The sequence below is a fragment of the Condylura cristata genome, unplaced genomic scaffold (assembly GCF_000260355.1).
Source record: "Condylura cristata isolate star-nosed mole 26May11 unplaced genomic scaffold, ConCri1.0 scaffold00009, whole genome shotgun sequence".
Taxonomy (NCBI): Eukaryota; Metazoa; Chordata; class Mammalia; order Eulipotyphla; family Talpidae; genus Condylura; species Condylura cristata.
The window spans coordinates 48,593,304-48,665,392 of record NW_004567110.1 but is presented as its reverse complement, the minus strand read 5'-3'; the positions used below and the strand labels follow the sequence as shown (position 1 = coordinate 48,665,392).

Below are 72,089 nucleotides of genomic sequence, written 5' to 3'. Positions count from 1 at the left end.
GGAAGCTGAGTCCTTTTGCTTATAAGAGACACTCCTAGGACAGCTAGAAGCACTTAAGTAGGGTATGTGTATAGAAGGCAGTCATGAATCCATATTAACTTCTTGATTGGGTGGATCTGTTGGGGTTATGGAGAGGAATATCTATGTAGCAACTTATTCTTTAAAAATGCCAACAGGGCCCTCCCTGGTGGCACAGCTTGTTAAAGCACAGCAGTGAGAAGTTAAAGCCACTTCAGCCTGAGTTCAATCCCTGCCCGCCCCGGAGGTGACCACATGGTGCGGCAGACCTCTCCTGACTCGCACGCTGCTCCCCTCAGCAGTGTACTTGGTCGATCTGCCTGTTCTGCTCCCCACTCTGTCTCTGGTGAATCCTCTCACTGCCCCTGCACCTCTGGCCTGTACCCCAGTTCTGTATGCATAAATAAATTAATCTTTTTTAAAAATGCCAACAATGGATGTACATAGTCTCATTGTAAAAACAAAAACAAACAAAAACAAACAATATAGAAGCTGTTCATTAAAATATGAACACTTTCTCCCCTTGCCTTTGACCTCAATCCCTTTTTCCAGAGTCACTACTATTATTGTGGTGGCATTTTGATAGAATATAAATATACAGATAATAGGTTAGAGAATTAATTTTCAAAGTACTTATCACAAGGAAAAATCTTGTATGAATGGTGATGGACGATAACAAAACTTGTGGCAATCATTGCACACAATATACGTGTATGAAATCATCATGCTTTTTAGCTGAAATTAATACAATGTTATGTCTATTATATCTCAATAGCACTGGGAAAAAATAACATTGTCAAGAAAAAATATAAATTTTAAATTCTCACTATTAAAACAAGAAAAAAGAAGTGATATTGGCCTTCCCTGAGTGGTACAACCAGTTAAAACACAGCACTATGAAGCTATCCACAGCCACTGCAGCACCAGTTTGATCCCAGCCAGGAAGGTGACCAGCAGTGCACAGCAGATCTCTCCTGTCTCGCTGGCTGCTCCCGTCAGCTGTGTATTTCACTGCATCTGCCTATTCTGTTCCCCATTCTGTCTCTGGTGAATCCTCTCACCCCTCACACTTCTAGCCTCTATCCCAGTTCTTGTATGTATAAATAAATAAATCTTTAAAAGAAAGAAAAAAAAGAATGCGAAACTTAGAGAATTGAAAGCTTAGTGCAAAGAATGTTTCTCTCCAACCACTAGAGTCAATTGCATATATATTTGTTTTTTCTCCCCCCCAACTTATATTTTATTATTTTTTCCTAAGTTTAAAATCACATATTGAAAACTTAATAACATCACTTTTTTTTTAAGATTTTTTTTTTTATGTATACAGAACTGGGGTACAAGCCAGAGGTGCAGGGCCTGTGAGAGAATTCACCAGAGACAGACTGGGGAGCAGAACAGGCAAATCGACATATTTTGAATAGAGGCTTTCACTTCAGATTACTTATTAAATTGGGATAATAAGCACTACGGGGCCCTCCCTGGTAGTGCAGGGAGTTAAAGCACAGCACTAAGAAGCTAAAGCAACTTCAGCATAAGTCTGATCCCTGCCCCAAGGTGACCCACATGACACCACAGACCTCTCCTGGCCCACTGCTCCCCTCTGCAGTATACTTGTCAGTTGGCCTGTTCTGCTCCCTGCTCTGTCTCTGGTGAATCCTCTCACCACCCTGCACCTCTGGCCCATACCCCAGCTCTGTATGCATAAATAAATAAATCTCAAAATGCTTTTTAAAAATAACAAGTGCTCAAAGAAGCCTTCATAAAAACTTAGGGTTAGGTTAGAAACCTACCAGGCATATCTTTATGGTCTTTTGCTAGTAAAGACAACAAAATAAAAACATTTGGGAAGCTTGACCACACCCTAGTGAAGCTGTGGAGAAATACCAGAAGATCTGAGCTCCCCTGGGAATGGAGAGATTCCTTCTGTTGGATCCACACACCCAGATCTACTCATACCCACCTACCTCTGCTTGGAAGTTCGTCAGAAAAGGTGACATAGGAATAGGTTCTCCACTGCTAGGCATTCTCAACCCCACCCCTACTATCACTCCCAGGTCAAAAATGCCTGCAAGCATCTCATCGCGTTCTATCCTGTACCTGTTACAATAGCAACAGAAAAAAACTGTAAAGAAAAAAGTCGTTCTTATACTCTGGGTTCCAGCTCCACAAGGCAGTAGCTTTTCTGGCACTAGTTAATACTGATGGGAAAATGTGTGGGAGAGTGGTATGAGCAAGTGCCCAGCCTGATGGTGGCATCCCCACCCTAGGAATGTCCAAGCTTCTAAAATATCCTTCCTAAACAACTGAGGCATCATGAAGCCTGTGCCTCCTTGCTCCTCTGGGCTCAGGCCCAAAGGCCCTGGTGTTTTCCTCATTTGTAATGACCTAACTTGGACAGACTTTTATTCTAAGTACCAACAGAAGGATGGAAACTCCTTCAGTGTTCCTGACAAGAACCGCAGCTAATTTTCTGAAGGAAAAGAAACTGCTTGCTGTTCCAGGGAGCCAGGAGAGGGGAGCTGGTCCATTACTCAGCAGTAATCTGATTGCAAAAGACAATGATTGTGATCCCAGTGTCCAGGGCAACAGCACAAACAGGATGGGAGCTTAGAGGTCAATGCCCTGGATTCCTCACATAATACTGCTGCATCATATGTTCTGGGAGAGAGAGGAACTCCCACAAAAAAAAAAAAAAAAAGATGAAAAGAAAACAGGTAGACTGTGATAGGCGAACATTTCTCCAGCCTAAAACACTTTGAGGCTCCTTCCTCTGTCTAGAAATGCAATTAATAAAATCCAGGGACCTAATTCTCACCCAAGTAACTCATATAGTGCTGGGAACATTCAGAATTAGAGCCCCTCCCCTCCAGGAGCCCTAGATCTAAGACTTGGATTTAAGAGGCACAACTTCCCTCACAATTTAATATTTTGTTTTGATCTACGATCTCTGCCTTCCCTATATGACAACAAAGAGCAAATGAGACAAAGAACTAATGAAACAAAGAACTTAACAGTGCCTCAGTGGGGACGATGGAGTTAGCAAGAGGAAGAGGAGGTTAGGAGATCTGAACCAGCAAAAGTCAGCTGGGAATTGGATGTGAGAACTGGAAATGGCAGTCAGAAAGAAAAGGACAAAAGAAAGGGGCTTAAAGAAGCTTAGAATTAGAAAGTGGGGTGGTTTCAAAAAGGATAAACTGACTATTCGGCAAACTGCAAGGGCACTGGGGATGCAAAATGAAAAGACAGTTCCAGGTCCTAAAGAGCACAGCTGTCTGGTGGAAGACAAAGGCATAAACCTTCAGAACACATGAGCTGGGTTGCAGTGGAGGCACTGATGGGCTGGTAAGGGGAAATAAAATGTGAGCTACTGCCTACTCGGGGACATTGAGCTGGATATTGAGAGATGCATGTAAATCTTGCAAAGAAAAGGGAAAGAGGCATTCCAAAGATAAGTCAGAAGAAAAGATACCAAGAAACCAGTGCAGGGAGATCTTTCCTGCAGGGAGAATAGGCGGCATTCCTGAGCAAGATGTCTGAACCACTTAGCAATGAGTTTGAAGAACAGCAATACAGGACAGCCCCAACTCAAGGGGATGGCGGGCAAGGGAAGAGAGAAGGATCTTGATCATATTTTGAATAGAGGCTTTCACTTCAGATTACTTATTAAATTGGGATAATAAGCACTACAGGGTCCTCCCTGGTAGTGCAGGGGGTTAAAGCATAGCACTAAGAAGCTAAAGCAACTTCAGCATAAGTCTGATCCCTGCCCCAAGGCGACCCACATGACGCCGCAGACCTCTCGTGGCCCACTGCTCCCTCTGCAGTATACTTGTCAGTTGGCCTGTTCTGCTCCCTGCTCTGTCTCTGGTGAATCCTCTCACAACCCTGCACCTCTGGCCCGTACCCCAGCTCTGTATGCATAAATAAATAAATCTCTTTAAAAAAAAAAAAAAGCACTACAAAGTTATGGTAAAAATATATACATGGTAAGGACACCAACCACCTAACATGTTGGCAGGCAAAGAGTTCCAACACATGATAATTTTTTTTTAAGTAGGAATCCAAGAAATATTTGATGAGTTAAAAGTTAATTCTAGGCCCTCCCTGGTGGCGCAGCGGGTTAAAGCACAGCACTGAGAATCTAAAGCCGCTTCCTCATGAGTTCGATTCCCGCCTGCCCCGGAGGTGACCACATGGTGCGGCAGACCTCTCCTGACCCGCCCGCTGCTCCCCTCAGCAGTGTACTTCGTCGATCTGCCTGTTCTGCTCCCCACTCTGTCTCTGGTGAATCCTCTCACCCTCCGCATCTCTGGCCTGTACCCTGGTTCTGTATGAATAAATAAATAAATCTTTAAAAAAAAAAAAAAGTTAATTCTAGATCAGTTTACCCAAAAGAAAGCAAAACAATCCATCTCTTTCCTGAGAACTAGATTACCTAAGAAAATAAAGTTGGTTGCAACCCAAAAAGATAAACTCAAGCCATTTTGTGGCAACATCGATGGAACTAGAGGGAATTATGCTAAGCAAAATAAGTCAGAAAGAGAAAGACAAATGCTGAAGGTGTCATATGTATATATATGACATACAACATGTACATATATACATTGTAGGTATATATTTGTTGTATATATGTTGTGTGTATATATGTGACATACAACATGTATATGTGTGTGTATAAACACAAGAACAAGACAAAAGGTCAGATGGAGCTGAACTCAACAGCTAAACAACTAAGACTTTCAGAAGGGGAGGGAGAGAGGAGGGCCGCGCAAGATGGGAGGGGGCACAATGGACTAGGGGGGACTAGGGGCTATGGTGACAGGAGCACTGTGGTAACAACGCCAGAAGGGGGGATCCTGTCCTTCCAAACTACAAACAATATTGTAAACTTATTGTTGCCTCAATTAAAAAAAAAAAAAAAGAGAGCAAGAGAAATGGAAATGAAGTTGGTACTTGCCCTCTTGAGTTCAGATGAAATGCCACTGCAGCACTTCTACTTCACCAACTGTGTGAAAGCCCCTGCCTCAGGAGAGACATTGATAGTGGCCCCACAACCAGCCAGCACAGAACCCCCAATCCTGCAAGGCTGAAGTAGATCACCCATTGCCCCAGAATCGCCCAGGTCATCCCTGAGTGGGAAGGAAAGGTGTCTGGGAAGTGTGGACATTATCCAAGGGTATCCTCGTGTTAATCCATTAGCGCATTAGCAGTCAGCAGGGTCAAGTCCTAAAGGATTGAGATACAGGCGCTGAATCTTTTGATACAAGGAAAGGGCTCAGTCATATGCACAGCAGTTCTCAAACACAAGGAATGCACAGACCCCTTTTAAAGGACAAAAATCGCTTGGAATATCAACCCAATTTATTGTTATGCTAAGGTAACCTAAATATGTGCAGACACACAGTCAGACCGAAAAATAAGATTACGAAAGATTAAATCTAGACAAAACTGAAACAACCAGTAAAATCCAAATTATACTATTACTTTAAGTAACAAACTGAACTGTTTTTGCTGAGTCTAATTCACTATATACAACAAGAATGCAGTACTGACCTCAGCAGCAAAGCTATGACATTAGAGAAATGAGAGCTTGCAGCTTTCCTACTTTTTATTTGAACGCCTCACAAAACCTCCATTGTACCAGCCTCTGTCCAATCTGGCATTCTATTCGCTTCAACACGTCATTTACGTGTTCCATCTTATTCTGTTCTTTTCCTACTAGATGATTAAAGATATTCTTGCCTATTTGTCATCTATGACCTATTCCATTGTAAGTATCAATAATCCTGACACCGAAAAGGATCCAGAATACCAAGGTGATGCTAAAAGACCACAAATGAGAATGGTTTTTCAAATTTTCTCATTGAAACCTTTGTAGCTTTTCAGTTTGAAAAATGCTTATTTATTAAGCAAGCTACCATCCACACATAGAAAACTCAGGAGAACAAAGTTGTAGGAAACAAGGAAAAATCAGCCAAATAACTGTCACTGGATGCCATTGGGAAAGTTCAAAAAACAGAAGGAGTTAGAAATAAATTGCAGAGTATAAAATGGAAAGGAAAACAGTAAAAAGTTAATTCATTTTAATATTGGAGAGGATGCTTAATTTGGTTTTGGATAGAGCCACCTCTGGATTTATCCTAACCATCTTTTATAAAGTAGTTTTTATAGTTAAAACATGTGGTTGAATCAGAAAACTCTAAGAAAAAACATTCAATCCACAATTTCCCATGTCAGCACCAGAAGTTGCTTGAGGCAATTCTCAGCTTCCTTCTCTGAAAATAAGAATAATAATTGCACATTTCTTAAAGGATTGTTTGGAAGACTAAATAAGATAACACACATTAAAAAATCATTAATGTATAGTTAGTGCACAAATACTACTTTTGACATAAATTTTATTTTATCACTTAAAATTAAGCAAGGTAATTTAGAATAGTTAAATTAACTAGTAGATAGACATCCATTTAGTCTTTTATTTGTTAATATTTTTCCTAAAACAAATCTACAAAATAAAATTTTTATAAAATATGTTGAAATGATTGTCATATCAGCAAATGATTTATATTAAACATTATCCAAAAGATCTATCTAAATTTGTAGCATTTTCTGATAACTGGCTACTTAAATACCAATTCACGCCTTTCTTGAAACCACCCAAATTACAGGCCCGATTCTTTTTATTTTAATTGAGGTAACATTAGTTCACAGGTTCTGTGATTCAGAGATGTCGGATCTCCTTCCGGGGTTGTTACCATAACCCACCCACAAACAAAACTCCCCTAGCCTATTGTGCTCCCTACTTTGTTCTCTGCTCTCCCTGTCCTCTTCTGATAGCTCAGATTTTCTTGGTTTGTTATTTAGCTATACCTTTGTTTTGTTTCTCTTTAGTCCACATGTAAGTGACATCATCCAGCATTTGTCTTTAATCTTCTAACATTTAACTGACATAATCCCCTACAGTTTCATCCATGGCAAGAGCTTATCTTTTCTTACAGCTGAGTAGTATTCCACTGTGTATATGTAGCCCATCTTTCTGACTCATTCGCGTGTTTTAGGACACCTAGGTTGTTTCCCTAGCTTGGCAATTGTAAATAGTGCTGTAAATAGGAATGTGTATCCCTTTGAATTAGTTTTTTATTATTATTCTTATACTTGGGGTAGATACCTAGAATGGAATTGCTGAATCATACAGTAATTTCATTTTTAATATGCTAAAAAGTCTCCATACTGTTTTTCATAGTGGCTGGACCAGTCATTCCTACCAACAGTATAAGAGGGTTCCTTTTGCCTACATCCTTGCCAACATTTTTACTTATGTTTTGGATATGAGTCATTCTCCCAGGTGTGAAATAGCATTTCATTGTGGTTTTGATTTGCATTTCCCTGATACGTGATGAGAGCATTTTTTCATATGTCTGTTGGTCAACTGTATGTCTTTGGAGAAGTAGGGGCCTGATTTTTTTTTTTTTTTACAATGTATGATTTCTCCACTCAGATGTGGTCACTGTTGTTCTCCCACCACTAAAGCACACATAGTCCAGGACCATATTCTCTTGCACTCTTCCTGCTTTGTTTTTACCCTTTCCTTCACCTTTTCTCTCTGTCTCCCCTCACAGAAGTCTCATATCTATAATGAGATTTCAAGCTTTCTCTTCTCCTGACCTTTTGTTTTTTCTACACCCTGCATGTCAGTGAAAACTTCTGATATTTATCTTTTTCCTTCTGACTTATTTTGGTTACCCTTAACCTTCCAGTTCCATCCATGTGGCTGCATATGGGATGAATTTATCTTTTTTATCACTAAGTAGTATTCCATTGTGTATAAATACCACAGCTTCTTGGTCCATTCATCTGTTTCTATATCTTGGCTACTGGAATTAATGCAGCAATAAGTATAGGGGTACAGGTTTCCTTTTAAATGAATGTTTTTGTGTTCCTTGGGTAGATTCCTAGGAGTGGAAATACTGGGTCATCTGTAAACACAGGGCCATTTCTAGTAAGTTTTGAGGAACCTCTGCACAGCTTTCCATAGTGACTGGATTAGTTGCATTCCCACCAGCATAAGAGCGTCCCTTTTTCTCCACATCCTCACCAGCACTTGTTTCTGGTTTTGTTTTGTTTTTTAATATGGGTCATTCTCAACAGTTTGAAGTAGTACTTCATTGTGGTTTTGATTTGCATTTTCCCATAACAAGTGACTATGAACACTTTTCAGGCCTGATTTTTATACTTTAAGTATTTAAGTCTAAAGTCTTTAAGACTTTAAGTCTCAATTCGGGTTTGTCCCGAGACCTTACTTTTTCCTCCCTATTGATTCTGATTGCTTTTAAACCCACATCACACCATCTGAAATTCAATTATATTTGTGTGTGTGTGTGTATTCTATGTTCTTCTCTATTCATTTCACATATTTAACATTGTTCTCAAAGGATGTGGAAGTTCTTCAAGCATTCTTGAATAGGCCTATTCATTCAACAAACATTTATATAGATAGCCTACTATGTATAAGTGATGCTTCAGATACCAATAGATACAACAAAGATCCCTCATTTCATAAAGTTTATATTTTATTGGAATGGGGTTTGAGGAGAGGATGTGGAGCAAGGAGACATATAATGAACAATAAACTAAGTTGTGTGGCCTGTGAGGAATTGGTGAGTGCCCTGCAGCTGTCACACTGGACACTGAAATTCTAATGCCTTTATTTTCTGGATTTCACTTAATTTTAAAATGTCAGAAACAAATCAAGCTGCCACATGAGCATTTGTTTTCTCAGTCCACTGCATCTAAATATTTCATACTGCAGTGCATATGACAGAAGTAGACTGGGTTGTGGTTTGACTTGCTTTTTCTGTCATACAAAATGCAAACAGCAGAATGAACACACTGTCAAACTTGGGTGCACAGGCAGCTTTACCAAGTACCACAAGGCTCACGGACTCAGGGCTCAGAGTCATTTGAGGACCTCTTTTCTCACTATTGAAAAATGCGAAATAAAAAACCAACATCAAATTGTCCTGCACACTTAGAAGGACAATACAGAGAAGTGGTTTCAAAAACATTCTGGAGATGACGTTTACTGGAATGAAAGGATTTTTCTGCCAAGGTTTTGAAGAAAACATCTCTCATTAGAATGTACATTCATAGTTCATCTTACTGTCTAATCAGAGAGAGAAGCAGGCTGTTTTCATATAGCTTTTATGGAGCAGCTATTTTGACAGGACAACTGTTTTGACAGAGCTACCTCAAAACCACCTCATTAAACAACCTCTGCTGGTCTCACCAAACCCCATGCCTCCCCTGTGACCACCATCTGTGGTGGATTTACTCTATTGCTTTCTGCTTGTTAGCCTTCTAGTTTATTTCTTTTTAATGAAAAAAATATGTAATATGCAATATCAATATAAAATAGTAAACAATCAAATTTATATGTGCTTATACGGGCAGAGACTATCTCTGAAAGAAAACTTTTAAAATTAACAATAAACGGGGGGGTGGGGGAGGGAAGTGCACGGGACTATGGTGATGGCACACAGGGGACTCGGTGATAGGAAACCCATGGGGATTACAATTGAGATTAAAAAAAATGTACAAAATGATGTAAAAATAAACTATTATAAAAAAAAAAGAGAGAGACAAACGTATGGCATTTGCTGCAACATGGACGGAGAGGGAAGGGACTATGCTAGCCCAAATAAATACAAAGGAGAAAATGTAAAAAAATAAATTAAATTAAAATAAATAAAATTAATAATAAACCTCTGTAGTGGAATTTAGAATCCTGGGGATCAAGAATAGAAAGAATGCCCCACTTCTCACAAGATACCCTTATGAAATCTTTCAAAATGGTGTACTACATGCATCTTTTACTTAATTGTTTAAAACCTTTTTTAAAAAAGTCATTTTAGAGCAATTTCAGCTTACAGAAAAAACAGGCAGAAAATAGAGTGCTCCTATATACTTACTCACCACTATGGGTGAGGTCACACCTATATAGTACTAACAGTGTATAGTACCAACAGTGTGTGCTGATGTACTACTTTCTGATACTGCTGACAATTGATGAGCCAATGTTGATATGTTATTAACTAGAGTCCACAGTTTATATTAAATTCTTAGATGTTGTACAATACAGAATGTTTTGACTATAATCACCTGTATTACCCTTACAATCCACAGGGCTCTTAACATGCCCTGTGTTCTACTTATTCATCCCTCTTACTTCCAGTCCCAGCCCCTGCCAAGTGCTGATCATGTCACTATTTCCATCATTTTACCTTTCATTATTTTCTTTTCACTTCTCATTTTACAAGTCACTTTTAGGGCCCTCCCTGGTGGCACAGCGGATTAAAGCACAGCACTGATAAGCTAAAGCCACTTCAGCATGAGTTCAATCCCTGTCTGGGAGGTGACCCATATGGTGCCGCAGACCTCTCCTCACCACCTGCTGCTCCCCTGAGCAGTGTAGTTTGTTAGTCATCCTGTTCTGCTCCCCACTCTGTCTCTGGTGAGTCCTTTCACCACCCTTGCACCTCTGGCCTGTACCCCAGCTCTGTATGCATAAATAAATCTTTTAAAAAAAAAAGTCACTTTTAAAGCTCTAAAAACAGCAGGCTTGGACACCTGCTGCCAAAAAATTTCCTCCACTCATTTCCAGTTCTTTCGTTTTTCATTAATTTTCCCAAGCCAGGGCGTTGCTGATCTATCTTTCCACAGCTTATCTATCTAGTGGGCTGCTGTTAGGAAAGGGGGGTTAAGAGGGCGCTCCCTGGTGGCACCGCAGGTTAAAGCACAGCACTAAGAAGCTAAAGCCACTTGCGCATGAGTTTGATCCCCACCTGACCTGGGAGGTGATCCACATGGTGCGGCAGACAGCTCCTGACCCGCCCGCTGCTCCCCTCAGCAGTGTACTTTGTCAGTTGGCCTGTTCTGCTCCCCACTCTGTCTCTGGTGAAACCTCTCACTGCCCCTGCACCTCTGGCCTGTACCCCAGTTCTGCATCTCTGGCCTATACCCCAGTTCTGTATGCATAAATAAATAAACCTTAAAAAAAAAAAAAGACCCAGAAGAAAAAGGGAGTCACAGATCTTAAGAGCAGAAGGGGTCAACCTGGAGCTGTGGGCACAGAGCTATGAGAGGCTCACCTTGGAGGTGGTCATGAGCCTGGCAAGACCAAGGGCCTCAGCTGATTGCAGCCCACAATTAGCAACAACAAATGGACTTTAGCCAAGTCTACTCTCCTTCCTTTTTCAGTCAGTAAGGCTTATCTGCTTTGTTCTCAAACCCCCTCCTAAAGCCTGTAGAGACCCACAGCCCTAGCACCTCCCTGTGTCTCTCTCATCCTCAGAAGAATCTCCTCAGAACACTTTTTCTTGCTCTTTTGCTAATCAATACACCCTGGCCCCTTGCTTGCCCTTAGTATGTTGAGTCCACTTTTTAATCTTGACCAAAGGGTCTCAAGAGCCCACTTCACAGCCCGGGAGCAGAAACCCTTCTGTCGATGCTTCTCACTTCAAAGGGTGAAGCAGTGGACAGCAGTTAGTATTTTAGCTTATCAGCTAGTTTTGTGGGAAAGTTGGGATCAGGTCAAGGGGCAGTGGTTCCTTTCCCCTGTCCAGTGACAAGGGGATCCTCCAAACTGTCATCATATGAGAATTGATAAAACATGCTTAAATTCTGTGTTGAGAATGAATTTTGGAAATATACACAACGTGTAAATACTTTCTGGGCATCCTGCTGCTGAATAAAAAAGGATCATATTGTGTCAAATATCCATCCCTCCGTTCCCTCATGTCTAAAAAAATTATTCAGATGACATAATCAAGAAACTTCCACGAAGCAGGGGTACTTGCCAAGCTATGATTAATTGAAAGTCACAAATATGGATGTTGCAAGTCCAAGGGCAAAATCAGAGGACATGAGATATAGAACCCTCAGGACCCAAGTGGATTCTCAAAAGAGAAAGGACACACCAAGGATGAAAACTGCCCTTCCTGAGGGCATGTGTGGGGTAAGCACAAAGCTGTTGTGTTGTTATTTGTGGTTGTCCACTAGTCACTGCCTGCCCCGTGGCCTGTCCATGGCCTGTCAGTGGCAACCCCCAAGTCATAGGAGATCCAGAAGATTGGGGGGGGGGTTCAAGGGCTGACTGAATAGGTTTGAGATGGATGAAGCTCTTTGTCTTACTTTTTTGAGTACTACAACAGATGAAGAATAATAAAAGGGTGGGTTTCCCTGGTGGTACAAGGGGTTAAGTCTCAGCTCTATCAAGCTATGGACACCCACTACAGTGGGAGTTTGATCCCCAGCCAAGGAACTGATCTACATGGGCACAGCAGAGCTCTCCTGTCTAATCCGCTGCTCCCCTCAGCAGTGTATTTCAGTGGATCTGCCTGTTCTTCCCCCTGCTCTGTCTCTGCACTCTTCTTACCCCCCTCCCTGATCCACACCTCTGGTTTACACCCTACTCTTGTATGTGTAAGTAAACAAAATAAATCTTAAAAAGAAATAGTAAAAGGGTCTTTAAGGCTTTTAAAGGCTGTGTCAAGTGTGATTGTGTCTAACCAATAGTCAAAATACCATGTGCCCTCCCCATCTGAAATGGAATACCAGAGTATGTCTTACTCCAAGAAGAGAAAACAGAGGCAGGTCCCAGTATAGTGGGACCCCCACAATATATCTAACAAAAATCAAGTACCCTGGATTAAATGTTTTACACCTTAACAGAGCATATTCATTCATTTTGCATTCCTTGTATATCAGTATTTCTGAATAGCCAATGCCAGGTATCACTTGCAGAATTATCAAAATCAGTCTTCTTGCCTGCTTTTAATCATATGCTGTGAGTTAACCCCCTGAGGCCTCAAACAGATATGATTAGTTTGATTCTAAAAACTTCCCAGTCTTCTGGGGACATGTCAATAAACTATCTTCAGGCTGCAAACAAGGTTTGTTTCCAGAAACCAACAAGGAGTGTAACAAATGCCAAAAAGGGACTAGGGTCTCCTGAGAGAAGAGCTATGACCTGAGCAGGAAGACTAACTCCAGCACAATATCTTTTATCACCTTTTACTGAATTAAGAAAAGCAGTTCAGTCACCCTGAAGTCGAAATCCTTACAGGAGCCACCTGGCTAGTTTGCAGCTAACTTCAACTTACATCTTTTTTCTTGATACACCACCTAACTTCCAGCCCACAAAGGAACTGGGCAAATTTGGACCCTTTCTCCATAGATCATCATAGGTTAGGGGCAGGCATTTTTTATAAATCAACCCAAGGTATTCAGATGTTAGTGGTGCATTAGCTCAAAATCCTTCTTCAACAAGTTTCATTCATTTTTAGTTCACACTCACTTCACTTCCCTAAGGCCATGTTTTCCCAGAGAGAAAAAATAATTCTAAAAAGCATGCTTATTTAAATATGCAGATGCAATGATTGAATATTTTCTTGTAATATGTATTAATTTGTTTCTAGAATTGCTGAAGTACTTCAAAGCCCTAACAGGATTGTGATGAAATAGACATGCCAGGGAAGGCTAAGTCTCAGGTGAGTGGCTGCCTATAGCACAGCATCGTTTTCATACATACGTGCTCTCAGGTAGTTCTCTCAGTAGGCTCAGAGAGTTTCCACAACTCACCTGAGATCACACAGGTACTAAGTGTGTTTGTGTCTATATTGACCCTAGATTCATCCAAAATCACAACTGCAGTATATCCAAAGAACTAGACAAGCAAGCATTAAATCACGTTTTCAATTTAATAAAAACAAGAAAAAGCTCTTGAAAAGTTGTCAAATGTTGTCCACAAAAGCATGGCCAGTAATAACCCCTCTTGAATGGGGGAATAAATCATATGACTAGTGTCAGTTAAAAGTTGAGCCCCACCCTCCATGTCAGACCCACTGAGTCAAGGATTCCCCTTACTTGTTCTGCCCTTTCACTTGAGTTGTATGAGTGTCCCCAGGATGAAAAAAGAGGGAAATTCCATTTAACAATCTTAAGTTTTACTTCAGGAATGAGTGACTCAGGTGCCACTGACAGCCTCCCAGCCCAGTCTTGTTAAGGAGACACATGCTTTCAGTGCATATTTAGGCTTCCAGAGTCTCAATTTTTAGCATATGACTAAAAGTCTGGGCTCTAAGTTTACAGACAAAATCTTCAGAGAGTTCTGGGGCAAGGGACTTAACTTCCTAAACCTTCAGTGTCTTAACGTGTAAAATGAGTATAATAATACTGTACCATATATAGTAGTTGGTAAGCATAAACAAAATAGAGAGGAAATGAAGTTGAAGGGGCTGGACTGATGTGAATTCCTTCTGGATTGTCTGCAGGAAGGAAGCAGGATTCTAATGAACAGTGGCCTGCAGATGTGCTTTATTTCTTCAGTAACCATGAGTTGAATACCCCTGGGTTCTGAGGACATAAAGGAGACAGAAGAAAAACCTTATTAATAAGGTGATGGGTCTTATTGAGAGGCAGGAGCCCCAGAGAAAGACTGACTAGATCTTTTTTTTATGGGGTTCAAGAGGATCTCAGAAAAGTGAGATTGGATCGAACTGAAAGTAGGTGTTTTTTGTTTTGTTTTTGCAAAGGAAAAATGTAAACAGATTTAGGAAGGTTCTTGAGTGTTGAGAAATGGTCTATTTGAAGAGAGTTGAGCATGTGATATGAAAGGATGAAAAATTAAGCCGATAAGGGGCCCAGGATAGGTAGCTAAGAGGCCAAAGAAGTCAGGCTAAGTTGATGTTTTTTTATTCTGATTGGCAATGGGAAGATATAGGACCCGGAGGAAGAAAGAAGAGTTCTCTGAAGAGATTTCTGTTACAAAAAACCCTCATAGTAGCTCTGTATGTGATATGATAAAATAAACAGTGCTAAAATTTTTGAAGGTGACCTATAAGAAACAAAGAGGGAGAAATACAAAAGAAAGGCTAAGAGCCTGGAATTCAAGTTTCTGTAAATACCATTGGCATAAACAAAGGCCCAGGCCTGTAATACAATCAAGAAAACATTTGTTTGAGAATAGGGGTCCCCATATGGATTCAGACCTAAGGGTGTTCCACCAGGAAGTGAAATAAGGAGATTTTAAAGGGCCACACGGGGGAAGTGGTCTGAGTTTGACCGGTTTGTTTTGAAATTGTGGATTTTTTCTTAAATTCCTTTTCTTTTAATGGCTAGTTGACAAGAGACTTCAGACAGACAGAGTGTGAGGTCTTCCCTAAGAGACAGTAGATGGCCTCCTGTCTCTTTCCTAGTGGCCGTTAAGGAGAAAACAGGGAGTCACTGAGTGAGGCTGTACTCCACAATTCCCAGAATTCTCCACATGGCAGTTAGAGACAAAATGGAGCTTGTTTGACTCAAAATAGTTTCCACAGAATAACTACACAGGTTGTAGTGAGAATTTCCCAGAAGTTCATTATACTAATACCTTGTGTGTGGTGGTCACATGCTATAGGGTGTGTCCTTTATAGTTTCACATCCAAAGGTGTGACCAGGTATCAATGCATCTAGAAGAGTATACCATCCAGTCAATCCAATTCAGAGCCTCTCTCTGTAGGAGATGAGGTCAGCTCCTGAGGGAGTTTCCAAAAACTCCTCAGCTTTCTCTAAGGAGCACAAACAACCCTGACCCAGAATACAACTTCTAGTTTTGCTTTGCTCTTTAACTCACTCATTTGTTCATTAAACAAGCGTTAGTGAAGATATGCTATATGTTAGCAGTGTGAGTATTATAAACAAAATGTAGAGATATAGAGAGCTTCTGTCTTCAAGGAGGTTATTCTATAAAGCATGGTTACTAAAAAGTGATTCTACTATATAACCTTCAAGAACAGCACAGAAAAGATATTGTGGGAATTGAAAGTAGGAAATGTTATTTGAGAAAATTAGTTACTGCACACAATTTGAAAATTATGCTTCAATTCCTGCTTTTAAAGGTGCTTTTCAAGCTTCACCTGGGAGCTTGTTAGGAATGCAAAATTACAGACTTGGGTCAGACCGACTCAATCAGCATCTGCTCTGTAGTAAGATCTACTGATGCATGTGTACATTCAAGTTTGAAAAGCACTGGTTTGGAGTACATACGACCCTAAGGCTTGCTTTAAATATAGTTGTTGTTGTTTTTAAATCAGTGATAAACAGAGTGATCACAACTAAACTCCTTGTATTGTGAGATTAGCCTAACCACAAAAATAATCTGGCAAAATTACTACTTCTTTTCCTAAAGTGCATATTGTATTTCCAGTTTTTCCTTTATTCAATCGGAGAGGGATGCAGGTGTGTGGACCTCAAAGGAGAAAAGAGAAAGAAAAAACATAGGTCCTCTCTGGGAAGTAGACGGGGCTGGCAAACAACCAGCATATTCAGTTCTAGAAAAGAAAGTATTTGCGCTTTGAGGTGGTCTGAGGCCATTTGCTCTTAGATCTCCATTTCACCTTTTCATGCAGCTGTCCCATCGTACTGCCTTATCAGCACCAATGTGTGCATTTTGGTGTCAGTTTTATGTTGATCAAGAAACATTTGTTGATTCCCTACTAAGTGGATTATATGAGTCAAATGCTCTAAGGTGCATGAAGTTGTGATCACAGATGTGTACAAATAATTATAAGAGTAGGTGGAAAGCAAGCAATATCAAGGGAGATACAAATCAATGACTATGATTGTTGGGAAAAGGGAGAGAAAATTACTGATTCAGGAAATCCTGGAAGGTTTTATGAAGGAGGCAGCAGAAACAGCTAGGCCTTCAATGACTATACTTTCAAGAGTAGCTATAGGAGGCAGCAGAAATAGCTAGACCTTGAATGACTATGCTTTCAGGAGTAGCTATAGGAATAGAGTGTTTTAGAAAGAGCAGTTAGCCCAGAGATAGCATGAAAATGTGGGAGATGACATGAGAGAGAGCAAGCTGGAAAGAAAGGCTTGGAGTTAAGTTATAGATGACCCCAAATGCCCATATATGAACAGCAGGAAGTCACTGAAGATTTTTAAACACAGACCATATCTGTGCTTTATAGTTTTATATACCAGGTATTCCTTGCAAGCAAGGGAGGGAGAGGGAAAGGCTACAAGTTTATGTTACTCTCCTGTTTCTTCCTACCCTCCTAGTTGAAGACATAGTTATTATCCTCTTCTTTCATGCCCTTCTATTTCCCCACCCCCTGCCCACCTTCCCACCTACCATGCAATCAACAGATGCTTAGCATCTCAACACTAACAGGTTGGATTGGAGTTCAGCCCCAAGGAGGACATGTCTGAAGATTTCTGTTCCCAGGAAGATAGCCACAGAGAACATATGTTTTGATGGGAAGTATTAAAGTACCGATTTATGAAAATCTGGGTTTGTGATGATTATCAGTGGGCATGTTTATCATCAGAAAGGAGAGGATGGTCAGATAAAAAAATCCTATTTGACAATAATCTCCTTCTACCTGAACTGAGTTCTGGGTATGTGCTGTTGTGAGAAGAAACTCTCAAATCTCCTTTTCTGTGAACCTGGTTCTCCTGAGCTAGTTCTTTCTTTTTTCTCATGTTAGTGTCACAGAACTTGGAACGAGATGGAACAGTAGAATCCATTTTGCCAATTCCCTTACTTAATGTAGAGGATGAGTGTGTTGTACAATAATAGGTCAAGTTAGAGCCTTTTTTTAAAAGTATATAAGGCCCTCCCTGGTGGTGCAGCAGGTTAAAGCACAGCACTAACAAGCTAAAGCCACTTCAGCATGGGATTGATCCCCACCCCAGAGGTGATCCACATGGCGCGGCAGACCTCTCCTGACCTGCCCGCTGCCCCCATCAGCAGTGTAGTTAGTCAGTTGGCCTATTCTGCTCCCCACTCTGTCTCTGGTGAATCCTCTCTCAGCCCTGCACCTCTGACCTGTACCCCGGTTCTGTATGCATAAATAAATAAATCCTTTTTTAAAAAAGTTATATAAAAGGTAAGCACTGGAGCAAGTTCTGTAGCACTCTCCTACCCTTGATGAGGGTTTATCTGTTGCCAACACCCACAGGTTCTTGCCTGCCCAGATAAGGCCCCCTCCAACCTCACTGTGGGCTACAGACATGTGTGGGCTGACACCTTGACTGGGTGTCATGGGCCTGGTACCTCTGGTGGCAGCGCAGGTGGCTCATCACAGGACCCAGCCTGGATGTCCCCCACCTGGCCTGACTCCCTCCCAGTGTTCTGAGTGCCTATGTTCTCTAAATGACATACATTAGACTGCTTTAGACGTTAGACTACTTAGAAGAAAATTTTAAAGTAAAGAAAATGCAAGTTATTCCACTTGGCCTCCACCAAAATACAAAGAGACTGGTGTGAAATCACTTCCTCAATGAGAACTAAGTGAGACACGCTCAGTTGCTTCCCAGTGAGGTGAGAAGGAGTTATTTTCACTGCAGTCATTGCAGAGTCACCGTATGTGGGGTAAAGTCCCTCCAGATGAAGTGTTCAGGACTTTCCACTGCTCACAGCAAGAAGTCACGACCACAAGTCTCACCATATCCAAATATCCCCTCAGGCCCTGCCTCCAGAACAGTTAGTAAACTGAGAGCCGAGTCATGCAATGGCTCTTGACTTACAGGGACAAAGCAAGTCAGATGTCAGAAAACTCAAGCCAGAAAGACTGGGCTTCCCAAGAATAAGATAAAGACATATCAGGTCACTCTGTACCCACCCAGGCAGCCTTATGAGAGAGGATGAGGGCTGAAGCATAGGAAAGTAGCTTTTATATTAATATTTAGGCCAGCAGAGTCTGACTGAATTTAATGTACTCCACATATGTAATTTCAACTTTTCTAGAAGCTTTTCAGGAAGCAAAAAGAAAAAGAGATTAACTTTAATAGTCTCAATGTATTGATAATTTGATTTTAACATGTAGCCAATATAAAAATTATTAGTGAGACATTTTAATTGTCTTTGTGTGCTGTCTTTGAAATTTGGTGTGAATTTACACTTAGAACTTACCTCAATTCAAACCAAACCACATGTGAAGTGATAAATAGCCTCATGAAGTAAATGGTTACTGAACCCTTCACAGTCAGAATTATAAAAATAGGTAGAAAAAGGGCCTCCCTCATGGTGCAGGGTTTAAAGTTTAAGCTCTATCTAGTTACAGACAGCCACTACAGCAAGAGTTCGATAGCCCAGGGACCTAACCCATGTGGTACAGCAGATCTTTCCTGTCTTACCTACTGCTCCCCTCAGCAGTGTATTTCTTTCTTTTTTTTTTTTAAAAGATTTATTTATTTATGCATATAGAACTGGGGTATAGGGTATAGGCCAGAGATGCGGAGAGTGAGAGGATTCACCAGAGAAAGAGAGGGGAGCAGAACAAGCAGATTGACGAAGTACACTGCTGAGGGGAGCAGCGGGCGGGTCAGGAGAGGTCACCTCCATGTGGGTCACCTCCGAGGCAGTCGGAAATCAAACTCATGCGGAAGTGGCTTAAGATTCTTAGTGCTGTGCTTTAACCTGCTGTGCCACCAGGGAGGGCCAGCAGTGTATTTCAGTAGATCTGTTCCACACACTCTGGTGAATCCTCTCACCTCCAGGAATCTGTGGCCTACACACCAGTTCTTGTATGCATAAAATAAATACAAATAAATATTTTGTTTAAAAAGTGGAAACTATAATCTTAGGATATCAGCATTCTGAAAAGAAGGGGTAACTATCTGCTGCAGTAAAAGAAGAGGGGGACTTATTCTCTAGGAAGATATCACCATAAGTATTGAAAAGAATGTCACTGTTATCACCATCACAGTATTTTCAGAGTTTGTTCCATCTTTATCTGGATATTATTCTCTCTTGGTTAACAATATGGAAAGAGGCTCCATGGAGTAAGGGCTGGTCCAAGATCATACCATGAAAGAAATTGATCCGGGACTCAAGCCAAGAGTCCCTCTCTCCAAGAGACAACTCCTGGAACTGCAAAGAACTGTGCCTCCATCCTGTCTGGTTCCACACTGATTTTACTCCAGAAGATTAATGACATACCACACAAACCCAGAGGGTCACCTGTGAATATTATCCAGGAGGGCTTCTTAGAAATGTAGGGTTAGATAGGAAGGTAGAATCCAAGCAGGCTGCCATGAGCAAATGTGGCAGAAGGACTTTAGGATTCCCCGTAAAAGTGGCTCGTAGAGGCCTCCTCTCTGGGCTCCAAGGAAGGGCCTCTCTGCTAGGCTGTCACCCTGGTCTACCTGTCTTCTCTCTTGTGCTCACTACAGACCTTCCCAGTTGTTCATGTTCCCATAGTACTGGACCAAGTGTTGTTACCTGCATACACTCCTCCCTGCTTAAGTGATAAGATATGCCAATATGTCAGACTTGGCATCAAGACTGCAGATATCACAGGAGCCTTCTGTAGTAACAGCTAGAAGACTTGAAGAGGTTAAGTCCATGGAGCAATGTTCAGAACAGAGAAGGGCTTTCCTCCCGGCTTCCATCATGTTTGCCAGTCCAGGACAGTGGTGATCAGAACTGGACATTCTTTTCAAATCTCAACAGGGCACTTTTCAGTTTATCTCAATGATGCCCATGTCTAGGCCTGATTTTCCTGTTTACTATATAATCAGTTCTGCTTCAGACGTGAAGAAAAGGGCCACCCCAGGGGTAAGTCACTAGAAAATATGGCTCTGCCTCCTACCTCTCACCACTTCTCATCACACATACACCACATCTAGCCCTCTTCAGGGTGCCTACCACATCTGCTACCTGCCAGGTCTTGCTCTGCCCAGGAAGAATGAGCTTAAGATGTAAAATAGGGGATGTCCTCTGGGGCTTCCTAATGTCCCCCCTTTCTCTCTGCACGTGCACACATTCTGTATCCAGCACAAATTCTTCCCTCACTGACATCCTTTGCATTCAGAATCCTGGCAACAATGGCCTGCCTGTGTTCACCAGAGTACAATCATCCATCCATTCTGTGCTCCCTGAAAGGCCATATGGAAACTCCTTCTCATTTGTCGGCCCAAATCTGACAGAGCAAATGGCTTTTATCTCAGAAGGAAAAGAGACCAGTTCTGAGCTGTGACCCCGCCTCCAAGCACATACAGAGTCAAAACGACATTTGTCCAAAGATCCTGTCACGGTTTTATCTATTGGATTTTCTTTTCCCCCAGAATTTTGTCTTCCCGCCAAAATGTTGCACCAGGGCAGCAGCAGCAGCAGCCGGTTCACGCGGGGCCTGCCATCTGACCTGCTCAGCACGTCCCTAATTGCACCCCATCTGGTGTCTGGCACACACAAAGGCCGCAGGCCCAGCCCCGCCCCCCGCCTTTCTCCAGGAGGGTTTTGTGCGTTAGGGCGGTGCAGGCCGAAGCTGCCCCGCCGCCCCATGGGGCACGCTGCTGGCAGGCCTCGGCCAGGAGCCCAACAACCCTAGATCCTGCCCACAACTTTTCACAGGAAGGAGGACAAAGGTCCCGCCCAGTGCGGTGGGCCTGAGGTCCCCGTGCTACAGGGATCGGCCCAGACACTGACAGGTGGTATGGTGGACTGTCTCTGCTCCTAAAAGCTGAAGGACTGACAGAGGGCCCCTGGGGCCCCTGGAGCGTTGATGATATGAATTCAAAAGTGAGCGCCTGTGACTGGGCAATTCGTAGCTCCTAGAAACACATCCTGGGCTGCCATCCAAGGGCCCAGAAAAAAAGCTGCCACATTCCCAGCACCACCTTTTAGAATAATAGCAAAAAGTTGGAAAGAATCCTAACAATTTAGAATGTGCTGGGTTACATGAATTGTGGAAAATGCACTATAAAATGCAGTGCTGTAATGAAAGAAGATGCTGAAGAACTATGCATGTTGGCATCAAAGGTGACACCAACATTCTTAAAATTTTTTTTAAAGATTTATTTATTTGTGCATACAGAACTGGGGTACAGGCCAGAGGCTCAGGGGCAGTGAGAGGCTTCACCAGAGAGAGTGGGGAGCAGAACAGGCAGATCTACGAAGTACACTGCTGAAGGGAGCAGCAGGTGGGTCAGGAGAGGTCTGCCACGCCATGTGGTCACCTCCGGGGCAGGCGGGAATTGAACTCATGCAGAAGTGGCTTTAGCTTCATAGTGCAGTGCTTTAACCAGCTGAGCCACCAGGGAAGGCCCAATATTCTTAAATTTTAAAAAAGGGTTACATCATAATGTGTGCAGTATGATTCTTTTCTGATACTGTATATAGATACCCTTATGTATACATGTGCGCATTGATTTATGTATGAAGTACATGCACCAAGACCTTAACTTAGTAGTTCTGTGTATTGAATTTATGACTGATTTTATTTTCCTATTTTTGATTATCTGTATTTCCTGATTTTTTGCATCTTTTCTATAATAGAACATGTGTTACTTGTAAGTTAAGAAAAGAAATTTAAAAATGAATGCTGGAGGACCTCCCTGATGGTGCAGGGGGTTAAGTGTCAATAATATCAAACTATCAGCAGCCACTGCAGCACCAGTTCAATGCCTGGCCAGGGAGGGGACCCACATGGAGCAGCAGACCTCTCCTGTCTTGCCTGTTGCTTCCCTCAGCAGTAGCAGTGTATTTTAAAAGATCTACCTATTCACCCCCTTACTCTTTCTCTGGTGAATCCTCTCACCAGCCCCCTTCCTCTTCTTCCCCTCCACCTCTGGCCTACATCTCAGCTCTTATATGCATAAATAAAAATAAATCTTTAAAAAACATAAAAATGAATGCCAGAGACAATTTTACCATTTACTTAAAGAAGATAAGCAAAAAATACAAAGAAGAGAGAGATTTCAGAGCCCAAATTCTAGGGACTCTCATATTTTGAAATTGAACTCATGAGGAAGAGACAGGAAGGGAAGAAGCAGCAGCCAGTAAAACCGGAGAAAAACCAAGATTCCAAAGGCCAAGTAAAGAAAGTTATTCCAAGAAGAGAGTTAGCTTTCTCACATGCCTCTAAGTGGTCAATTAATAAGGTTAGGAAGCTAAGTGGGCATTGGTTTGGCAAGATGGAAGCTTATCAGAATAAGAGGGAGGTGAGGAAGTGTGGTGTGATGAGCAAAAAGCAGGACCATGAGATAGTGTGGAGGGTGATATCCACCCAGGGAAGGGTTTGGTTTGGTCTGAAGGTGGGAGATATTTCAAAACTATCGTAGGACAATGAGAGTAATCAAGTAAAGGTGAAGCAAATAATGATGTTTTAAAGGATGTGGGAGAGAGACGGGATGAAGGGAGAAGTGTGGGTGAAAGTTACAAGGAGGGGGCTAAAGAGGAGGGATAGCTGAGCAAGTCAGACAGCTCACCCTCTACAAAGAGAAGCAAAGTACAGGTGATGAAGTATTTCTAGAAGGGGGATGGGAACAGAGTAGCCAGGGAATGAAAAGAGGTCTGAGGAGGGAAGAGAAAGTGAGGTCAGAGAGGGCAGACCTTCAGAGGCCACGTCCAGAGGCCGTGTCCACGTGTCCCGAGGCCGTGGAGGTGGTGGGGGTAGGAGCCTGGGGAGAGAGGTGGGAATGGCATAGATGAATTTTACACAAAGTCAGTGGTGCTTGCTTGTTGGCCTCTAGCCACCCTTGGGTGTAATGGGAGTGGGAAACTTTCCCCATGTGAGGTAGGAATGGACCAGAGACTTCTGAGAAGGCTGCCCTGCAGTTTCTCACCTCAGAATGCTGTTCATGATGTGCTTCAGTTTCTTGCTGGAAATAGCTTCTCCCACCCCTGCCTAAAGCCTATTCTAATTTCAAGATTTAACTTAGTGATAACACCCTCCAGAAAGCTGAGGGAGGTGCAGTCACTAAGCACAAGAAGTGTAATTAGGTACATGTATCTGTTTGTAGAATTAAACCAGGAGTTTCTTGGGGGCTAGAAATGGGTTACCTCAATCCTTTATCCCCTGACTTTTTTTTTTTAAGATTTATTTAATTATTCATACAGAACTGGGGTACAGGCCAGAGATGTGGAGGGTGAAAGGATTCACCAGAGACAGAGCGGGGAGCAGAACAGGCAGATCGACAAAGTACACTGCTGAGGGGAGCAGCGAGTGGGTCACCTCCAGGGCAGGCGGGGATCGAACTCATGTGGAAGTGGCTTTAGCTTCTTAGTGCAGTGTTTTAATCCGCTGCACCACCAGGGAGGGCCCCCCTTGACTTCTTAATACAGAATCTAAAAATTAATAGGGGCTTAATAAATAACTGTGAAACAGAGGGAGGGAAGAAGGAAGGGAAGGAAGGAAAGTCGAAGTTTCTTCATTTTAGGTTTGAGGAAAACAGAGCTCAAAAAATGTAAAAGAGGTCTTCTGATTCCAGGAGGTTGCTTATAAAACCAGCCAAGTTACTTGTAAATCATTGCTATAGTATTAGACATATATAAGAACTAGAGAAACTGTGGGTATGATTTACTTGTTCTTATTATCCAATGGAATTGTTAATAGCACCACATTTTATTTCAAACTGTTCCTGTCCAATGATAAATTGTATAGTATGGTCACCCAGTATAGCTACTATCAAGTCAACAACCCTGGAAAATTCTCTCCCATAGGCACATCTGAACTCAAACTCATCACAGTACAGACTGGGGTGTTTCTTTGAATCAAAGCATTCAGAGCCATCTACAAAATGAAAATTCAAAACTTTTTCATATTTTCCAAGTTGTTCAGTATCAGATTCTCACTTTTGACCATCCTGCCATAGTCCTACAGAATTACATGAAGTGTGAACTGAGCAATATCAGTTTTGGTTTACAATGTTTTGCTCCTATTTTCTAATTTTGTTACTACTTTATTTATTTTTTATATATTATTTATTTATTTACCATGAAATCCTCTCATTTGAAGTGTTCTTTTTAGTAAATTCAGAGTTGTACAATACTACAGCAACTGGATTAATTTATATAATTATTTTTATATGTTTATATAATAGAAATTTATTATTTTATATGATATTTATAGTATTTATAGAAATCATTTATAATTTGAATTTCCTGTAACATGATTTAATGCACATACACAATCACATCCCCAACATACAATCTTTCTCACTCTTTCAATTTTGTAATTATTTATATGTCTTAGAAAATCACTTCATCTTAACTCTTAAAAAAGTAAATGGAAGTTAGGAAATAATTATATTCTCAAGCATGACAGTAATTTAGTATTTTTTACCAAACACACTCCGTCTTACATTTTCTTAAAAAGGGAGAAAATGTAATCACAGATGAAATTGATCTCTCCTTACAATACAAGAGAAAAATAATAGCTGATATGTGATGATTTAATTACAAAGCCTGACCCAGAGACATTCTGCCTCCAAGGTTTCTCTTATCTTTCTCCCTCAGGTATTGTGCTTCATCTGCCAACTACTTGAGCTTTGTGGTTGTTACTGAGTAGACATCCTACCTTATCATTTAAAGTCATTTTCTATGGATTATAAGAGAAGAAAACCCATGCAGCTGCTTTGGCTGTCATGGACCGTGGCTCCCCATGGTACCCTTTAGTCTTTGCCACAGCTCAACATTCTAGATGAGGATTCTGGGTTTAAATTTGCTGAACAATTTCTCTTTCATCACAGAACCTAAAAAGGACATTATTGTGCTGCCCTGAAATTACTACTACCATGTTCTAATACATTTAAGATTATAATCAAATACCCTACTTACTAATATAAGTGTAGTTTCTAATATTGATGTGCCAAAAAAAAAATTAAAACAACAACAACAAACTTTCATCTGGCCTTCAAGGCTGGTTTGTCAAAAAAAGTGATCATTTTAGCCACATTTGCTTCATGCACTCTTTCCTTGAACTATCTAAGTAAGTTGCAGGCATGTTCTCTTACCCTTAATACTTCAGTGAGTGCTAGAACAATCATTTATATAACCATAGTGTATTGATCAAAACCATGAAATTTAACATTGATACAATTGTTATCAAATCTACGCATCTGTGCATTTTGTTCAAATGTTGCTCCTTGTTATGAAGGGAAGGTCTGAATGTGTATCCCCAAGTCATACTGAATCTCCTTCTCTCTCCCCTCTCTCTCAGCATAAGCTTAGAAGAAAGGCTATATGAGGACGCAGTCAGAAGGCGGCTTCCTTCACTCAGGAAGAAGCTCTCAGAATTCAAAAACTGAATTTGCCAGCACGTTGGATTTGGATTTTCCAGCCTCCAAAATTGTAAGAAAATAATTTACACCACCCACTATATGGTATTTTGTTATAGCAGCTCAAATACATTAATACACTAATGTCCCCCTAAAATAAACTTTACTGCAACTTTTTCTGGCCCAGCATCCAATCTTCATAGAACTCTTAAAGCACTGTTTCCCCCTTCTTTTGGTATACAGGAAGAAATACCATGTGTTTTTAGTCAGTTTTCATACATGTATGTCATACATATTATGAATCTTTACTTTCGTTTTATACACATGTAGTTGCAACACACAGCCTATACAGGATGTACTCGATAAGTATTTGTGGATTGGTTGAATAGGAATAAGTGTTAATTACTAGCTGCATTTCAACTTAGGGTCAATAGACACTGAGTGAGCCATTCTCTGGCTGTTCTCATTCTGTTCCCAAAATAAAATGTTCTATTGTTCAAGGAAAATAATATATGTGTATATTTTATTTACATGTATGCACTCCTCTGTTAAAAATAATTATTTGGGGCCCTCCCTGGTGGTGCAGCGGGTTAAAGCACTGCACTGAGAAGCTTAAGCCATTTCCACATGAGTTCGATCCCCGCTTGCCCCGGAGGTGACCACATGGCGTGGCAGACCTCTCCTGACCCGCCCGCTGCTCCCCTCAGCAGTGTCCTTCGTCGATCTGCCTGTTCTGCTGCCCACTCTGTCTCTGGTGAAGCCTCTCACCGCCCCTGAACCTCTGGCCTGTACCCCAGTTCTGTATGTACAAATAAATAAATCAAAAAAAAATAATTATTTGATCATCTTCAGACACATAGAAGCTTGCAAAATCCTTCAGAATAAATTCAACCTCTTACCAAGATTTTGAAGACCCTCAGGGTTTAACCCTACTATGCATTTTTACTGTATAATTTCTTACTCTGCTCAATACAATTGAACCAAAGTAAGCCATGTGTCACTCCCTGTGACTATTTTCAACTTTCTATTCTCCAACCTTGCCTCATTCTTGTTTACCTGCCTAAAATTAATTCCTTCATGCTCATGGATCAAAATTAGCCTCAAGCATTGGAACCCAACATTGGAGTAAAGCAAAATTCAATGGATCTTCCATATATGAGTGCATGTATTTATTCTGCAAATAGTTACTAAAAACCTACTATATTCCAGGGACTAGATCTACTACGAGCTTGAACTGCAATGCATGAGACCGATGTGGTTTCCTGCCTTCCTCATCATCCTTGCCTCCCTCTCTTAGTTGAACATTATTCTGAGAATTTGAGTAGATTGCTATTTAGAATGATTGGTTCTCCTGGTTGAATAAATGTTGATCATTTGACCAACAAGAATGCCTTGCCCTTGTTGACAATTCCATACCTGATAGATGTATAAGTATTCATTTCTCACTTTGTTCTCAGATATAAGTTAACAAAGATATGCCTGTTTCCCATTTTATGAAAGAAGAGACAGCAATTCAGAGGGGGTAAGTTACCAATTTAGGCTGATATCTAACCCAGGATGAGGGCCCTGGCCCTCTGACACCTTGTCCTATTTCACCACCTCCAGAAACCAGATGTAAAGGAAGGATCAACAATATTAGCTCTACTTTACAAACAAGAAAACACATTTAAATGCAGCAGATGTAAGACTACTCTGGCAAACATATGTAACCTAGTGGTATTTGAAAACAACTTCAATCTTACTTCTTCCACAAACAGAACATAAGTCAGACACTAATGCTTTAAGAAGAAAGTAAACCATTTGCTAGAATTTATTTATTTTTGTTGATAACTTGGCATTGTTTAAAGCTTTGCCCTAAACTTAAAACTTGAACATCTAATATTTGTTAAATGAGTAAAAATGCAAAGTAAGTAATTATTATGTATTTCCAATTTTGTCTTATACAATTAAAGAAACATTTCAGAAGTTTTAAAAAGGAAAAAGTCTCTAATTTACAAATTCTAGCTTAAGTACTGCTAGCTTGAAACAATTTCCTCTCAGTCTTTTATCAGGCACAAATGTTTTGCATTATTGCTATTACAGTTCTCACACTCTGCTTTTATTTTTTTCAACTCATTTTCTATTTATGCTTTTCTGATTTCTATATAGTCTGAAAATAGAACAGGTCCTGGAATCAAAAATCCCAAGTTCAAAGCATTATCACTTATCACCTATCTGGCAGATATAAGTCTCATGGGACCCCAAATTTTTACATTTTGGGGCTCCCTTTTCAAGGATACAAAATTGGGAGCAGAATCGAATATTTTTTTGGAATGAAAGAGGAAATCACAAAACATTTCTGGAGATTAGGAGAGTTTGATCTTTTCTTCTAAGATCTCTTTTAGGCACTTTACCAGAAATGTTCATACCTCGCTTTTAACCACCCCAACACACACACACACACACAGTGTATGTGACTCTTGCACTCATAGAGACCCATGCAAGCAGAGACTGTGAAGAAGTTTCAGCTGCATTTGCTTTATAGTAAGTTGACTTCTGCCATATAATCTTAGGCAGTTCATATTGCTTCTCTGGCCCTCAGTTTGTTCATCTATAAAATGGAGTTATAATAGCTACCTGCAAAGCTTTGTTCTGAGGACCAATGAAATAATGCAGAAACCAGCAATAGAATCCATGAGGCCCCTCAGGTTAATCCCCTTGACACCAATGATGGGGAGATGAAGGATATGTATAGAACACCCTGTTTTGGTTCCTTATAGAGACCAGTCCTCTTTAGGTTAGGTTTATTGTGACATTTCAACAATCTATGCCTTCTTTCTGTCATTCTTAATGAATTTTTAGACCAATAGATTTTTGTTAGTTATTACAAAACCTCTAGCTAATGTATAGCTAAAATAGGGATTAGATAAACTACACTTTATCTGGGTGTTCCCCTTAATTATTTCTTCTAAAAACAATGTCTAATAAAAATGTTTTTTTAAATGCATTGAAGCAATTAGAAAAAGGTTAAAGGATTCAAGAGATTCAACGGCTTTGACCTGCGAGCAGACGGCCCATTCATAACTTTGTAATTTTTGATTCAGAACAGTCTCAGCTGAATCTCCTGCCCAAGCTGGTCTGCCGTTGAAACAAAAGCTTGGAGCTGTGTCAGTTTTACGCCCCACTGAAGGAGCACACTGCTCAGGGCTGGTCTCTCTGGTGGCCTAATTCATTAGTGGAATTCATCACCTTCAATGATTCAGCTTTTACAAATCACTAGAGGGAAATCCAGTTTAGCAGAATATAAATGCTGTCCCTCATATCACAGAACTCTGTGACAGTCTTTCTTGTTGGTAATCCACAAAAAATTTCAATTGACTATTTCTTGCTACTACTTCCTTCCTAAGAAAGTCACCCTTTTTTATGGCAATTTTTTTCTAAATACTACAGAAAGTCTAAAGATGAACCCTAAAAGTTGTCATTAAATAATGTATTCCGTTTAAAACAGATCCCTGCAGGGACCATTTTTATATGATTGCATTTTATCTGATATCCTACAGGCTCTGAGTTGTAATAGGGATAAACTTTCAGAATGTTACCTTTGCAACTGAAATCACCAAGAGCTGGTAAGTAAAACAATGTGCTGGGGCAGTAAGGGTACCAAGGAATCACTTCTGTAAGTATCACAAATTTAAGCTTCTGCAGGTACTATAGGTACCAGAATTGTGTGGTGGCATCCACAGTGATCCCTCCCACTAGGCCAGCTCCTCAGCCTAAGTGTCTGGTATGATCTGTGTCAGCTTCCATCTCTAGGGTATTTTTCAGTACTACATGCAGCACTGGGCACAGATTTCAGTTAATATGGGGTCACTAGCCTGGGGTTGTTCTCCTTTCTTTTTCAGCACAGAGGCTTATTCTAGGGTGTTTATTCCTATTGTTAGAAAACGTACTTAAGTGTTTGGTTGTGGTCTTGGTTTTACCTGTAAGGCGGAGTGAGAAGAGGGGTTGGTGCGCAGGTGTTTTGACTATCCCAGTTTTCTTGAATAGTAGCTTCGTCTAACAAGAGACACATGGTGATCCATACTGTGTCTTCCCACCAATTTAGGCTCCAGCTCTTCTATACTGAGTGCCCACCATTAAGCCAGTTGTCCTGTGCACCTTGCTCCGACACTTCTCCAACAGTGCCCCCTCTGTGTTGGGCATCAATGCTGCATGCCTCCTGGTCCAGTCAGTGCTGAGTTGCAAGGGTCCCTGATGTAGGCATGTGCCAAAGAGTTAGCAACTGTCCCTCTCATGTTTCCCACTGTAGCTGTCCCTCTCTTGCAGGTTGGACTGGAAACACAATTCACTTGAAGTTTTTCCTATTACTTTTTACCAGACTGCTGCTCCTAGTGTATACTTTGGTTTGCCCTTCTTTCTTAGCAGCTTTTAACTTTGTTCTGCTGCAACTCAGTTGTACACAGGACAAAGGAGAAGGGGAGGTCAGTGTCTTCACTCTGCTGCCATTTGCCTTACTTCTATACTAGCTCTGCTGTTTGCTCAGGTACCACTTGAGTGAAATCACATGGGTAGATTATTTTCCTTTAAAAATTCTTTGCTCTCATCAGATGTCTGATGGTGCCTCCAGGCCAGCAGTTCCCCCTTTTCTCTTTCAGCAGAGAGATGGCCCACTTCCAAATAGACTATGTAAAGACCTGGTCTCCTCACCTCACTTGGACAGCTTGGTCCATCCAAGCTTCAGAGTTCTCCATAGTTGCTGGACCCTCACTGACACTGCTTTGTAGCCCATCTTCTCTCTGCCCAATCCTGCTTCCCTTTCTTCCTCAAGTGCTGATTACAAGTCCCTGCAAGCTAATCTTCATCACAGTCTGCTTCCTAGATAACATATGGCCTACCAGGTCTACACCATCTTTAGGTGCCTTCTCTGCACCCTCTTTCTCCAATCTTGCTACTTGTCAGTCTGGCCTTTAAGGTCTTTGAATATGGAATGTTTGCTCCCTCTAGTCTGTACCTGTGATTTCCCAGTCCTCTTCACTTAATTGCCCCCACCTGTCTATATGATCTTACGTCTATAACTTTTAACTGAGGAAACATTATTTTCTTTTCTACCAGCCTCCACTCGGGCTGTTTTTCTTCCCTTCATAACACTTACAAGTTCTATTCCCCTCCCAGAATTTAACATGGTAGCAAGGCTACTAACTTTTTGTGCACTGCTGCATCCCTTGTGTTTTGTATGCTTACAGGGGGTTTGGATAAAGGCTGCACACACTAAGAAAGCTTGTTGGAAGGATTAAGTAAGGTAACTGTATATTACTGGCAGATAGTTGCACCTGCTACACTGCATACTGAGACTTTTAGTCTATGAACTTCCTAGGTGATACAAGACCCCAAGGAACCACCTAGCCCAAACAATTCTCCATAGTATAGTGGGGGAAAATGCACATTGTCTTTAAAGTGATCTCCCATCCTCTTATTCATAAATGAGCGTCCACAAGTGTAAACAAATCTTAGCTACTTGAATTATCTGTTTTGTCCAGCAATACCATTTTTGTCACATATATACTGGTCTTCCCTTCTAGAAAGTCATCTTCCTTAAGGGGTCATATCCTGTTTATCGTATGATATCCCCAATACCTAGAATCAGGTACAATAAACACAAAATTAAATATTTGTTGCAAGTTGAATGAAAAAGTGCTAATTGTATTGGGGCTTAGGAAATATCAGAATCTGCTCACATCTTTTGAGCTACATTTGGCAAAATTATAGTAAATTAAAGTCCATCTCCTTTCCTCCACCCCTGTAGTAGCCAGGAAAATCCAAACTAGAACATTGTGTACTTGGAGCATAAGTAAGCACACCAGGTCTGAGAAACTCAGAAATAAACTACATTGCTATTAATTCCAAATTTGCTAACATTCAACAGTATTTAATGTACTCATGCTAAGATACTAATAAGTTTTCAAAAATACTTTCCCAACATGTCAGCCATGAATTTTTTTTCCTGGTACAATTTATCTTGGTTTTCTAACCACATACTTCACATGGTTTTAACCATTATCTATTCATAAAAAAAAAAAAAAGAGGAGGCAAAGAAAGAGAAAGTATAAAGTTCTGATGTAATTTCCAGTTAGCTCATTTTACCCTCCAATTTTTAATTAAAAGTAAATTTTCAGGGCCCTCCCTGGTGGCACAGCAGGTTAAAATGCAGCACTAAAAAGCTAGAGCCATTCCAGCATGAGTTCGATCCCTGCCCCAGAGATGATCTTCATGGCGTGGCAGACCTCTCCTGACCCGCCCGCTGCTCCCCTCAGCAGTGTAGTTCATCGATCTGCCTGTTCTGCTCCCCACTTTGTCTCTGGTGAAGCCTCTCTGGCCTGTACTACAGTTCTGTACGAATAAGTAAAATCTTTAAAAAAATAAAATGCTAATGTTTTAAATTTTAATTGAAGGTCTGATAGGCTGGAAAGTCTATCACTCTACAACTGGGTAAATCAAGCAGGAAATCAGTTATGAGGTAAAAGATTTCAATGAAATATAGTGAGTTGTCTACAAAACTGGTTTCATGCAGATAACTAAGTTATTTCTAATTTTCTGCACAAAATTTATCCCTATTTTAAAGAATTATTTTAGTTTAACATTAAGATTTCTTTAACACAGAACCTATAAGTAGCAAGCCCCTACTCTTCAAAACATAGCATAGTGGGAAAGTTTTACAAAACATTAGGATCATTGGAAAATGATTCATAGATCTATGCGCTAAAGGTTTTGAGAGGCTAGGTAGACAAATAAAAGCAGCCATGTAGAAAGAACATTATAAATACAGGAATGATAATATTGAATGCATAACTGAAGATGCCAGTCACCAGGCACAGACTACAAAATTAAAGAGAATGATTATTATTTAGGCAATTATGGAAGATCTTTAAGTAGATCTGTGTGTGTTTTTTTATTCCTTTCTTTATGCTATGAGAGAATGTACCTTTTTTCTCAGGTTACATTTCACACTGTAAATTAATAGACTCACATTCTGGTTCAAGTGTCAGCTTTTGCAAATTTGATATAAGCCATTTTCTGAGAGGTATGCTCATCTTTAGTGGGTTAATTCATCAGATTTCCAAGCCTGGAAAGCTAGATAAAATCTGATTCAAGAATTCACCAAGGCAAGTAATATTTCACACACACACACTTTGGTGGCCTGTTGGGTCATGCCCAGGTGAGACCTTCAGTTTTTTGATATTTCTATAAAATGGAGAGCAGAGCAATTAGTGCAATCATCCAAATCAGAGACAAGGAAAGGAAATAGAACTGTGGCTGAGAATTTATAAGATTTCAATTTAGAGAGTTAGGGAAGAATAGGAGATTCCTAACTGTGTGACAGAAGGAAAGGCAACTTTAGGTGTTGACACATGTATGGAAATATCTAAAAGGCCGTTGAAATGAGGTTCAAGAAATACAAGCACTGCATTTTCTTGAGAACAGGTCAACTTGTTTTAACATAAATTGACCTGTAATGAAAACTCTAAAGGAGAAAAAAGCTCTTAAGAGCAAAATGTTGGGTTAAGTCCTAAAGGCTTCCATCAATATCATAAAACAAATCAAAGTGAAATGAGTAATGCCAAGTCGGTTGTACACAGATGCTTTATTTTTGTTGTTAATATATGTCAACAATGTATGCAAGATTTTCTCACAATGGAAAGTTATTCCATCCATTAAAAAACTCAATTTAGTCAGGGTAATTGCTATATTATTTGAAATTCTTACAGCAAAATGCAGTACTATATATGTATAGTCAGTTTCCATGCAAGTATGGCTGCTACATGTTTGTCTGGCATTTATACACCATACTGAAAGAAATTCAAATGAACACAACAGTATAAAGGTGACTTAAGATGCCTGACATGTATAACATTAAACATTTTCTTGCAAAAAGCAACAAAGCAGTTAACTGGAAGATTCAACCAATACCAAATATATACCATGTCCAAAAAGCCCAAGCTTATCTGTTAATATATTATATTTGAGATAACTTAATGCTCAAGCAAAATTATGCTTTAAAAAATATATAGCTCTTCCAAAATATTATACTTTGGTGATTGGAGACTATGTACATCAAAACAGCTAGGGGTTACATCAAAAAAAAAAAAAAAAACCCATTATGTACTATTAGTTCAAGGTAACTGAAAATGAAATGATCCAGTATGATTTTGCTACAATCATTGGTTTTACAAAGTTCTGTGAGAAGTTCACTAATTAGGAAGCAATCAACATATACTTAACAAACATGCTAAGATTCAAATTGGCTCATCTATTTGTTATTAACAAGGCATAATCTTAGTACAACCCATTTTCCTAACTTCTCACTATATGTAATACGCAAAAACTAGCACGTGGATTTAAATAGCTTAAAACCCTCCTAAGGTTTACTGTTCAAGAGCTAGGACTTAAAATACTTAGTATTTCCATTTCTATTAACACAAAAACTTCAGAAAATCTTAAGGTTATTTTTTTGTTTGTTTTTTAAGGCATAGAATTTTGGTATTTGCAAAATTTGCCTGGTAATGGTTGATTCCATTAAGTTAACTTGAGAACTTGCCATCATTTGCTTTTTATCTTTTCACACAGTGCAAGTGGTGGTCGCTCTTTCCTTCTCTCATAGCAGCAAGCCGATTCTGCTATTTTCTATAGCAGCATACTTTAGGAGTGGAGAGGGAGAGAGTGTGTCAATTATAAATAATTAAAACTACAGTGTACAATTCTATTTACCTGTCAGTGTTTAAATTGACAGCACACCATTATATGTTTCAAAAAAAAAAATCTCTACACAAAAGCAAATAAAGATATTCTTTCAAAAAGAAATAAAATAAGTGCAAACACCTAAAACAGGCAACTGAAGCAATTGTTGTAACCTGTGGAGAAACACAAAACACTTACAAAAGGACAAAATATTTTTATAAATAAAAGATAATGTTTTCTATTTCTGAAACATTGAGTAAAGGTAATAAACTAAGTGCAGACTGTTTTTAGGGACCGAAGTACCATATTACTTTTTAAACAAAATGCAAAAATTTCAAACACATATACAAATCACCAGATTAATTTATAAGACCCCCCCATATAATTTAAAAAGAAAATATTAAATTATTTAGTACATTTTTAGAACTACTTTATAACCAACATGATTTAAAGGGCATAGTGCAATATTTAGGTAGATGTGACTTACAGTATAGATTTTGTATTCTTTGCAGCTATAACTTACTACTCTCATACTTAAAAGTGAAAATTGTTCTTTACTATGGTAGCTGTAATAACAGGAAACAACACTGGCTTCTAGAAACTCTGTATAGGTATAAATATCTACATTTAAGCTTTTAAAATGAAAATAAATTATAAAAACTGACTTCTTTCCAATTTACAAAGTTTTCCTGCTCCTACTTACTGTACAATACATTCAACAAAACTCTCAGCTCTTCTGAGATTTATGAAAATACTGACTCTCTTACTAATAAGGAAAAAAACCCTTTTCAATGTTTTTGTTTAGTATTCAAATAAATACACTTTAACACTGTAGTTACTTTTACTGTTTTAGAAAAATACAAAAAAATTAGTAGTGCAACTTTCCATCCTTCTTTAAATTCCTTTTCATGTGTTTCTTTCTAAATGGTAACCTATGTGGACCAGCATGTGGGTAAGAAAGTACTTAATAAAACCATGCTGCTTCCCCATACATAGACTAATTTCAAAAGTCATATATACTTATAAACCTATCTGTAACCAAACTGAAGCATCAAGAGAGTAGCGTCATCTATCTTCTGAAGAAAAGATATGAGAATTTACTTTTAGAAGATCATGAACATCTTAATGTGACTTTCAACCCTGTTCTTTAAAAATCATTTTTAAAAATCTATTCCTTAAAAAATATTCTATGAAAACTACCTATGGTGGCTTGGCTTTCTGTTGTCCAATATGAAAAAATATGCCAACTGTTTTAGGCCTGTATTAAAACTTTAAAAACCATTCACAAAAATTTCATTGTAACCTAATTTAGCACAGAATATATTAAGGGAGGGGGGCATTTCATCAGTTTTAATAACAATTACAATATTAGGGCTCTTGAAGTGTTGCTGGTAGCTGTATAAGTACTCAAATATCTTCTTGCTTGTTCAGTCATTATAAGCTGATCTTCTGTCTTCCCATACACCACTGTTTCCCATTCACAATTTGACTAGGAGGAAAATATTAATAGTGATGTGAAAATTAGCTAAAATAACTATCCCTAATACTTCACAACTAGAGTTTAAAAGTCAATTACTTTGTTTACTTGATCATAATTGCTGTAGAAATATTTTGATAATGGCATTGATTCTTTTTAAATGTTGTGATTTAAAAAACATTTTCAAATATTTATAATCAATTTTCTTAAAGTCATTTTCCAGCTATCTATATTGTGTACAGGCCTGTGAAGGCAGTTTGAAAGTTTTGTCCCCATAACACCCCCTTAGTCAAATCAATATTAACATGGAAAGAAATGTCTTTATTCCTTCATATTTTTGCAAAATATTTAAAGAGAGGATGCAATGTCAAAAAATGAGCCAAGAGGGCCCTCCCTGGTGGCACAGCAGGTTAAAGCACAGCACCAAGAAGCTCAAGCCACTTCCGTATGAGTTTGATTCCCGCCTGTTCCGGAGGTGACCACATGGCGTGGCAGATCTCTCCTGACCCACCCACTCACTGCTCCCCTCAGCAGTATACTTCGTCGATCTGCCTGTTCTGCTCCCCACTCTGTCCCTGGTGAATCCTCTGTCCCTGGTGAATCCTCTCACCCTCCGCATCTCTGGCCTGTACCCCAGTTCTGTATGAATAAATAAATAAATCTTTAAAAAAAAAAAAAAGAGCCAAGAATGCATTGTCTGGAAAATTAGGAAATATACTCATAACTAAAGTCAAGTTTATATTTGTTTTGTTGTTATTTTTCCTTCTTATAAAGGTTACTATATTAACAAATTTTTCTGAAATGTTCTGTGTTAAATGCTGGGAAATCAAATAATTTTAGATATCTGAAATGAATGTGCAACATGGTTCTTTTAAGAGCAGCAATTCATGACAGCAGTGAGGTGCCTATCTTTGATAGCTAAAGAAAGCTTTCAAGGAAAGCTTAACTGTTAGGAATGCCAATGCTACAGTTACTGTAGTGTAAAGAAGAAATCTTCCCTTTTCAATGAACTCTCAAAATCTCTGGGTTGAAATCTTGAGATAGTAAGGTAAAAAAAATTTCCATCTTTCATTTGCAGCTACGTACTGCCTACTTAGCTCTAGGGAAAAAAAGGATTTTATAATTTTTGAGCCAAAAAGTTTACTGGAACTTTATAAGTTCATTATACCAACAGAATCAATCTAAAACTGCTTCCAACCACTTACCCTTCCTAAATAGCTATTAGGGCTGTTAATATTTATTAGGAGAAGAAGTGCCAGAAGGGACTTAGACATTTTTAGTTTAAAAAAGAAATTATGCTTAAGAAATCACCAGAAGAGTCTATGGCTACAAACTCTAATCGTTTAATTTATATGTATATCTTCAAAATTCCAACCTAATTTGAGGGACAAAATAATGGTGACTGTTTAGTTACTATATAGTTAATTTTGAATTAAAAAAAATAGTAATAATTTGTGATCATTAAGTTCAAAGTGATAACTGAATAAACAACAAAAATCACTAAAAGAAATGTAGAAATCCATACCTGAAGATTCTTTTCCAATGTGACAACTTTGGAAGTGTTAGGGTTTGGTTTCTTTTTATTAAGTGTATATGTTTTGTTGGCTGAATTTATATCTTGTTTTTCAGGAGTCGGGTTGCACCTACTGTCATGTATTTCCAATAATGGTATCATTAATAAAGATGTTGTAAATATATTTTCTGACTAAGAGAGGAAAAAAGAAAGAGGAAAAAAAAATAACTAATTCAAAAATGGAGACAAACTGAGAGACTACTGAGTAAGTGGTAGTGGAAGCCCTATTCATTTCCCTCCAAGAAAGCTTTTGGCTCTGATGAAGTTTCTAGTAATGTAGTAAAATTAAATATTTCACAAATGAATCAGCGATAAATTAAACATTTTCAGAATTGCCATTTTTTGACATCATCTGTAAGAGGGCTTATTCCTCTCAAAACCAAAAAATATAAAAAGCAAGAAGTAAATATTCTTTTAGCTAATAGTTAATCTCTGAATTAGGCAGAATACTACTAAAGGGAACTCTCCATAAACTTCTAATGAACTAGACACAACAAGTAACAAACAAGAACCACTAGAACTTAAGGCTACCATTAACTAAAAAATTCTTTACAAACCTGCATCTCTGAAATGTCTTCAGTCAACAGTTGAGTACCTGGTTCTTCTTTTTCCCAATTATCTAAGATCAGTGATTTTCTAACTTTCTTCACAGAAGGAGTATGCTAAAATAAAACAATTTATAACAGAGACTTGATGGTAATGTCACTTAGACACATTAAGGTTTCTATTACAATAAAACTAAAAGTTACCTCTTGCTTGCAGCTTTTATAAGTAGACTCATCCTCCTCTTTAAGAAATATGTCTGTTCCAGTTTCTTCTTTTAAAACTTCCCGAATATCTTCTTCCAAGAAGGCAAGTGGCTGTGACTAAATTGTTTTTTAAAAACTTTTTTTAATAATGATAACGATGAACAGCTATATACCAAAGACATTTTGTGGGGTTGGAATGGGGAATGGAATCAAAAACAGTGGGGGGAGGGAAATGTACTGGACCATGGTGATGGCACACAGGTGATCTGGTGATGGGAAGCCCAAGGGGACTGCAACTGAGATGGAAAAATGCACAAAATGATGTAAAAATAAACTATTATAAAAATAAATCAAAACTGAATTGTACATTGGCAATAAAATCTATCTGGAGAGGCCCTCCCTGGTGGCGCAGCACAAAGAAGCTTAAGCCACTTCCGCATGAGTTCGATTCCCGCCTGCCCCTGAAGGAGACCACATGGCGTGGCAGACCTCTCCTGACCCGCCTGCTGCTCCCCTCGGCAGTGTACTTCGTCGATCTGCCTGTTCTGTACCCCACTCTGTCTCTGGTGAATCCTCTCACCCTCCGCATCTCTGGCTTGTACCCCAGTTCTGTATGAATAAATAAATAAATCTTTAAAAAAAATCTATCTGGATAAAAAAAAGTAATCTTTTATAGCAATTTCCTTTCTCCCCATATAAAGAACCCCATTTTTCATAGACTATCATATCTGGTATAATTTTCTTCCCAGTTCCTATACATGTATACTATATTAACTAATCACTTTTACAACAAAAATAATATTACACATTATAGACACTTGACAAAGTGAAGAAAATATGGCACTTTCTTGAAAGAAGCTACTGTATTTCCTGCTCCAATCAGAATCGTCAAAATTAAACAGAAAAGAGATTACTTACCAAGCATTTTTATTTAAACATAGGAAATACAGATCAAATCAGGACTACTTTAGCTATCATACTTTTACTGTACTCATAGTGTGTAATTATTAATTAATATATTTCATACCATGAAAAGTGTGAACTACCTGAGTATTGGTCACATCTCTTTCATCTGTACTCATCTTCATACACCTCGCTTTAAACTTAGAACTGAGACAAAGTGTTGAAAAAGTGCAAACGTGCTGTTGGGAGTAGGAAGGGTTGGAGTACAAGAGGGTATGTGTCTTTGTAATGGAGTATGAGAAGGCAGGTTTACTGAATTGCCTCAAAATTTCTATATCTAGCTTTATATTAAATAGTTAAACATATCCCATAGCTCAAAACGATTTAAATCATAACAAACACCTACCATAATGAAAAATTGCTTAAAGAAAAAAAGACAATAAAAGCTCCACTAAAATAAGAAAGTGGCAACACTTAATGATCTTCAGCTTATGAACATAGAGAGCAAAGTTGGAAGAATACCATTCCTATATTAATGAAATTTCACAGCGCTTAGAAAAAACTAAATGAGGAACTAGAATTTTAAATGTCTGCTCATTTAAAATTACAGCCTGAGACATGCAGAAATTATGTTAATGTTTCTTTGAAACACTGCTCCAAGAGATTTTAAGGACTATATTTCACAAAGAACAGAGGCATTCTTAAAAAGAAAATGGGTTTTCTTCCTAAAGAATACAAATGGCCTAGAAAAGAGATTATAACACAGAGAAATTCATTCACTACCAAGAATTATTCTTTGAATTGTCCTAATGTGACAAATAAAATATATGCTACATTTTCAGGCTTAATACTAACAAAATTAACAGATTTACATGTTCAAAAACTTCCATAACTTTCACTCACTAAAGTAAATTTTAAAAATAGTAGAAGAATCAATGTTTATTAAGAAGGCAACAAAAATTTAAAATATAGCTGGTTAAAATTTAAAAAACCAACCTGTAAGTAGTATCTTTGACTCACTGTAAGAAACATAAAAAGGCTAAGTAGTTAGCACACAGTAGGTGTGAATGAAGGAAAAGGAAGGGGAGGAATGAAAAATCAAGCCAGAATGTTACAAAGAAATGTAAGTGCTTATAAGTATTTTAGGAGTTTTAATCACTAAATCATTCCTTTTATCTTAAGTTGTAATGAAAATGATGTGTTTCAGCAATGGATAAATTCTCATCAAACAATTTGACAAGGACTTCAGTTCACTAGAAAACTCATTTCCTGGGCCTCCCTGGTGGTGCACGAAGTTAAGTCTCAGCACTATCAAGCCATTGCCAGCCACTGCAACATGAGTTTGACAATCCCCTCCCACCTCTGTCCGAGAGTTAACCCTATGGCACCTCTCCTGTTAACCTGTTGCTCCCCTCAGCAGTGTAGTTCAATAGATCCATCTGTTCTGATCCCTACTGTTTCTGGTGAATCCTCTCATAAACAATCACTCCCCACCGTACCTCTGGCCTACACACCAGTTCTTGTATGTGTAAATAAATAAAAATAAATCTTCAAAAAAAAGAAACTCACTTATCTCACTTATGTCCTACTGTAAAAATAATTATTTTTATTTAAATTAAATGTTGACCAAATGACCTGAGGCACTATGGAACTTTTAAATGCCTTCAAACAATTGTTTATTTGTCTTAGCTCCATTAGGCTACACAGTTCTATGAGAAGAACCATATCAGACATTTAACATTATAACCCCAAAGCCTAGACAGTGCCTGGCACCTATTAGGTACTCAGTCAATATTTGCTGAATTAATGATGAATTTTAAAAACAAATAGCAAAATACTGAAACATTATTTAAATCAATTAGGTAATCTGATGTAATGGAATATTACACAAACTAAAATGATGGTATAAATATATATATTTATTAATTTAGTAACAGTTAAAAGGTTACAAAAAGGCTACATAAAATGTGATCTCATTTTTGTTATGGGTATATGCATAAACAAAGTCTAGAGAGTGTTAGAGAGATTATGACTGTTCACAAGAGTATAGAGCTACACTGACAAAAAGACTTGACCAATCTTGTATGTACCATTTAAAATCAAACTTCCAAAAAGAACTACAAGATTTGAGTGTGTGACATGCTGTAGACATTAAGTTGATTAAATCACGTAAACTATAGGCTTTATTAATCTTCCTAAAATGTGACTAAAAACAGAACATAACTAAAGTTCCTTTAAAATAACAAATATTTTAAATTTATTTTATTTCTAGTGAAACTAATTTGTCCTTAGGTTCTCCATCTGCCTGCAATTTGAATAATCATGGCTTACCTAAAGGGCTTCAAAGTTTTTGTTTTATATATATATTACTTTTTTTTTTTACATCATTCTTCATTTTGTGCATTTTTTCATCTCAGTTGTAATCCCCATAGGCTTCCCACCACCAACTCACCTGTGTGCCATCACCATAGTCCCGTGCACTCTTACCCCACAAGTTCTGATCCCATTCCCCCTTTTACCCTCATAAAATGTCTGGTTTACAGTTGTTCACTGTCTTCATTTTCACTCTATTACATTTGTTTCTCTCTCTCTCTCTTTTTTTCCCCCAGGACTTCAAAGTTTTATACACATGCACACACACAGAAAACACTTCTCACCTCTATTAGTTCTATTAGAGCTACTATTGGCGCCATTACTATTAAACAATAGAACCAACTGAACACACACTACTTGAAATCCAGCACCAGTCCCTTTATTTCTGTTCTTCTTTTATCCTCACAAACCCTGGGGTGGTTTTAAATCTTATTGGAACCTTAGAGAGGTATCTTGACCTATCAGTTTCATTGATATTATTAGGAAAGTACATATATATGTGTATGTGTGTGTGTGTGTGTGTATCAAAATATTAAAATATTTTATTCTACTACAAGTAACTACTACTGAAAGGTAGGTTTCTACTAAAGATATCTACTAAATGGTAAATTTTAGTATTAAAAAAGGGTCCCAATGACACTTGATATGTGTTCTCTATATAAGAATTAAATACAAGAAAAAAAAGATGTATTTATAACTCAAGGGAAAAGATTAACATAAATTCAAACTCATAAATCAAGAGATAAAAAGTTTATCAGAAAACATCTTTTAAAATATAAAAAGTCAAGGATAAAAAAAATTACAATTTGTTTTATTAAACATTAAGAATAGGCCCTCCCTGGTGGCACAGTGGGTTAAAGCACAGCACTGAGAAGCTTAAGCAGTCACTTCCGCATGAGTTCTATGCCAGCCTTCCCCGGAGGAGATCCACATGGATCTGTTCTGTTCCCCACTCTGTCTCTGGTGAATCCTCTCACCCTCCGTATCTCTGGCCTGTACCCCAGTTCTATATGACTAAGTAAATAAATCTTAAAAAAAGAAATTAAGAATATTCTTAAAAATAAGTATACATACCACAATTTTAAGAGGTCCATATTTTTTCTCCTGAGCAGCAAGTGCATTCTTAAAAGGAGTTGGAGTTCTTGGTGTGGTACCCAATATAGATCTTCTAATAGTAGGTGTTCTAAACCTATCAAATCATTTAGATATTGGTATAGTCAAAATTTGATTTCATGAGTTATGGAAGCAAAATCATGATTAAAGTACATACTTTCTCCCCCTGCATATATATATATGCTTTATTTAAACATTACAAATATATTTAAAGAATGTCTGACAAAACATTCCAATTCTTACTCCAATCAATTATTTGAATAGTAGTAAAAAAGACTTTGTTTTTTATAGTAGGAAAAGTACTAAAAATGTTATTTTGCTTGAGTCAAAGTTTTATACTATATTTTGTTGGTTGTCAGTCTTATAGTGATAGAATAAAAGGTGATTTTTGTTGTTAATCTGGGTCCCATAGGAATTATGACCAATGTGTAAACAGACAAAAAGCTAATCTGCTCTTTAAAATGTGCTTCCCATTTTCTCTAACATAATTATTTAATACCAACTTACCCCACATTTTCCTTTTGATCTTTGGGAGTTGTTTCTTTATGAAGAGGAGTTGTAATGAGAACCTTCTGCCCACAGATAGGAGTTGATGTAAATGAAGGATTCTCTATATTAATTTGTTCATTTCCAGGACATGTGTTGAAAAACTAAAAAAGACAGTTTAAAGATATTTTATAGGCTGGCAAAATCCCTACACAATTATTAAACTGATGTTTAAAAATTATTTCCTTCCTCTTATGAAAGAATTATCAGTAATACTACATTTATATTTCACTTGATGTAAATTAAAGTCCATAAGGGAAGGAATTTTTGTTTTGTACACTGATATAAAATACAATAAAAAAATTTTTAAGGGACATTATCAAATAGGAATCTACAGAAACCACTAACAGCTGCTGTAACAAGTTTTATTATTTTATTAATAAATGATCATAAGTTCCCTTTCTATAAGAATACTTTGAATTCAAAATATCATATAATGCTATATGATAAAAATATAGCTATCTGGCAAATTTGCCTACTTATTAGAACACAGCTTGGACAAGCTTTGAGCAGTGAAAACTGGAATCAGATTCCACTTTCCAAATGACATAATTTATTCACTGGATCTTAATTTACTTTTAACTGTGAAATGCTGCTTTATTTTTGTAGCTAACAAATTAAAAGCAGTGGCAGAAAGAAGTGATAACTGCTTTAAGGTTACTTATAACTGGAATGAATTCTAACATCACTGTCTGGCTCTTGATATCTGCAATATATTTAACCCTAAATTAGCAGTCAAGCTCTTAAAACCCTGCAGAGTCCGTCATTTATAGGATAAAATCCATCGTCTCTGACATGGGAAATATAACTTACATTCTCACTTAATTTAAACCTTAGACTTTACACTTAAACAAAAATTACCAATGTGCCCACACCTGTTTCTCCTTACTGGGGTGCTTTTTAACTCTGAAGCTAGGGTGGGAGTGGGGGGCATACTAGTCACATTGTAGTCTATGTAAATGGCATCTTCTGAATTATGGGGGGGGGGTCAATTTTCAGAGAACACAGTGGTTGTATACTGCCAAATCCTACTCATCTTCCCAAAGTCAAAATAGTATCGTCTCCAATAATTGCCAGCAACCTTCAAGTTTATTTGACCATTAAATTTTCTTATCCCATAAAACTTTTAACTTGTGTCAAGACACTTTCAATAAATTCCAGTTCCATCTCTTACTAACTGTAACCTTGAACAAACCACTTAACTTTTGAATTTCATCTTACCTACTTCCTAAGGGTCTTTGAAAGAGGATTAAAAATGTTTAGCACAAACATGGAGCTTCCTTACAACCCAGCAATCCCACTCCTAGGTATCTACCCAAAAGACACAAAAACACTGATTGAAAAGGATACCTGTACCCCCATGTTTATTGCTGCTTTATTTACAATTGGAAAAACATGGAAGCAGCCCAAATGCCCAAAAGTATTTGACTGGATTAGAAAGATGTGGTACATATACACAATGGAATATTACTCAGCAACCAAAAAAGAGAAACACATGTCTTTTGCAGCAACTTGGATGGAACTGGAAAAGATCATGCTTAGTGAGATAAGCCAGAAAGAGAAAGAAAAATACCACATGGTTTCACTCATAGCAGGAGTATAATGGACCAGGTGGAAAATAACAAAAATAATGAACAACCATATACCAGAGACATTTTGTGGGGGTGGAGTGGGGAATGGGATCAAAAACGGGGTGGGAGGAGGGAAATGCACGGGATTATGGTGATGGCACATGGGTGACTTGGTGATGGGAAACCCACAGGGATTACAATTGAGATGGAAAAAAAATGTACAAAATGATGTAAAAATAAACTTTAAAAAAAAAAAGTTTAGCACACAGCCTAGAACACTGTGTTCATTAATAGACTGCCCTAATATAAATATCTGCTGCCCAGAAGCATAACTACAGGAGAAATAGGTAGTTTCAGACACCCCCAGAAAACTTCCTGATGCATGAAATCTTACAGTAAACAATTATATACAAACACATTATTCTTCTTTATATTTAGCAAACAATACACATTTAATCTATCTTATTCACATCTGGAAACATAAATAAAAACAACACTACTACCTGTGAAGGAGAAAATGGTAGTGTTTTCACCGGTGTGTGTCTTAGTGCAGTATTATTGCCATCATTGAATGAGCCATCACCAAGTTCACTGCCTGGGGATTGACCCACTCGCATTTTTCTCTTCTTTCTGAGAATGGTTGGTGGAGTGCTAAACTTGGCCACGTTTGGGGATGTTAAAGGAACAGCCTCACTGTCTGAACCATTACAACCATTTTTTTTCCCTTCAAGTACAAGACTGACGTTAAATTGACATTCCATGGTTCCTTCATTGTGTTGAATTCTCATTAGTTTAACTGGGGTGGACTTCACAGGAGAAGCAGCAGCATCAGAAAGATCAAAACTGGTAACATCACTCCATGCTACAGGATCCTGCAATAAATTATTAACTAAAGTAATTCTATCACCTCTTTAAATCTGATCTTGAATATAAGATACTATTAGTAGTTAATTATTCATTTTTATCAGAAGAAATAGACTTTCCTTGTCCATCATTTTTAAAGCAAGATTATTTGAGAAGAAAAGATTATAGTTTTACTAAAACTCCCATTTGGAACATTCCAAAATAATATTTCAACTAATTCAGTAACTAAAGCTGACTGCCCAAGTATTTTAAAAGGATCAAATTACTTTAAATAATTATCAAAGAGTACAATTTTCATATATTCCACATCTGAAAAAATGCTATTAATCTACATAATCATTTAGTAATGTGAATGAAACACCTTCAAAACAGTCATACACTTTAATCTAAAAGATTAGTTTAATATCAAGACATAATCAAGATTTTGCACAAAGCTTTATGTAATATGTTTTGTAATTTGCAAAACTGAAAAACTGTACACCACCTATGTGTCCAATAATAACTATACATTGGATATTTTGTTACTTTCATATCATAGAATACTATGAAACCACTGAAAACTTAAAACAAGAAAACAGACATGCTCATGATGTAATGTAGGGGAAAAAGTCTATAAGCAATGCATAAATGTATATTGGGTTTTAAAATATAGGCATACAAGATATGCAAACAACCTAAATGCCCCAGAACAGATGAGTGGACATACATACATACACACACACACACGCAGATCAAAAAAGACAAACTCATGCCATTTTTATGAACATGGATGGGATGGAAGGGATTATTCTAAGTGAAGTGAACTAAATGGAGAAAGATAAATAATAGTTTCATTTATATGTGTAATCTAAAGAAATCAAAGAATCAAAGACAAAGACCCACCTCTGAAAGCATATGGTAGATCTGAGACATTTAGGAGGGGAGTTGGGAAGAGAAGGAGGAGAATAGAAAACAAAGGAGAGGGGAGCACAGTGGAATATAGTGGAGGACTCTGAGTTCTTTAGTGGTAGAAAAACTATGGTAATCACACCTGAGGGGAGAAGCCCTATATTGTGAAAAAATAAACAAGGATGTTTAAAAAATAAAAATAAGTTAATTAAAATATAGACATATATTTGTGTTTCATATGTACAGAACACAGCCTAAAAGGAAATACATATAATTATTAACTCTAGGTTTATGAAGGATTTTAATTTTCTCCTTTACAGTTTTCTCTAGTTTCCAACCCTCTCTAACATAGTTGTGATTATGATTTATGTAATAAAAAAATGACTTGTTAAAATTTTAATTTTTAAAAATCTGTACAAGGTTAAAAAAAAATACAAGGTATAAAACTGAGAAGGAATATTAAAAAAAAAAACTTTTTCCAGAAGTCACTGCAAACAGCAGAACAAAAGCAAGCATGGTATGCAAAATGATGCTAACCATAAAATTGGTCAGTGTCCACTAAAATTTATGAACATGAAACCATGTCACTAAGATTGTGTTTTTGATAATTGCAATTTCAAACTTACAGATTCAATAAGTTCTAGAGTCTCTGCAAATTCTGGGATGGTCTGTAGAGAGGACAGCACAGCATTTGCCTCTACGGCCAGGAACTTTGTGGGTGAATTCTGCTGAGCAGACACAGTCTGATTTTCATCCATACTGTAAAACTCACTAGTGTGCTCCTCGAGGCTATTTAGAGTATTAGACATGCTATCATCCATGAGGAAACTACCAGACCAGCTAGAAAAGCTTCCAGGCTGCTAAAAGTACAAAAGAAATTTGAGTATTATTTTGTCATTCTGAATCTAAGCAAAAATTTGGATTTTTAAGTAGGAGTTTTTTCCTAGAACAACATATTTCACAATATATCAGCTAAAAATATAGTGACAAATATACGGTCTTTTGTAAAATTGATATAAATGTTTTTAATTTAACATATCTTAACCATACTTCTTTTTTTCTAATTAAAACTTTTTTCTAACAATCTATAAAGACATGGTGAGATAAAACAAACATGTACATACAATATAAACTATAAACTCCTTGAATCTGGCCTCTTTCTAGCTTTTAAACTTCATCTTTCAACATTTCCACTCAAATGCCCTCTTCGTATTATAATACTTACAATTCTCTGATGAATTAATCTTTGACTGTAGGGTACAAGTACTGCTATTCCCTATCTAATAGGCCCCTCACCACTATCCAATGACTAGGGAAACTCCCAAGATACAATTCAATATTAGAAAATATTCCACCTGATTATATACTTTCACCTGTTCCATTTATAATAATGTCCTAATTTATCTACTGTGCTAATATGCAATCATATCCTATCTTTTTAAATGTGAGTGCAAATAGAGGACTTCTTCCATAGACAACTCTCTTATGTACTCCCAAATAACTGTGACATAGTTTATCACATTACATCCTGTTTCTTGTCTATGTCCCCACTGCATAGTAAATTCTCCAAAGTCAGGGACTATAACAGATGTACACCAAGCAATTTACTTAACTTCCTAGTATAAGGGAAAAATTTTTTTTCCTTTTTCTGTTTTTGTTATTATATAAGATGACAGATACAACCGCAGTAAAATTTCACAACATAGATCTATCGAGTAACTGTACTGTATACCCTAAACTTATACAGTAATATATATTAATTATTCAGAAAAAGAAACAATATGTAAACATACAGGGTATTCAAAAGATCTTTCTAAAGTGATAAAAATGTTTTACAAATAAATCTTCTCAACATGGGGCCATAAGTATATGAGCAATCAAATTGGGAATTGAATTTTAAAATTTTATTTTAAATTAAATGTGGTTAGTAGCTACCAAAATGTAAAAAAGCATATTTCCCATTCCATAGGAAGCTTTTAGTATATGGTATCTATTACTATTAAAAAAAAATCAAAATTGCTAGAATGTGCCAGAGATTCATAATAACAAAATACTACATTTCAAGTTAAGGTGGAAAGTTTTCAACATTATTGCAAAACAAATCCCACATAATTGAAAGATTCCTAAAAATAAATTAAAGCAACCTTATATAATAAGCACAGTCATCTTCTGAATTTACAATCCTCTCAAATTATGTGTATTTTCCCCCAAAATTACATGTAATTCAACTGAACTTGCAGGTGGGAAAAAGATTTAAAGAGAGAAGTTACAGGACCTACTGGAAAAAATATAGGGCTGCAATCAATACACATCAAAATCTGGATCCCTAATAATAAACCAGGAGCTAAAACAGAGTAAATACAAGAATAACTAAGAATACATATAAAAAACCTACAATAAAGGAACATAATGAATACTCAATAAAACAGCAATTACTGTTCTCATATAATTGTTCAGAGTAAACTTTATATATGCATGGAGCCTATTCTACCCTAGGCAACAACTTCACTAGATTCTCCAATCTCTTTATTCAACCAGATATTGATAAGCATTGATTTTAGAAGGTTAAAAAAAAATTATTAACATTCTCCCTTTTGAAAGCAGTGTCCATTCATCTATCATAGTGTTCTGAACTGAGGTAGAATGATTAACATTTTTCCTAATTTTATGCTCCTAATTATTCTCATCAACCCAATCTCAGGCAGTAATTTTCAAATATGGTTACCAAAGGCCAACATCAAAATGGAAATTTCTTTAGAAAACATAACATCTAAATGTCCCCTTTTACCATACTGTTATTAATTTTTTCCCAATTTACTGAATTCGTATTCTAAACATAGTAAATAGGAAAAATTTTCAAAGACAACAAAAGTAATTTTGGAGCACATAAATCTATACTCAGCTAGTAAATCCTTTCTCAAACTTCATTTTTCCTATTAAAAGTATTACTACATAAAATGTCAAAAAAAAAAGCCAAAGCCTAATCTAATCTAAACCAACACATAATTTTCAAAATATATATATAAAAGACTATACCTTAAGTGATTTGACATTTATGATTCAAGAAGCATCTTAATACAGGATGTTGTAAAATGTGTTCAGAGTTGCCAACCCAGCAACCTCATATTTGCAAATCAGAAACCATTTTCAGTCTATATTAAATCTGAAGTTATATTGAATACACTTTCCACTTGTCAACTTAAAAGCCAATGTCGATGAAAACAATAAAACCATATAAAGCACACAACAGCAAAATCTAAACATTTAAACTTATTTCTTACTGATGGAACTCGCTTTCTTCTGACTTCATTCTCTGCTGACATAAGAAGCAATTCAAGTTCCTTTATTTTTTTTTCTTTATCAGGATCTTCATCAACAAAGGGCTGCTAAAATAAGTTAAATAGAAAGACAAAAAAGGAGGCTACTTACTTAGCTATTTAACTAACGCTATTCAGTAATTAGCATTTTTATTTTTTATTTTTATTCTATGTAAATAAAATCTTTTTCTTTCTCTAATAAAATTTAACACTGCTAAATCCCAAATATGCACTGATACAATTCTTGTTATCTAGTGAGCTACTGGTAAATATTTTCAATTTAAAAGAAAAGATTTGGAAAATTTAAATATATTTTTAAAAAACTTATATTGTTATTTTTGGAGAATGTTTTAATTTATTAAAACTTAACACATATATATTCTCTCCAAGTTAGCAAAAATGTGTCCATTTACAATATGAATACTTTATTTTTTTTAAAGATTTATTTATTTATGCATACAGAATTGGGATACAGGCCAGAGGTCCAGGGACAATGAGAGGATTCACCAGAGACAAAGTGGGGAGCAGAACAGGCAGATCGATGAAGTACACTGCTGAGGAGGCGCAGTGGTCGGGTCAGGAAAGGTCTGCTCACCATGTGGATCATCTCCAGGGCTGGGGATGAACTCACACTGAGGCTACCACCAGCTTTCAGTGCTGCATCCTTACCCATTGCGCCATTCGGGAGGGCCCACAATATGAATACTTCAAATTAGAAGAATAAAAAAACTACCTCACTAGTGCTCTCAACTATGTTACATTTGAGTATGTTTCTCAAACCCATTTATAAGCTTTTTCCTTTAAGGTTATAATAGGCAAAATAAATAGATATTATTTACCTACTTCAAGTATCTATTTAGATAATATTCAGAGAGAATTATTTTGTACTAGATTTGCTTTATAAATGAGGGAAGAGGCATAGATTTTCAAAAATATGTTTGAAAGCATTTTTAGGGGTAAAGAGAAACTATAAATTAAAAATTACCTGAATAAAAGCAGAAGTCTGAACATGTTCTACACAATTGCCTTCAGATGACACATACTGGTAACCAGGGATCTAAAGATTAAAACATTAGCATCATAACATGTAATATTATATATTTGTTTTACTCTGAGAGAACACAAAAAGTCTTACCAAAATAGCACCATTAAAAACTCAGAAAACATCTTATGAACTTTTAAAGTGTACACCTATTATATTTTGTAGCTGCACCTTTCTTAGAATTTTTTTTTGAATTTACTTTAATTTTTTTTTTGAATTTATTTTTTTTTGAATTTTTTTTTTGATTAAAAATTGTAACATTTACAAAAGACCTATCTAATCCTAGATAAAATAAGAAAATTACTTGACCTAGATTTATTAGTCAATCAATCTTTCTACTACCTACAACATCACAAAATATGTCTACTATCAACTATTAGACAGGTTGTTCTATCTACTATCTTTTAGAGAAAGAATGATCCATATAAAGCACTCAAAAAGAAGTGTTTCAATTTCTTATTTTCAACTCCTACCACACTAATCTACTATCTCTGGGTTGAAAGATATGAAAGCAGAAGCTTCTTGTTATTTGTCTTAGAAAAATCAACTTTTCAAAAATTAATAAATAAGGTAACCAATTCTTAAAGTATAAGAAGTAACCTTGCATTTCCAACATACTTTGATTGAGATCATAAAAACACTGTCCTGGCCCAATAAGTTTTTAAAATTATCTTTCTATGAGTTATTAAAAAATAAATTTAAATAACCTTTTCAAGGTAGAAGCAGAATGTTTTAATTTATGCTGCTGAAATCTAAGACTCTAAAAAAAACATGTAAAGAAACACAATAAAAACTTTAAGGTATTATATATTATGTCTTCACATGTTTTCTATCTAGTTTGTAAATTAAAATGCCGTAATGTTTTTAAAGTGGTTCTTTTAAAATAATGTCTAAAAAATAATGCCCATCAATGAATTAAAATAGAATCTGAAGATTTACTAACACAGATTTTTAACACTTAGTCAAATTTATCTTTTGGAAGATACTATCAAATCTTGACTTACTCTTGACATTTTATGTGACAAGAACCAAGAAACACTCATGAAAAATGGCATCACACAGATAAGCAGGAAAATATATAACAAACCTTCTAAAAACTCTTAAAGCTAATTTATTTTCAGTAGGAAAATTCACTTTAAGGGAAGTAAACTTGCCCTATTCTGAACTTAGGTAATCTCTACTCTAAAGAGCCTAGCAAAGACTGAAGTCACTCTACTAATTGGTTTTAGAAGGAAAAGCAAAACTAAATGCCAAGCACCAACTAATTATCATACTTTTAAAAATGATGGCTTGAATAATTATTTACTATTTTCTCCTTTAAACCATTTTATGTACACTTAGATTTTAAAAACAGGTAATACTGCAAATTAAACAAAACTTTTAAAAAAGAAAATAAGAGATTGTAATACACAGAAGACCAATTAGTTTTTAAACATAAATGAAGATGCAAAGAGTGATAGTATGGAGGTACACATACTTTCTTAACTAATGTAAAGATTATGAAAGGAAACATTTTAATGAGTTAGTTTCCAAAGTATTTAACAATCAAAAAAAATAGACATAAACCTCAACTAATAGTTTAGTTGTTAGTTATAGCCTGTTTCAATTTGGAAATTTAAGTCTATACCCCTTAATATATGTTGCATTTATCCTATTCAGAAACCAAGCAAACACCTTTCCATATAGAAACTGAAGAAAATTTTAAAATAATAAAGATATTAAAAAAATATGTGCCTGAACAGGTATGTAAAATTGATTCTGGGTTTGCAAATGGTCCATAGTCGCACAAGGTTTGTGTTGAAGTTTAGTTGAAGATCGTTCTGATTTTATTCCATCTTGTAAGTAACCCTCCTGTTCTACTTTTCTTCGCATAGTAGAATTCCAGTGATTTTTGATAGAATTATCAGTCCTAAGAAGTAAAAGGATATATAATTTTAAAAGACAGTATACAAAGTAATTAAAGCATTTTAAAAACTGGTAAAATTAGACCTTTTTTTCTTCCTTTTTAATAATGTAATAGTTTATTTTTACATCATTTTGTGGCTTTTCCCATCTCTGTTGTAATCCCCATGGACTTCCCATCACCAAATCACCCGTGTGCCATCACCATAGTCCAGCACACTTCCCTCCCCCACCATTCTTGACCCCATTCCCCAGTCCACCCCCATAAAATGTCTCTGGTATGTATTGTTCATCATCATTATTATTATTTTCTCCCCTGGCCCTTAATACTCCTGCTATGAATGAAACCATCCGGTATTTTAGACTATTAGGAAATATTTAAACCAGTGCAATGCACAGTATACTTAGCATATCTCTACTGAGGGGGAAGTTTTTTCAGCCACGTGGATAGATCCACTACTCCATGATTTGATCATACCACAATTAATTAAGAATTGAATTTTCTGTAATCACTTTCTTAGCAGTTTGTTTGAATGAGTGTATTTGTTATTTTCTGATGTTGTGCGTAAAATCCAAAACAAAGTAAACCTGGTCAATTTAGATTCCATTTCAATCAACCGTGTACAAAGATATTCACAACTGGCTTTGAGATATAAACATGATTTTGGGAGTGTATTAAATGTTCATATAATTTAAAGGTCCACCATTTTATTGATTAAGTTGTTGCTATAAAATATCGCATTTAAGGCCCTCCCTGGTGGCACAGCGGGTTAAAGCACAGCACTGAGAATCTAAAGCCGCTTCCGCATGAGTTCGATTTCCGCCTGCCCCGGAGGTGACCACATGGCGTGGCAGACCTCTCCTGACCCGCCCGCTGCTCCCCTCAGCAGTGTACTTCGTCGATCTGCCTGTTCTGCTCCCCGCTCTGTCTCTGGTGAATCCTCTCACGCTCCGCATCTCTGGCCTGTACCCCAGTTCTGTATGAATAAATAAATAAATCTTTAAAAAAAAAAAATATCGCATTTAAAAAATAATTCTAGGGGCCCTCCCTGGTGGCGCAGCTGGTTAAAGCACAACACAAAGAAGCTTAAGCCACTTCCTCATGAGTTCGATCCCCGCCTGCCCGGGAAGGTGACCACATGGCGTGGCAGACCTCTCCTGACCCGCCCGCTGCTCCCCTCAGCAGTGTACTTCATCGATCTGCCTGTTCTGCTCCCCGCTCTGTCTCTGGTGAAGCCTCTCACCGCCCCTGAGCCTCTGGCCTGTACCCCAGTTCTGTATGCACAAAATAAAAATAAATCTTTAAAAATAATAATAATAATAATTCTAGGCCCTCCCTGTTGGCACAGCGGATTAAAGCACAGCACTAAGAAGCTAAAGCCACTCCAGCATGTGTTCTATCCGTGTCCCAGGATGTGACCACATGGCGTGGCAGATCTCTCCTGACCCGCCTGCTGCTCCCCTCAGCAGTGTGCTTCGTTGGTCTGCCTGTTCTACTCCCCACACTGTCTCTTGTGAATTCTCTCACCGCCCCTGCACCTCTGGCCTGTACCCCAGTTCTGTATGCATAAATTAATAAATATTAAAAAAAAAAGTAATTCTATCCCTCACCTCATAGTTTATTACAAATAGTAACAATGGGTTGCTGGTATTATGCAGTCTAAAATTTAACAGGGTACTTGTAAATATATTTAATAGTGACATAGTAATGATCAAGATTAAGTACAGAAAAACATATATACATTTATATAAGCACCTTCCAGGTAGTAGTTTGGCAATTTCTGCCCAACGATTTCCCAATCTCTTATGTGCTTCATAGATGATCCTATCCTCCTCTTCAGTCCAGGAAGATTTCTTTACCTCAGGATTCAGATGATTATGCCATCGTTCTCTACACTGCTTGCCTATTCTTCCCTTTAAATGTTTTGCAATTAAAGACCATCTTTTAGGGCCATATTTCTGAACTAATTCAATAACCTAAGAAACAGAAAACAAAGTTTAAAAATGCATTACCTTAATATACAAATATCAAATCATTATGTTGTATAGGTGAAACTAAAGATATTATAGCTCAATTTTTAAAAAAGTGTTACCTTAACAGAATTTTAAAAGATAAACTCAAGATATTACTTTTTATATTATCTTAGTAGTCTCTCTTAGTTCTATAGAAAATTACTGTTTATGTAGATGATAATTTCAGATCTCCTTATAAAATCACAAATCATGTGCTGACTGTTTGATTTCCAGTCCCATTTCCTGTCACTAAGATACTACTTTTTAAAGATGTATTAAATTCAATCCACAAGTTAATAAAACTTAATTAAAAAAATCTAATATTACCTCAACATTCGCCAAGTTCAAAAACTGATCCCAGATTTATCTAAAATACAAGATGCTAATTAAAGTGACTTGTAAGTTTAGTTTTCATAATTTAAAATAACAGTAAAACTGTTGAGATTTATCCATTTTCTTTTTCTTTTTTTTTTTTTTTTAAAGCTTCAGCTAAAAGCCAAATAAATGGAAGCAGGAAGGATATAGAGTTACTATCTTTATGTTTCTCCCTTTCTCAGACTGAAAAGATATAGATTAAATATTTCAAAAGTTTTCATTTTCCTTCAAGATTAGATCAAATGTGAACCTAGTGAAAGCAACTTGTTTGCTTTGAATAGTTGTAAGAATGTTCTAATTCCCCTAATATTAACAAGTTTTATGTTAAATAAGGGCATGAACTAAAAGGCAATTCCTAATGGAGGCCAGAAGCTCTCCCATTCTCAGATTTTATAACACAAAGAATTATCTTGATTTTTAAGTCACCTAACCCCTTAGGTACAGCTACTTTGGTATCTTATTTGGGGGTTCATAATAGGTCATGAGAAAAGTTAAGAATACTGTCAGTATGTATAATATTATCAAATAAAAACACTAAATTCTGTTTTCCAAATGTTAGCTCAATTTCCAATAAAAAAACTATATCTAAGCTATAAACAAGATAACTAGATAAATAATATTTTTTCCATGCAAAAAACTCTCAGAAATAAAAGATCATATATATAATACTTGGTTTTAACAACTGAGAAAAAAAAATTCAAGATACTAAACTTTCAATTGTTATACAAGCAGTAATAGTAAGAGAATAAAAACAAAGTGATTTAAACATGTTTTATGAGTCAAAACAATGTATTAGGAGAAATCCAAATTCGAAAGAAATGAAACTGCCTCTCTTTGCAGATGATGTGTTAATATACTGATAATCCTATAGTTTTTTAATTCTATTAAAAAACTCTGAATTAATCAACAAACTTAAGTTGCAGAATACAAAATCAGTATACAAAAATATGGTGGATTTTATGTACTGATGACTATCAGAAAGCGATATTAAGAAGACAATCCTACTTATAAGTGCATTAAAAAGAATAAAATACCCAGGGAGAAATTTAACAAAGGAAGTAACAGATGTGTACACTGAAAATTACAAGACATTAATGAAAGAAATTAAAGAAAATACAAATAAATGAAGTCATATGCTCATGAATTAGAAGAAATGTTAAATTGTACATATTACTACCCAAAGCAATCCTACAGATTCAATGCAATCCCTATCAAAATTCAATGACATTTTTTCATAAAAGTAGAGCACTCCTAAAATGTGCATGGAACCCCATGCTATTTGGGAAAATCCCAAATAGCAATCTTGAGAAAGATATACAATACTGAAAGCATCACAAACTCTGATTTCAAACTTTATTTCAAAGCTATAGTAATTCAGCAGTATGAAACTTATGTAAAAATGAACACATAGGGGCCTCTTGGCGGTATAAGGGTTAGTCTCAGCACTATCGTGCTATCACCACTGCAGGCTGAGTTCAATTCCCAGTCAGGGAGCTAACTCGCATGGCTCAGCAGAGCTCTCTATCTTGCCAATTGCTCTGCTCAGCAGTGCTTTTCAGTAGGTAGGCCTGTTATGCTCCTTGCTCTCACCTCCTGTTTCCCTGGCCTAAGTCCCAGTTCTTCTATGCTTGCATAAATGAATGAATGAATCTTTAACAAAAATAAAAACATTAAAAAAGTAAAAATGAACACCAGATAGAAAGCCCAGAAATAAACCTAAGCTTATATGGTCAGCTAATTTATGACAAAGGGATCAAGAATGGAAAAAGGGCAGTATCTTCAATAAAGATGCTGGGAAGACGAGACAGTCAACCTGCAATGAAAATGGACCACAATCTTACCTCATGAACAAAAATTGACTCAAAATCAAGTGAATACTTGAATGAAAGATCTGAAATCACCATAAAAATTCTAGAACAAAACTAGGCAATAAGCTCCTTAATAGCAATGATTTCATGGATCTTATAACCAAAAGCACAAGCAACAAAAGCAAAAATATACAAATAGGACTTCATCAAACTAAAACGCTTCTACACAGCAAAGGAAACCATAAACAAAACAAAATGGCAACTTACTGAATGAGAGAAAGTATCTACTAATCATTCATCTGATAAGGGTTAATATCCAAATAATACAGAACTCATACAACTCAAAAGCAAACAAAAAATATGATTTAAAAAATGGGCAGATGATCTGAATATTCTTCCAAAGATATACAGATGGCCAATAGGTACATGAAAAGATGGTCAGTATCACTAATCACCAAAGAAATGCAAATCACAATCGCAATGAGGTATTAACTCCCACTTATTAGAATGGTGATTATCAAACACAAAAAATAACAATTGTTGGTGAGGATGTGGACAAAAGATAAACAGTGTATACTGTTTATGGGAATGTGAATTGGCACAGCCACTATGGCAAAACAAAATGGAGCTTCTCCAGAAAATTAAAACTAGAACTACTGTATGATCCAACAACTCCACTTTTAGATATTTGTCAAAAGAAAACAAAACACTAAGTTGAAAGATACCTGCACCCTCATGTTTAATGCAGCATTATTTACAATAGCTAAATACATGGATACAACCTAAGTGTCCATCAAAGGATAAATAAAGGAGAACATAATTACATATCTATGTAATATATGTGTATATACACATATATATACATATATTGAGTATTCAGTCACAAAAAAGCTGAAATCTTGTCATTTGTGATAATATAGAGAGATCTAGAGGTATTATGCTAAGTAAAATAGACTAGAGAAAGACATACTGTATGATCTCAGTTATACATGAAATATGAAAACAAAAGCTAAGTTAATAGATATAGAGAATAGACTTGTTTGTGGCCAGAGGCAGGGTATATAAAAGGCGAGTAAAATGGAGAAAGGGGTCAAAAAGTACAAATTTCCAGTCATAAAATAAGTAAGTCAGTCATGGAGATGCAATGTACAGCACGGCAATTACAGGTAAGAATTCTATATTATGTATTTGAAAGTTGCTGAGAAAGTAAAATTTAAAATTTCTCATCACAAGAAAAAAAATATTTATAACTAAGTCCGGCGATGAAATGTTCTTAGAGTGATCATTCTGCAAAACATACAAGTTTCAAATCTATATGCTGAAATTAGCATAATATGTTATATTTCAATTACATTTCAATAAAGGAAAAAAAGTATTAGGAAGAAAAAAGCTAGTCTACCTACACAATGAAAATAAAGTATAGGAACATGTTACCCTCTGATCTTCTTCTTTAGTCCAGGGACCCTTTATCAATTCTGGATTTAAAACCTTCTGCCATCGATGCTGGCACTGAAAATCAGAACGATTCTGAAAGAATTTAGATGATTTTTTGTTACCAGAAAAAGCAAGCCAACCAAAGCTTATATCTTATAATCTTAAGAACAAAGTCTTCAAAAATAATGAATCCAATAACATTTTTTATATTTGTTTTATTTTACATGTCTGTTATTTTTTTAAATTAGTCATTGGCATGCTTTAAAACAATATATATTTGAGATTAAAGTACATATCTATATACTAAACCTTACAACACAGCAAGCAGCAAAGCAATACAGATTCTGCCATAAACAAATATATCTAACATTAAGGGACAGAGAGATTAAGCAGAAAGGTTTACAAGTCAGACATAAGAAATCAAAGAAATGAATAGCCTGGATTAATATAGTGCAGTGACATGTAACCCTATACAATTCAAAAAGCCCTAATGGCATTACTAGACCACTATCATGGTAGTTAAAGGATGTTCACAAATGATGACCCTCAAGAAAAAACAATATATTGATATATATATATATGTGTGTATGTGTATATATATGTATATATATACACGTATATATATAGAAGATGTGTATATTTATCCGTTAAACTCAAGAGACATAAACTTAAAACAAGTAAACTTAAGAGAAAAATGAACTTATCAGGATGAGAAAATCTTATGTAGAAACATCTCAAACTCAAAAGTGATTAATAAATGAAGCTTTATTTTAGTCAATTCATAGCCTAGTAATTTCTATGTAATACAAGCTTGATGGTAGTGATACTTATTCATTAGTTATTATAAAGCTAGTTAAGAAGATCAAAAATAGTTTATGAAGATATGAAGGGATAAATAAAGTGGTTTGTATACCAATTTCTCTTTGTTACCTAGTGGACCTCAAATAATTTTTTTTCACATTAAGAATCTTCCTTTATGGCTTTTATGTAATAATGCTGATCCAATTATCATGTTCTTTGAAATAATCAGGTGTTCCTAAGTTCACATTATTTGTTATTTTAACACTGAAACTGAGCTAATACAACTAATATAAATAACTTCCCTAATTTAACTTCCTTTTACTAAACACCTACTCAGTGTCAGGAACTGTATCAAATATCTTTGATGTAACTTAGAATTACATCAAACACCTTTTTACTAAACACCTACTCAGTGTCAGGAACTGTATCAAATATCTTTGATGTAACTTAGAATTACATCAAACACCTTTTTACTAAACACCTACTCAGTGTCAGGAACTGTATCAAATATCTTTGGTGTAATTTAGAATTCACTGAAAATTACAGAAAACAAGTATGATAATTTACATATTATAAAGGGACCAGACAGTAGAGCTAACATTTGAACACAATTCAGACTTTCTCTGAAATGTACAGTCTTGTCTTTATTTGGTCTCAGTTTTCAAGTTATGAATCATGACTATATAAAGAACATAGATAACATGGCTTCTGAAACTCAACATAATTAATACTGAAATTCAAACATGATTATTCTGTCCCAGTATCTACATTGCAGAAAGAACAGGTAAAGTATATGTGAATATACACTATAGATGATCAGATTACACACTTGAAAGTAAGCAGCATAGTGAGTGGTATTATTTTTTTAAATCAATAACACATTAAAATGTAAGCACTGTAAGACAAATATTCCAACAGATCTTTATTTTATTTATTAGCTATTAAAGTATTTTAGTATATGCCATATCCCTTAAAAAATGTTATTTATCAATAAATATTTATAAAGCTCTATCCAACTTTAATATCATTTTTGTTTTACAATAATACTTTTAGGTTTCTAGATAAACTATTTACTAGAAAATGATACTCTAAGCCATTGGCAACTACATGAGGACCAGAACAGGTTTTAGGAAGAAATTTAAATCTAAAGTAATGTAAACACAATTTTAAAAAACAGGAAATTAACCCAATGGCCTAAATCTTCCATGCCAAAATATTAAAATATTTCACTTACTTGAAGATGACTAGCAATTAGAGTCCAATCATCAGTTCCATGTTGTTCAACCAACTTCTTTAACTTATCATCCTATTAAAACAGGTATGAAAATTAAAAAAGCTCTCCCTCACCCTAGACCTGTGTCCCTGAATATAGACAAGTCTCCAATTGTTCCATTTCATATTTGGTGACCATTTTTAGGACTGAAGTCATCATAATAACAGTTCTCTCATTTACTATACAGTTTCTGTCAGACCCTACATCAATCTACTATTCATGTCTGAAGAAAAATAATGTGCAAGTCATTTGATGGATTACTTTTCTCATGTTTTGTTTTTAAATATTTCTTATTTATAATGTTCTTAATCAATAAATGCAAGTGTGGATTAGTAAACCTTATTATATAATTACCTCATCTCTTGTCCATTTTACTCTATTCCAGAGTTTCTTCAGTCCTTTTTGTTGTGGCACTTCATAATCATGATCAGCATACTGAAGGTCATCATCCTCATCCTCACTTAAAAAATAAACACAACTGTGAAATCAAGAATCTTATCTAGATTTGTGAATTTAATCATAATACAACTGAAGAAGCCACTCAGACTTAAAGATATATTCAAAGAGATTATTCAAAAGATAAAATAATTAAGTCACACAATGAAGAGTTATTCTTACCAACTCAGGAAGATGAGGCTAAATATGCCACCAAGGGCCACGTGAAAACCTTTATACCACACTAAGGACCTTGGCACTTATCTTTGACCTTTATCATGATGAGCTAAATGAATTTAAAAAAAATTAAAGGAGTAAAAGACAAGCATTTTGTGTGGAGAAATGGAGCAAGGAAGGCCATTTAGTAATTGTTCACAAAAATCCAAGTAAGAATTTATTAGAGCCGGACAAGGGTAATAGCAAAAATACAATACACAGTCAGTTAAATGAACAGAAGAAATGATTTGTTAACAATACTACAAAAAAAAAAGTTAAAGTTAAGATATGTAGAAATAATCTGAACATACCTCCAAGTGGTTACAGAATAAAAAGAAGCAACATTTGTGGAAACAATATTTAGTAAAGAGGGGTTCTGTGAGCTGCCTGCTTCACATTATCTTACCTTTCCTAGAACTATTCCCACCACTTCCTACACCCCAAAGATTCTTCAGTTACGCTTTTCACAGGCTCCCTACTTTTCTTCCCTCCCTTCAGTTCCCAACAGCTTCCACAACAGCATCTTTAAGATTACTTTAAAAATTATTTATAGATCAAAAAAATTTGAATTTTGGGAGCTGGCTATATAGAGTACTCAGAAAAATACCTGTATCATAATCTAATATATATGAAATTCACCTTAAGGTTCTCATCAAAATATTTTAAGAATATGAATCTAAATATGTTACTTTGGTCAAAAGGCTAGTTTCCAAGGTGTAATTTTCCTGAAAACCTATTCATCTTAACTTTAAAACCAGCCTCATTTTTAAACCACCTACTTGATTTGTGAGGAATTTCTATTTCTGCATGAGGTTTCATTTTGTTTTGCAGCAATAGTCATCAGTTTCAGAGTGATATATCCAGTCAGTGTTCAGAATGCTAGGTTTTAACTGGGTAAATGTAAGGGAGGATTAAAGTAGATTCTTAGAATCATCTCTCTACCACTGGGACTTTCCTAGAATCTACCTACCTAACTACTTTACCATCAAATTACATTAACTGTTTTATTAAAAAGATGATGTAACTTTTATATAAAAGATTAAGATCCTACAAAATGATCAATATCTCCAGCTACAACAATCACCAATTAACTTTAATTTTCCCAGAAAAAAAGGAAAAGGATAAAACCTCAAAAGAAAGGTCAGCAATGTTCCACTTTAATCTTTAAACAATGTAAAAGTCTCATTACTTAATGAGACTACAATACTACTTCTGTATTGTAGTAATCAATGTTAGTAATATATACTAGTTAAGTAAAAGCAATTTCCTCCTCTAAAGATAGACATTTCTAGCCTAGAGTGACTAATTTAGAAGAAAGCAAAAATATGTCAAATTATTTTTCCAATCACAAAGCAAAAACAGAAGAGGTATTTGATCTCTAAATCTGCAATCAAGATAGGACTTCCAGAAACCAGTTTTAAATCAAAGTAAAATATATTCTACAATTTCCTAATAGTAAGTACTGTATTCAAATGGAGTTTTGTAGATTATGAATGAAAAAAATGATTAGAGTGAATATGAAACAGCAAAGTACACACACACATACACTATACACACATACACGCACAAATACCATGACTCATTAGGCCAGAGAAATGGTTAAGAAACTTTGGGGTGTAAGCTAAATAGGAAGTGACAGTCATAACTTTTCCTGTGAAATAACATACAAGCTACTCACACTTGACAACATTAAGACACTGGGGGAAAGTTCAGTTTCAAAGAACACCAGAAATACCATATAAATGGAGTAAAAGGTAGTCACAGTAGAAATTAGAGAATTTTAAAAATTTATTTTTATTTGAAAAGAGGCTACCAATTTGAAATAAGTATTAATAGGTTCATAAAATCTATTAATTAAAGCAGTTTTATAAAATCAATCATCTTGATCACATTTTAAATCACAAACCCATAAATTCTAAAATCTTTATAGTAACCAAAAAATATATCTTCATTAAATTGTCTTGCCAGGATACTTAAGCCAAACTGAATTCAAAGGTGAAAATTTCCCAAGTTCATTTAATAAAGTGAAATCAGGCCACCCAGTGGTTAATATGATGTACTGCATACAAGACAATTTCGTTTCCTATTCTGGCCTGCAAACTAAGCATTATTATAGTAACATAAATTTGACTTTTTAAAAACCATTATAAATAGCCAATATTTAAATAAATACTGAAGGAAGTTCTACCTAACTACCTATAAATTTTTAAAAATGCAAGAAATATAGATTTTATTCTATTACGTGTGTGTGTTTCTTTTTAAATGAGAAAAGTTGACTGACTACTGAAGGGTCCAAAATAGGATATATATTAAAGCGAAAAATTACCTTATTGACCATAAAATCCTTCTGTATTAACATAGAGAAAGCTGAAATATAATTTTTTTCTGCTTTGCTTTCTCAAAAAATTAATCCTAAATGACATTTAAAAAGTTCTCATATTTCAGTAACACCCATTTTATTTGAAGCAATTAAATTAAAATTGCCTCATACACACACACACACACTACTGAAAAAGAGCTTCTAATTTCAAAATCTGATTTTTAATCTTTTTTTTTTTTAGTACTGTCACAGGTTATCTCAAAGTGAGATACCTAAATCTATTACTACTTAGATAGCATTCCTAATTTCTAAATGGTATCTATAAAGTTTGTTTCTAATGGCAGAACTAGCTTTTGAAAACTACCTTTACTATTGATTACATAAATGTTTAAAAATCAAATACATGTTAAGGACAGATACACCACTTTTAGTATTGCCTGGAAGTTATTTAATTAAAACCCCTAGTGGGAACTAAAACAATTTAAAGTCACAACCCTAAATGAGACTTTATTTAATTCTAGATCAGATACTACAGTTATCTTAAAGATCCAAAAAGTTCATTAACATCTATCAGCTGTTTCATACCTGAAGTAACAGTTTTTTTACTTTTCTTTTCAGATCATACAGAAAATAGTACAGGATTTATGCCTGTGGCCTTATGCAAAACTTTTCTACAGCATAGCCTGGTTTTCATGCAAATACTTAAATAGTTGTATAGTGATCTTAAACTGATTTATTTCCTTTTTCTTTCATCTATGACTATTATTCTATAATTAAAATATTGAGCCAAAGGTCTGAAATTATTCTATAATTAAAATATTGAGCCAAAGGACTTTGCCAAAAAAATTTCTCTCTTCAAAACATTTCAGATTCTATTATCTTCTAAAATAAATAAGTCATATTTACATACACAACAAATACTAACAAAGAGTATGAAACACATTCAAGAATGCAAGACCCTAGGAAATAGAGCATTCAGATATTTTTCACTACTTCCTCTAGAACTTCATCCCACCATGTTTACTTATTCTAGACTTCAGACTCTAAATCATTCTATAATACACATTTCAATTAATTTAGATAGCTGACAAGGAATAAGTCAACAGTATAATTAATGCTTAGATCTGAAAGTTCACAGCAATGTTAATAAAAGAAAATAACATGTAAGCAAATTCATCATTAAATCATTTCTTCTTCTTAGTCTATTACAATGCAGCATACACAAATTATGACAGGAAACCATTTGGAGAAGACAAGATTCTGGTATTCAAGCATCCATGTCTAATCATAACTAAATGCTGATGACAGCATTAGCCAAGAAACTGTCTTAAGATAAACATCAATAAAATAGATCATGCCCTACATTGAGCACAAATTTGTTACTGAATTGATATATTTGTCACCTTGCTTAATGCAATTATTATTTTTTTTATTTTGTGTATTTGAAAATTCTACAGAAAAAAACCTTGGCAATTAGAACTACACCAGCTTTTAGCATCTACCAATCCTGAAAATTGAGAGGTTATTTGGGGTCTTGATGGTGAGAACAGTGATCCTCACCTGGGTGATTTTGCTCCCCAACTGATATTTGACAGACATTTTAAATTGTCACAGCTGTAGGTAGCAGCGTGTTAGTAGTATTTACTGACCAGGAAGGCTGCTGAAAGTCCTCTTAAGCACAGGTCAGTCTCCCACTACAAAGAATAACCTAATCCAAAATAGCAATAGTACTAATAAAGTTAAAAACTCTTCCAGGGAGGTGGATTGATGTGTGTATACAGTTACTCCACCTTAAAAGTCTGACCTATGTCGTAGTTGCTACAAAATAATGAACAGAAACTTATATTTATTTTCTGCAAAAATATTTCATATACTGCAGATACTTAATAAATAAAGCAACAAATACTATGAATAGTTACTTCCAATTTTAACAGAAATCTGCAATGAATGAGTCTAGTACTAAATTTCAAAATCTAAGACTTTGAGCCTGCTAATCTAAATAAAACCACTTGGAACATCCGCCAAACTTCATTTCAGATGTATTTAATAATATTGACAAAAGATACCCTAATTATCTAAATGTCAATACACATTAAGAGCAGTTACTAGCGTGAGTAATAAATTAGACGCACAAATTCATCCTAGTACATTCGGGGGGGGGGGGAAGTGCCCTATCTCTGCGCAATATTTAGATACAGTCAGAGCCAAATACGGACACTCAGAATATTAAGTGAATCAAACACATTGTTTTGTTTTAGGATCAAGCTACGGGTAGGTAGTAACAGTGTGGCATCTTCCCACTAAAAGATATTTAAAAAACATATACATAAAACTGAGCGCAAGGTTATGGTAATTACAGAAAACATCAAAAAGTTCCTCTCTCAATTACTTTCCATCCCTTTCAAGGTGGCGAGTTGGCCGGGTGGGGGGTGGGGGTCACGCCCAAGTTCATCACAGAGCTCTTATTTTAACTGGTACAGTAATTTAGAAAATAAGAGTCCCCCTGAACACTATTTTCGAGTCATCCAGGCAGATCAACTATCACTTTTATCTGTACAGCGTACTCCCTAAGCGCACACAGCAAGATTACCTGGCAAGAAATCTCCCACTAGGAAGTAGCTGTGAGACCTTGAGCGTCTGGACGTGAGCTGTGGGGAGAATGGACTCAAAAAAAGCAACCTGGGCATTTATTACTCAATTTCTACGTCTTAAACACCCTGGTCCCCACTCTCCACACTTCACACTGCGCTCCGGCCCCACGGACCGAAGTCGCTGTGAAGCAGCGGCCACGAAAACCTCAGCCTCAACTAGGGAAGGCCTGCTGAGGAAGCAGCGGGAAAGGAAAGAAAATCTGAGTCGAGAGTGCGGAGAGGCCTGGGCGAAAAGGATGTCACACCCACCTGCGCGACCTCTTCGCCATCCTTCAAGTACCGCATAGGCGCGGGCTGGGCGGGGACGCAGATCAGCCTCCTCCAGCCTCAGGCGAATGCTCCTTCTCCCCAACCCTCCCGCCGCTTCCCAACCTCCCTCTTCCAGGCGACCGAGCGCGGAACGCACGTCCCCGGTAGGGCAGGACGGAGGGACGGAGGGGCGGACCGTGACCCGCCCCCGGCCCGTAGCGCCGCTCCTAGCCCTGGCCTGGCGGGGTCAGAGATGCCCCCAACATGTCAGGAGGCGCGCTCCCGCCCTCCGCCCACTCCTCTCGTTTCCTCTCAGCCTCTCCGCTGCGGTCCCAGAGCGGCTGTGCCCCAGGAGCCGACCCCCCGCCCTCTCCGCAGCGAGCAACTCTGCAGGGCTCGCAGCCTCCTGCAGGGTTTTGTCCCCACCGCCGAATCTCGCGCCCAGCCTCCCTCAAGAGCCGCCGTTTGAATCTGCGCACGCGGCCCCGAACCTCATTGGCTGTGGCGGCCGCACGCGGGGGACGAGGGCGGGGCAGGGAGAGCGCGCGCGACCGAGGGCGGGGCTGGGGAGCTGGAAGCCGGGACTGGAACTCTCGGGAGCCCGGGAAGGAGCTGAGAGCAGTGGGTGGGGCCGGGGCTGGGGCAGAGATTGCGGGTTTACTAGTGACAGGACCCGGAGCGTGCTGAGCGCCGCACAGCGAGGGGTCGAGGCGCCGTGGACCCCGCAGGGCCTACTGGGAAAGCGAGTTCCAGCGCTAGCCCTGAGGCCGGTCCGGAAGTGGCGGCGGGAGTCCAAAATTCCCCGGGTCGTCCGACCGCGTCCCTGGAGTTGGGCGATCCAGCTGCCTACGGCCTTGCCGGCTAATCATCCACGACAGCTCCTCCTGAGATGCATCCCGCTTCACTTGTTAGAATGCGCGGTCCTCGGACTTGAAACAAATTAACAGTAATATTTGCGCGGCCATTATTGTTCACGCAAAAAATAGGAGCTGATTTTGCTGAGACTCCGTAATTACTGGAGTTATGAAGACGCTGGCAGGAAACTGGATAACAAGAATGAACAGGAGCGTTAACAGGTGACAAAAGGTTTTAGCTGGAGCGTGTAGGGAACAGGAAAGAGAAATAATCCAGGTCCGTAGCTGGTCTTTAAATGCACTGGGACCTCGCTCTTCGGCAAATAGGCGATGCTCGGAAGACAGAAAAGGGCTCGGCAATTCGGGCAGATAATGACTACCAGAGTCAACCGTAGGAGGTGACCTTCCTTCGCAGAAGAGAGGGACTGAGAGTCCTAGCATTTCCACCTACCCTAGGGATTTCAAACTGCTCAGTTCAAGTGCATTCATGTCAGTTAGCTACAGTAACGATCAGCCCTGTTAAGGATTTCAGTTTGCAAGGTAATATGCTCTACTGCATGGAGCACTGAACACGTGTTAATGCAACAAACTTACATTTTGCTATTTTGAAATTTTACGCATCAAATTTTGCAAATTAGAGATGCAGGTGCAAGGGGCAATAAGAGGAGCTTGCATGCAGTACTTTGAAAACTTAAAAACATCTGTGTTGTTAAAGTTCCTTTTTCTCAAGTTAGGGTCTGGGAAGATAAAACAGCTGTTCTTTTAAATCACTCCTTAGTGTGTTGCTGGTTCGGAGTTGTTTTGTTTTCCAACCTAATTTTAAAAGTAATGCCATTTGAAAACTTAAAATTTATTCCTGAGTCACACATTCTTCCGCTTATTTGTATAGCAAAAAGTAGAGCTTCTGCTATATTTTAGATTTTAATCAGTGTTATACAGGATATCATTTTAGAGCCTTTTAGGTTTTTTAGATTTTTATTGTAAACATCTTTATATTACTGATAGAGGAAAACAAAATTCCTCAGAAAGGTGATACAACACTGCAGATACATTTAAATTATTTATAAAAAAGACACAATGGAATTAAAGTGGCCTGAGTTTTTGTCCAGAGTATATCAGGTACTCTCAGAATTCAAAGAGAAAAAAATAATTAAAAAATAGACAAAGCATTAGAACAAAAACTTCTTTAAAAAAACATACAAATGGCAAATAAGTCTCCACATCATTAACCATTAGAGAAGTGTAAATTAAAACCACAATGCAACACTATTACACATCTATTAAAATGAGGGGGGGGAAATACTGACTATACAAAGCTTACTAAAGATGAAGATGCTAAGCAAATATAACGTCCAGACTTGTTGGTAGGAATATAAATGGTACAGCCATTTTGAAAATAAATGTTTAATGTTGCCTTTATTTGTAATCACCAAAAATTGCGAACACTTAAAAGGAACACTTCTCACACATTTACTTCTCATCTTCCAAGAGTCTGTTTTGAATTATTAAGCCTTTTCAAGTTTTCCACTGAAGTTCAGGGAACTGAACACCAAGGCAAAATGGGATTTAGGAATATGTTGAAATTTTATTTTAAAAATATTTTATCTTGGGCCCCTCTCTGGTGGCGCAGCAGGTTAAGGCGTAGCACTGCAAGCCACTTCAGTGTGAGTTTGATCCCTGGTCCTCAAGGTGATCCACTTGGTTTAGCAGATCTCTCCTGACCTGCCACTGCTCCCTCAGCAGTGAACTTCATTGATCTGCCTTGTTCTGCTCCCCACTCCCTCTCTGGTGAATCCTCTCACTCACTCATCCCCTGCACCTCTGGCCTATACCCCAGTTCTGTAAGCACAAATAAATAAATCTTTTAAAAAAATTTAATTTTAAGAACTCATGTAAACTATTTTTTCCTACTCTATGGCAGATAGATTTGAGTTTTCATTATTAAAGTAATAGAAAATTATATGCAAATTTACTTTCTTGCTCTACAAGTTTAAATAAGTGAATAAATAAGTGACCTCATTATTATTATTAAATAAACCAGCAGGAAGATGTTCCCTGTTCATCTATCATGCAGCTGTACATACTTTTCATCTTTCTGAAATCAAGTATCAAATACTAAAAAGCTTATGCTAATTTACTATAGTACCTAAGAGATTATTCCTTTTTCTTTTATTGTAGCTTTTTGAAATTAAATTTTTTGGGGGGGCCCGCCTTTGGTGGCACAGCTGGTTGGAGCAAAGCTAAGCCAAGCTGTGGCTGCTTCAGTGTGTGTTCGATCCCTGCCCGAGGTGACCCACATGGCACGGAAGACCTCTCTCTTGCCTGTTGTTCCCCTCAGCAGTGTACTTTGTCGAGCTGCCTATTCTGCTTCCCACTGTTTCTAGTGAATCCTCTCACCGCCCCTGTACCTCTGGCCTGTACCTCATGTCTGTATACATAAATAAATAAAATCTTAAAAAAAAATACAACTTAATACTTCAATGTGTGCACATGCTTCACTTGCCTTCCATCAGGCCTCCAGTGCCTTTATTCCACGTATATTCTCCACTCCCCTCTGGTAACCACCATAGTTTTCACAAAGCCCAAGTTACTTCTTTGTTTTTTTCAGTTTGTTTTCTTTCATTATTTATATTTCACAAATGAGTGAAGCCATTAGGTAACTGTAAAAAAAAAATACTATTTTTTAAGAGTCGAATCAAACATTCCCTTAAAGGGATTTATTTGCCATTCATTTATGAAATCCTAGTTCCTAAAATAATGATATTCCCCAGATGGTCAATAAATGAAAAATTATAGCTTGAGGGGAAAGGCAAATAAGTACAATTAATACTTATACTCACAAAGATGCAAAAAAATATTAAAATAGATTTGAAATACCATTTTATGACTCATATAGTAGCACATTTTTTTTTCTAAATCTTGCCAATAAGGTTTAATTAATTCTTTGATGTTACTATTGAATCTGGTATTTCTTTTAAAAGCAATACTGAGCAAAAGTCATAAATATGTAAATAACCTTTGACAGAAATTTTATCTTAAGAATATATATAATTACAAGCTAAAAAGATGAGCTTGGATACTTAGTGTATTTCATTAGAACCCAGTTTGGAAACATTTATATTTTAAGGCTAATTTAAAAAGATTTGTCAGCAGAAAACAATTATACAGCCTGTACAAGCTGTAAAAGATTGAGGTAATGCCATCAAATAGCTATTACATTATTTTCTAGGTTCTTTGTATGAGTTCATCTTAGGTAATATTCACAACTTCTATAATTCTAATAGCCCTTTAGGTATGTGTCATTATTTTTGTGCATTTCATAAATGACAAAATCAGGCACCAAAAAATAAACATTTTCAAGGTTATACAGTGGCAGAACTAAGATTAGAATTGATAGAACGCAAGCTCCCATTCACTCTACTCCCTTAATATCCTTGGGCATTCAAGTAAGCATAGCATGGAAGTAATATAGAGGTAGTTGGGTGTAATGTAAAAGATCTAGTAGCAGAAGTATATGCTTAGGAAGATATTAATAGTATGATATCCAAAACAGGGTGATGACTATGGATGATTGATGATGGGAGAACTATAGTGACCACACCTGAAGGAAGAAATAAAACTGCTAAAAATGGAGATTCCATATGATCCAGCAATCCCACTCCTAGGTATCTCCCCAAAAGACACAAAAACACTGATTGAAAAAGATACCTACCCCCATGCTTATTGCTGCTTTATTTACAATTGGAAAGACGAAACGACCCAAAAGCCCAAAAGTGGATGACTGGATTAAAAAGATGTAGTACATATACACAATGGAGTATTACTCAGCAATCAAAAAATAAACATAAGCCTTTTGGAGCAACATGGATGGAGCTGGAAAAGATCATGCTTAGTGAAATAAGCCAGAAAAAAAAGGAAAAATACTGATGGCTTCACTCATAGAAGGAGTATGATGGACCAGGTGAGAAAATAATAATAATGATCAGCTATATACCAGAGACATTTTATGGGGGTGGAGTGGGAAATGGGATAAAAAATTGGGGGGGGGGATGCACTGTACTATGGTGATGGCACATGGGTGATTTGGTGATGGGAAGCCCACGGGGATTACAACTGAGATGGAAAAATGCACAAAATGATATAAAAATAAACTATTATATAAAATAAAGAGTGGTTGTACTGTAAGGGGAAAAAAACTGTAAGAGAAAATGAAGTTCTAAAGTTATCTGGTTTCAACCATATAGTCCCTGTGCTACCATGAAAGCATGGTAGAGAGAATAATGACCTCCCAGAAGTGTCCGTATCTTACTCCTCAGAATCTAAGTATATTCCCTTAATGGCAAAAAGTGCATCACAGATGTGATTAAATTAGGGATCTTGGTATGGGGAGAATAGTTAGGACATCCAGGTGAACTCAAAGTAATCACAAGGATATTTAAGAATAGAAGAAGCAAGAGTCAGAGAGATTAGAGGATGCTATGCTATTTCATTTGAAATGGAGGAAGGGATCATGAGCCAAGGAATACAGGCCGCCTTTAATAGCACTATAAGTCAAAGAAATGGATG

At 36.9% G+C, this 72,089-nt stretch overlaps 1 protein-coding gene across 1 annotated transcript; it reads right to left on the bottom strand.

Annotated features, from left to right (window-relative positions):
* Nucleotides 1-35,745: 35,745 nt before the first annotated feature.
* MYBL1 (v-myb avian myeloblastosis viral oncogene homolog-like 1) lies at nt 35,746-66,789 on the bottom strand. The gene is made up of 16 exons (XM_004679826.2): nt 66,670-66,789; nt 61,153-61,258; nt 60,760-60,831; nt 58,725-58,817; nt 54,851-55,071; nt 52,927-53,101; nt 51,136-51,207; nt 50,115-50,219; nt 47,460-47,693; nt 45,585-45,953; nt 43,472-43,614; nt 42,926-43,040; nt 38,576-38,692; nt 38,384-38,488; nt 37,779-37,958; nt 35,746-36,265 (listed from the first exon to the last, which is right to left on the bottom strand). Exons 1-16 carry the CDS (start codon nt 66,687-66,689, stop codon nt 36,137-36,139), a joined length of 2,256 nt encoding a protein of 751 aa, XP_004679883.1. The 5' UTR covers nt 66,690-66,789; the 3' UTR covers nt 35,746-36,136.
* Between the last annotated feature and the right edge of the window lie 5,300 nt (nt 66,790-72,089).

Bases quoted from the DNA above. Each gene is read 5' to 3' on its own strand.
- MYBL1 (XM_004679826.2), bottom strand. From the start codon at position 66,689: ATGGCGAAGAGGTCGCGCAG. The intron at 43,615-45,584 runs GTAGTAGTGTTG...TGTCTTTTTTAG, and splicing joins TACCATTTTCTCCTTCACAG to TTTTTCAACACATGTCCTGG. The intron at 43,041-43,471 runs GTAAGTTGGTAT...ATGATTTGATAG, and splicing joins GATCAAAAGGAAAATGTGGG to GTTTAGAACACCTACTATTA.